Source organism: Erpetoichthys calabaricus, chromosome 1 (assembly GCF_900747795.2).
Source record: "Erpetoichthys calabaricus chromosome 1, fErpCal1.3, whole genome shotgun sequence".
Classification (NCBI taxonomy): domain Eukaryota; kingdom Metazoa; phylum Chordata; class Cladistia; order Polypteriformes; family Polypteridae; genus Erpetoichthys; species Erpetoichthys calabaricus.
The window spans coordinates 283,433,890-283,505,978 of record NC_041394.2 but is presented as its reverse complement, the minus strand read 5'-3'; the positions used below and the strand labels follow the sequence as shown (position 1 = coordinate 283,505,978).

General features: G+C 38.7%; 1 protein-coding gene across 1 annotated transcript; it reads left to right on the top strand.

Moving 5' to 3' along the window:
• The first annotated feature begins 24,755 nt into the window (after positions 1 to 24,755).
• adm2b (adrenomedullin 2b) lies at positions 24,756 to 54,455 on the top strand. The gene is made up of 3 exons (XM_028815812.2): positions 24,756 to 25,004; positions 25,402 to 25,676; positions 53,221 to 54,455. The coding sequence occupies exons 2-3, from the start codon at positions 25,576 to 25,578 to the stop codon at positions 53,636 to 53,638; spliced, it is 519 nt and encodes a 172-aa protein (XP_028671645.1). The 5' UTR covers positions 24,756 to 25,004; positions 25,402 to 25,575; the 3' UTR covers positions 53,639 to 54,455.
• The last annotated feature ends 17,634 nt before the right edge of the window (positions 54,456 to 72,089 follow it).

The window sequence follows — 72,089 nt, the reverse complement described above, 5'->3', positions numbered from 1 at the left end:
TTATTAATAAGTAGCCTTTGTCAGAATGCCTCTAATCTCACAGACTTACCATTGTTTATAAGGTACTGTACTATATAACTTCTTCCCACCTTCCCTTCTACATGTATATCCTCAGGCAATTAGGTGTAGTAAAAGACAAGCAGGAGTTAAGTTACAATTTAAACAATGTATTATTGGGAATATTCATAAATAATAACAATATTCAAAGTACATTTGAATATTGGCAACCATACAACCTGATAAATAGTGATGTGTAGTTTCAGGCGGCACACAGACTTGTTAGTTACTTAAAAATGCCTCTAGTTAAGGCATCATTTGTGGTCAGCTTTCTTCGGAACAGCCTGTCTCAATATGGCTGCCAAGCTGTGCTCTTCATTGTGTTGTCTTTTTCAGTTCATGGTGTGAGATGCTCCTTCATCAGATGTTATTAAGACAGAGAGTGAGGTTAAGCAAGCAAATTTATAGATGTTCTGTCCAACCCCTAGAGCCAATAGGACACCATGGTACTTAAAGACTTCTGATACAAGCCACTTCCAAACAGCCATACTTCAGACCAGTGGGGGAATAGAACATCTTAACACCTGCCACCAAACCATATGTTAAGGTAAAGCTTTACAGTTAGGCAGCCTGAGAGACTTTAGCAGAGAAACACTTGTCAAACGTGTTTCAGGCACTTCCCCCAACTCTGTCGTAAAATTCACTTTCCTGACTTAGTTTTGCCTAAGTTACAAATAAAGACATACAAAATATTTATCAACTTCCATCCATCAAAATATCACATCACAACACTTGCATATTGTAATCTTTTTAGTTAGCCAATAAAAGGTGTCATTTTGCTTGACTTGTCACTACATCTGAGCCCTGGTGACAACCGATCTCAGTTTGGATACATTTCTTAAATAAAAAAAAAAACAAAAGTAACTGAGACAACTGACATGAGCATCAAAACTCAGAAACTGATCGAATATGACTCCTAAATTTTGTAGGGACTAACAAAAATGCCTACATATTACTATAGCAAAAGTGTTTTATTATTTTCTCTCTTTCACATGTTTAAAAGTGGTATTTGGTTGGTTTAGTAAGTATATGTCATGCTTTGTTAATTCTACCTTACCTGTGTTTTAAATGAGGCTACCTATGCAAAATTGTTTTTAATGATGCAATTAAATAAAAAGAAAGGGATAAATATGCTTTTATGTATGTCATATAGATTTGATTTCTACAGAAGCCTTTTTTGACAAATTATTCTGGCTCAGCCTATGAATCTCATGGGATTTCCCCATTTGGGCCACTGGTTAGTTTAATTGAATGGCCTTTCTTTAACCAATGGGATCATGAGAATGTTGGGACCCTAAAACAGCGACACTGGTAAAGTTTGAGAACCTTAGGAGATACTGTGTAGGGCTAGGTGAAACAATACTGTATGTACACTGCAGTACAGAGTACAGTAATCCCTCCTCCATCGCGGGGGTTGCGTTCCAGAGCCACCCGCGAAATAAGAAAATCCGCGAAGTAGAAACCATATGTTTATATGGTTATTTTTATATTGTCATGCTTGGGTCACAGATTTGCGCAGAAACACAGGAGGTTGTAGAGAGATAGGAACGTTATTCAAACATTGCAAACAAACATTTGTCTCTTTTTCAAAAGTTTAAACTGTGCTCTGTGACAAGACAGAGATGACAGTTCTGTCTCACAATTAAAAGAATGCAAACATATCTTCCTCTTCAAAGGAGTGCGCATCAGGAGCAGATAATGTCAGAGAGATAGAGAAAAGCAAACAAATCAATAGGGCTGTTTGGCTTTTAAGTATGCGAAGCACCGCGGCACAAAGCTGTTGAAGGCGGCAGCTCGCACCCCCTCCGTCAGGAGCAGAGAAAGAGAGAGAGAGAGATAGAGAGAGACAGAGTTTGTTTTTCAATCGAAAATCAATACGTGCCCTTCGTGCTTTTAAGTATGCGAAGCACCGTGCAGCATGTCGCTTCACGAAGCAGCTGCACAGAAGGGAGCAACGTGAAGATAATCTTTCAGCATTTTTAGACGAGCGTCCGTATCGTCTAGGTGTGCGAACAGCCCCCCTGCTCAATCCCCCTACGTCAGGATCAGAGAAAGTCAGCGCAAGAGAGAGAGAGAGAAAAGTAAGTTGGGTAGTTTCTCAGCCACCTGCCAATAGCGTCCCTTGTATGAAATCAACTGGGCAAACCAACTGAGGAAGCATGTACAAGAAATTAAAAGACCCATTGTCTGCAGAAATCCGCGAACCAGCAAAAAATCTGCGATATATATTTAAATATGCTTACATATAAAATCCACGATAGAGTGAAGCCGCGAAAGGCGAAGCGCGATACAGCGAGGAATTACTGTAGTCTGTGTTATAAAATGTAGCTCTTGTGTGCAATCGGTTTCAGAAATATAAATTTTTCCAATTTGATATCAGCTAATTGTTTATTGCGGTATGCACAAGACTAGATAAACAGTCCCTTACCCTGACATTTTGATTCTGAGCATGATGATTAAAATGCCTATTCCCCGAGTCTAATGAAGTAACGGTGTTTCTATAGTGTATATGAATAAATTTCACCATGAAAAGTGCGTCGCCCATAGCTCAGAAGAAAATAAACAAGAAAATAAACAGTTGGGTAACTAAACTGTGATCTTGCCTGACTGCATTCTTATTATAGGTTGCCATCAGGCCACTGACAAAAAAATATGTCAATGACATCAGTTTGACAAGTGCTGCATTGAGAACATTGAAGATCATCTCATTCCCTTACATACATTACTCAATGTTTCCCACTGACATTTCAGACTAAATTGCAGCAAAGCAAAGCCGAAGAGTTGTCTATAAATATTCACTTCAGTTATTTTCAACACTACCTTTTTCATGCACCTGAGTTCATTTTACAGAGCTTTTAAAGCATTGTATACCCATAGCCTGAAAAGAGACAATCAAAGTTTAGGGCTTACACAGTGTGCTGGGGTGGGATTTGAATTTGATACCTTGTTGAATCCATAATTACTATTTTACACCCTCCGATCAATCTGCATTTCATTAACTATGTACTGTATTTGCATAGGTCTTGAAAAAAAATGTTTCTTTATTTTGGAAACAAAACATAGGCCCCAGAGCAGGAGACAGTCTTAAGTGCTGCTGATTTATAAGAGGATGCAGACCCCTTCCGCTTATCTTATTGTGTATACAGCTACATTTTTCAGTGAGGGCCAACACCTTTAAATTGTATTAAAACAAGGTAAAATTAAGATATATTTACTTAATTTGATGTGCCCTCTACGTAAAAGTTTGCGTAATTGTTTATCAGCTATTGTAAATGTTTGCATTTAAAGTGAATCATAAGGGATCTGAAATTCTGTACTGGTTCCCCTCTTCATTTTCTCTACAGCATATGCATTCCTCCTTATCTAACGGTAAGCAAGCCCCATGATATTATCAATGAGTTAGCAAACTCAAGTCCCTTTGGCAACTCTTTCTGAACTTAAACATTAGCTGTTACAAGAACACCTTTATTTAAACTGAACTGAATCGACGAAGAGCAAAAATGTACTGTAGTAGTGCAGATGCATCACCATCGCAATATACTCTCGTTAGATCAGAAACTGAGACCATTAAGTCACTAAAAGTGCATCTTCTGACATACTTTTCAGGATCTGGTAATACCTGAGTGCTGGTTTCATACAATTATAAATATTAAATATATATTGATATTTTATTTTTATTAAGATGTATTATTTATATTTTCATTCTTTAAATAGCTAACTGTCACTGCTATCATAACACCACTTGCTTGGTGGCACATAACATTATCCACATCATTTTCAATGAAAACTCATAGTACCTTAAACGCATGAACAACACTATTGTTAGGGGGTATTTTAAAAGAAATTCAAATAACTAGACATTTTTACTAAACATAGTTCAAGAACAAATTTAATTGTTTTCTTGTTTTGACAGTGTGACAATAGATGGCGCTATACCAGTGCTAACTCGACACAGACAGACACGGGAGGTACACTTATAAAAACAAACAATTCTTTTTATTTTTCTTTGTTTGTGTGGAACGTCTTTCCCGTCCCCAGAACATAGTCCAAAGCACCTCTCCTAAGTTTGTCCGTCAAGCTTAGTCCCTCTCCTTCCGACTCTGGCTCTGGAGTGGTGACTGCTGGCTCCTTTTATAACGCCCCCGGAAGTGCCCCAGGTGCTCGATGACCTACTTCCGGCAGCATTTCTGGGTGTGGCGGAAAGAGGACTCAGCAGCTGTTGCAGCACCCCCCGGACCCCCACATCTCAACCTGGCTGTAGTTAACTCCAACTCCCATGAAGCCCTGTGGGAATCCGAAGCACCACTGCAACTCATGGGGGCTGCCATCTAATGTCCTGGGGAAGGTACTGTGCTGCCCATGCTTGCTCCTCCGGTCCTCTCAGTGAAAAGATGTCCAGGCTGGGGTGCTTGTGACAACAGTTTCAATTTGTGTTGTCCAATCTGGACAGACCAAATAAAATGCAGCAAAGGGCAGACAAAGAAAACAAGCATATAGCATTAAAATGACAAGAGGCCCTATCATTAGCCTAAAACAATGAAGTAAACTACATCCTTCAACCATATTAAGTTAATAATGAGAAAGTTTTACATTTCTTCCTCAAGTGTAGAAAGTGCACTTATACAGTGCTTATCAAAAGTATTCATCCCTTTGGAAGTCTTCACGATTTATTTTATACAACATTGAATCTCAGCAGCACGATGGTGCAGTGGTAGCGCTGCTGCCTTGCAGTTAGGAGACCTGGGTTCACTTCCCGGGTCCTCCCTGTGTGGAGTTTGCATGTTCTCCCCGTGTCTGCGTGGGTTTCTTCCCACAGTCCAAAGACATGCAGGTTAGGTGCATTGGCGATCCTAAATTGTCCCTAGTGTGTGCTTGGTGTGGGTGTGTGTGCACGCCCTGCGGTGTGCTGGCGCCCTGCCCGGGGTTTGTTTCCTGCCTTGCGTCCTGTGTTGTCTGGGATTGGTTCCAGCAGACCCCTGTGACCCTATAGTTAGGATATAGTGGGTTGGATAATGGATGGATGGATGGAATGAATCTCAGCGGGTTTAGTTTAACTTTTTTTGATATTGATCAACAAAGAGAGATTCTTTAACGTCAGAGTGAAGCAGATCTGTGTAAATTAAATCATCGAGACTTAACTGGTGGCCTCTCTCACTTGTCTTCTTCTCTCATAGTCGCTGTTTTCATGGACGGCCTGCCCTAGGCAGATTTACAGTTATGCTATACAGTACTGCATTTCTTAATGACTTACTTAATTGGACTCCAAGGGATATTTACTGACTCATTGATCAACAAATTAAAAATGATCAAAATGAAAACATCTTTGCAAAGTGTTCTATATTAATTACAAATATAAAACACAAAATAATTGATCAAACAAGTATTCTTCCACTTTAATATAACACATCTAAAGTGGATTCAGGACGTGATTTTTAATAAATTTGCAAACCTTTCTGAAAACGTTTTCACGTTATCATTATAGGTTAAGTGTAAACTAATTGTCAGATATGGCAAATTCATCCAGTGCCACATGGGGGTATACCCCCACCTGGATGCCATACGTCAGGGAACACTCTGACTGGTGAAGAAGGCTCACATGGAGATGACAAGAAAGAAAAGGTGGGGCCTAATCTATTTCTTGCCTGCTTCTATGATTGCTGTGGAAGGTGTTTCTTTTGTTTAAAAAGGGGGCACCGGTGGAAACATTGCCCCTCACGCTTCTCCAATATATCGGAGCTGCCTCTGGGCCGCCAGTGGACATCGTATGCTCCCAATTTTTCTATAGTTTCTTGCAGAAGCAGTGTTGGCGATATGGACTTTGAGGACACACCTCTGTGCTGTATTGACCCCCTCACAGGACTGGACACTGTGACCAATAGGTCTCCGCTGAGGGGGGAGATATGTAGATGTCACATGGGCTGGACGGGCATTCTGGCTGGGAAGGAAACAGGAAGCAGACCTGGAAGGAAGAGATGGACGGACAGCCCCTGTAAATGAAGAGATATCGCTGGGGAGTTTTTATTCCCTCAGCATGCTAGATGGCAGCAGGTCCGGATATCCACACCCAGTGGGAAGCCAGCACGGCATGCCGAGAAATGTAGCCCTGCTGGGGTCACTGGGTGCCACAAGAGGGCACTGCAGGGAGGCAAGCTCCTTATTATAGTGGACTTCCGTCCACCCTGGCACTGGTAGTACTCCTGGGTCTGTAATAAAAGGGCGTGTCAGAGCTGGGAGGTGGAGAGGCAACACTTGACTGGAGGAAGGCAGTGTGGTGGCGAGAGAATTATTGTGAGGAGAGAAAACCTGTGTTTTGTGCTTGTGTTACATATTTGAGGTGATTTGGTTAATAAACCTACCTTTATTTGAACCCGGGACTGTGCTTATGTGTTCGTGTTGGGGTTTTCACACCAGTTAAAATGAAATCTACAATACAACAAAGTGTACAGAAAGGGAAGAGAACTGAATACTTTCTGAATCCAGCAGTGTAGCCAATACTTTCTGAATCCAGCAGTGTAGCCAATTGGTTTTAGAAGTGACATAATGAAGATGACATGTCTGAGTTCAAGGGGTTTCAGTCCATTGTAATTATAAATGCACCATTATCTGGAAGGTGCAACTTGTGGTCAGACAGTATTGTGGCCTAAAGTGCAAAGACAATAGAACACTCCAGGCAGCTCTGTGCAAAGGTCATTGAAAAAAACAAGTCAGGGAACGGGCGCAAGAAAATAGCCAAGTCACTGAATATCCCTTGGACTCCAGTTAAATCAAGCATTAAGAAATGGAAAGAGTAAATCTGCCTAGAGCAGGCTGTCCACAAAAAAAAGGCCCTCAGTTAAATCTCAAGCATTTAATTTACATCACTTTGCAGAGATCTGTTTTCACTTGACATAAAAAAGGGTCATTTTCTGTTGATGAATGCAAAAAAATTAAATCCAATGATGTATAGCAATAAAATGTGAAAACGTCCAAGTGGGTGAATATTTCCAGAAGCACTGCAATTCTTCCAATAACTATAACCTGAAGATAACATGGCATGAAGTCAAATCGGGTGTATTCTCCTGTGTGCATTTTACAATGAAATTCTTACTTGTATGTCTCCCCAGAACAGCTGACAAAAATACAATATAACTGTATATATTTAAAGGAATAGGATTACATAAAAAGTATACATAGCTTGCAACATAACTAAATGTAATATACATTTGCAAGTGTGCATATTGTGTTTATACACAGTTATGTTACAATATTTGCTCATATGATTGACCGTTCAGCAATGTTATGACCTGCAGATAGAAACTGTCCCTGAATCTACAGATATGTGTGTGCCAATAACTCAGTTCCATTTGACTGAAGGAAGGATTGAGAAAAGTGGCTGTGCAGGACGGCTGAACTCTATAATTATCCTGTTTGCCTTTCTAAGATAGAGAGTGTTGTATATGTACAAAACAGGTGGCAGCTCAGTGCTGGTAATATTCTGTGCCACCCTTCACCATCACCGTCAGTGCTTTAGATATTTGAGCCAAACAGGTGCCATACCAGGATATGATACAGCCAGACAGGATTGAAGTTTGTGAGAAAATATAGAGAAATATTAGCTGCCCTTAGAGGAAGTAAAGGCGCTGGTGAGCCTTTTTGACAAGAGCCAAAACGTGTTGTGTCCACTTCAGATCATCAGTCACTAAAAGAGGTTTAAAGCTGATCACTCTTTCAACACCATCCCCTCAAATGTAATTGAAGTGTGGTTTGCATTCTGTTTTCTGATGTCTATGATTAACTCCATGTGTTTATGACATTAAGGGTAAGATTGTTGTCCTGGCACCACTGAGTCAGCAGATATACCTCCGCCCTGGAAGCTGTCTCGTCATTGTTAGGTGATCAGGATCGTGGTGTCATCAGCAAAATTAATAATGGAGTTGGAGTTTTCCAGAAGGGAGATCAGCTAATTACCCTGTGGCATGTCTGTGTTGAGGGTCAGCATGGAGGATGTGATGCTGCCAGTCTGCACATGCTGTGGTCTATTGGTCAGGAAGTCAAAAACCCAGTTGTAATGGGTGGTGCTAAGTCCAAAACAAGTAGTTTGGTGGTCAGCTTTGGCAGTACAACAGTAATAAATGCTGAGCTGTAATCTTTAAACAGGACTCTGGCAAAAGGTTTGATATTTTACAGATGTGTCAGGATACTATGAAGAGCAAGGGACTGGTTGAGTTGATATACAAACTGGGAGTGATCACAACTCTCTGGAATATTCTATTTACTGTGAATCCATATTACTAAACGAGAATGGTAAACCGGATATGGACGCAGGGACCTGCTCGTGGACGCAAAAGACATAGTGCGCAAGTGCCACACAAAAGCCCCCCCGCACCAGAGCAAAACGGGAGAGACTACGAACCGTCAGAGTAGGAAACAAAGTAAAACGTCATAAAGAGGTTAATGAACAGGGACAAATACATGGAGAGCAGGTTACAGAACAAAGCCCCCCTCCCCAGAGTAAAACGAGAGAGACTACGAACCGTCTGACATGCCGCAAGCAGGATAAAGCGAGGTCAGAAATAAAACACAGAGTAGGAAACAAAGTAAAACTTTATAAAGGGATTAAAGAACGGGGACGAACACATGGAGAGCGGGTTACAGATGATGAAAACTGGAATGCAACAGCTTCAAAAAAACCTAGGCACGAAACACATGCACACCGAGATACAGAATATAAAGGCAGAAACAACGACAGTTAAATGTCCACACCACACAGCGGAGGCGGACCCGGAAGGTTCAGGCGCCTACATTGTGCGTCGGAAGGCGCGGTAAAGTACAAAAGGCAAACGCGCCTACACAGCTTGGTAAAAACCGACATAATACGGAAGGCGCAGGCGTCGCCGCCATATTGTGAGTGGCACTAATGCGTGGTGAAGGCGCAGGAGGAGACATAGTAAAACAAGAGGAGTCAACGCCCCGCTCCAGAGTGAAATGGGACACACTACGGAGTCCACAAAGGTTCATACATCAAACCCAAGATGGTAAGGACACGCGTCTGAAACTGCGGAAGCAAAACTGTCTCGGCTCCAAAACCAAACAGCTCAACAACTAACACAGCTTCGACACCGAGCCCGTCGTGGACAGATCTAATGAATGTGGGTGCCTACAACGCGCGTCTCAAACTGCGTAGGCAAAGCAGGCATGGATTCAACACGACACAGCTCAAGTGACCGAGATACAAACACGCACCTGCCTGGATATAATTAATAAACGCAGGCGCCTACAACGTGCGTCTGAAATGCCGCAGACCAGGCAGGCACTGCTCCAAAAAGAAAGAGCTCGACTAAACGAGATACGAAGTGAAACGGGAAACACTACAGAGTCCGCAGTGCTCCACAATGCACCGCATAATAGTTCGGAAAGAGCTTCGTAGTAACAGTGGGGAGACTCAGAGTGACACGGGCGAATGCTCCGTATTAAACATACGTCATCCTCACACGTCCAAACTATACAGCATAGGTGAATCACATTACAGTGATGCATTATTAACAGTACGATAAACATCACAGTATCGCAAACAAATGAAAATTATTACTCGAAAAAGGGAAAATATATTCACCACGGACCAGGTGTCATTGAAACAAAAGCAGAATAAAGCGAGATCAGAAATGAAAGACAAAGTAGAAAGCAAAGTAAAACGTCATAAACAGGTTAAATGAGGGGGCCAAACACATAGACAGCAGGTTACAGATAATGAAGACCGGAATTCAAAAGCTTCTAAAACAAAAGCTCGACTGACCGAGATACAAACTGAAACGGGAAACACTACGGGGTTCGCAGTAGTCCACAATGCACCGCATAATAGTACGGACGGAGCCCCGTATTAACAGTGGGTGGGAGGCCCCAGAGTGACACGGGTGAACACTCTGTATTAAACGTGCGTCATCCTCACACATGGCTGCCCAGCGGACACGGGTTCAAAACGCCGGGGGTTGGCGAGCGAAGCGAGCAGGGGGCAGAGCCCCCTTGTTGGTTATAAAACACAATAGAAAGGACCATATGAGCCCTAACTGTTGTAATAGTCATACAGTAGATGTGCTTGGAATTATGCATTTAAGACAATGCCAGGTGCAGATTTATATCTGAGTTTTTAAAATAGCCTGATTGTTTCATTTCGAATGTATCCCAGTCATACCTGATCTAAACAATGTGTATGACCACATTGTTGCAAGATTAACAGAACTCCACACCCTTCAACAGCATATTGTATATGACAAAGACACTCCTATCTACTACTCCTCTCTGTGTATGTAGTGAGAAGTCAAGCAAAATGACACCTTTTATTGGCTAACTAAAAAGATTACAATATGCAAACTTTCGATGGCAACTCAGAGATTACATCTTGCCTGAAGAAGGGACCTGAGTTGCCTTGAAAGCTTGCACGGGGGTCTGCTGGAGCCAATCCCAGCCAACATAGGGCACAAGGCAGGAAACAAACCCCGGGCAGGTCACACACACACACACACACAGTAGGGACAATTTAGAATAGCCAATGCACGTAACCTGCATGTCTTTGGACTGTGGGAGGAAACCCACACAGACACGGGGAGAACATGCAAAGTCCACGCAGGGAGGACCCGGGAAGTGAACCCAGGTCTCCTAACTGCGAGGCAGCAGCGCCACCACTGCTCCACTGCCACTGCTCCACTGTTGCCTTTTTTTGTTTATTTCATTGTTATTTTCTGTATGTCACAAACATAGCCAGGTATATGTTTGCTCTTATCATATTAGTACAAAAAATAAATAGATTTGGTGTGGCATATTGGCTCAATATGTAGTGCTGCTCCCTCAAGTTTGCATATTCTCTCCTTGTGTGAGTTTTTTTAGGTACTCTAGCTTTCTTTCTACCGTTTAAAAGTAAGCATTTTAGTTGAACTACTGCCGCAACATGAATCTTTTCTCAGTAAGTGTGCGTGAGTGCACAAGTGTGCCCCAGTGTCCATTCCAGGGTGGGCTGCTGCCTTGTACTCCGGCTAGGTCTCCTGGAGCTGTCAGACAGCAGCATTAAGCACTTTGTAGCTCTGGTGCATGATGCAAGCACCTTAAATTAAATTATCAGTTATAAATTACATTAGATTTATAGAGCACGTGAAAATTAATTTGCTTGGTTTCCTGTCTAGGGTTCATTTCTGCTTTGTTCCCATGTGTTTATTCTGGAGAGTGGGTTTATAAATGTTGGTAGAAGAATGAGTAATTTAATTACTCTCCACAACTGCCACTTACTCTCATGGCTAACAGACAAGAATAAGTCATTAACTTACAAAATCTAAGTATTGAAATCATCTTTTTCAATTATTTTTTAATCCAGTAAATGCTTCAGAAGCTCCAATTCACATAATAAGGGAGAAAACATGTTGATATTGTTTGAACAAAGGTGACAAAGAAGAAAAGTCACTCATCAAAGGTGTGCATTTTGTGTTAAGACATCAAAACTACTGCCACTCCCTTAACACTGTGGATGATGCAAAACTATGGAATGATTGCATGTGCTTTACGCCAGACGAGTGTGGGGGTTTATTCTGGACAACCCGGCCTGTCTTTCAGCTCTTTAAAAAACTCTATTTGGGAAGTAATAAAAACAAACAAAAAGAACTGACTGTAGCTGGGAGGCCACAACTTGACAAACACTCACAAAAATATAGCATTTTCAGCGTTAATCTTAATTACTTTAATAAACTGGCAGATGAGATTATCAAAAACATGGCAAAATAATTAAAAGAAAAAGGTGTGATGGTAAAATTTTTGAACATATGTTGAAATTAACCATTTACCCATGTATTTTTTTTATATCATACACATTCAATCTAGGAGATATCATTGATATTGAAAACATAAAATGCACCGCCAGGTTTAACATCACTTCTATATGTCTTTATGACATCCGAGACACTTAAAGGTTACTGATTTACATATTAGAAGTAGGAAAGTGTATGGGATGGTGACGCTGTCTTTAAGAGTGAAATCCGCCACGTTTGAATGATCCTCAATTGCTCGGGTGTTGCCAGCACAATTAAACACAAGCAGCAGATGCTTTCACCAGGCAGCCAAATAAAAAGTGAAAAAGAAATTCTTTTATTCTTCATTCAACCCCAAACTGTAAATGGTTATATTCTTTTGCACTTTAGCCAGCCTGGAGTCACTTTTTATAATTATTTTTTTTAAGTAGATGCCTCTTTACCTGAGAAGGTTGCAATGAGGAACGCTGCTGCCTCACAGTTTTACGGACCTGTTGTTCACTTTTCCATCCTGGCTGTTCTCTCTCCTGGTGCAAATCCTCTGATTGCCTCGCAATTCCTAAATACTGTGCCTGGTGATACTAAATCTTTCTATGACGCCAAAATTTGTTTATATTAATTATTGATATTAATTCTGTTTTACTATGTATTCAATATAATTTGTGTATTTGTATATATATTGTGGCGCCCGGCTGGGATTCCTACCCAGCCAGGACAGCCGGGGAGACAGGAGGAGAGCTCATGCCTCCTCCAGACCACGAGGGGGTGACCTCCCTGGTTGTATTGGGGGCCACGGGTACAGGGCTTAGAAGCTCAACCCTGTAGGGGCCCGTGGTCACCGCCAGGGGGCATCCCCGTGCCTGATGGACCCTGGACCCCAGCACTTCCGCCACACCAGGAAGTGCTGGGGGGAAGAAGAGAGGGAACACCCGGAGTGCTTCCGGGGAGACAGCCGGCACTTCCGCCACACTGGGGCGTGTCGGGTGGAAGATTGCCATTGCACACCTGGAGCACATCCGGGTATGGATAAAAGGGGCTGCCTCCCTTCATTCAAGGCTGGAGTCGGGTGGAAGCAGGACGAGGTCAGAGAGAAAGAGAGAAGGAGGCGGTCCGAAGAGGAGGCAGTGTGGTTGGCCTGGACTTTGGGGAAGATTGGGGTTTGTGGAGCACTTAAAGACTTTGTAAATAATAGTTGTGTAAATAAATGTGTGGTGGTGTTTAAAAACATGTCTGCCTGTCTGTGTTCCGGGCTCGTTCCACAATATAAATACAGTATGGTTTAATACAATACAATACAATTTATTTTTGTATAGCCCAAAATCACACAAGAAGTGCCGCAATGGGCTTTAACAGGCCCTGCCTCTTGACAGCCCCTAAGCCTTGACTCTCTATGAAGACAAGAAAAAAACTCCCAAAAAACCCTTGTAGGGAAAAAATGGAAGAAAACTTGGGAAAGGCAGTTCAAAGGGAGACCCCTTTCCAGGTAGGTTGGGCATGCAGTGGGTATCAAAAAGAAGGGTTCAATACAATACAGTACAATACACAGAACAGAACAAATCCTCAATACAGTATAAAAATAAAAATTTTACAAGTACGGACCAGAATTTAACAGTAGATGATATCACATAATATGATTTGGATTTGTTTAGAGTCCTGGAGACCTCAACCATCAAGCTGCCTCCCCCATTTGGCCATTCCACAGCTGAAATAGCTCTGGGCCAGCCAATCCAATGAAAGGACCCCACTACCCCACGATTCCTGTGATCCTTCATCAGGGATGACTTTACCTTAGGCAGGCAAAACAACTTGGCGGGTGGGCCGTGGCACCAAGTGCCACATTTGAGTACTGAGAAGAGAAACAGAATAGGTGAGGATTAGTAACAAATTATAACTATCATGTTACTTATGTTTTAGTACTAATGACTAACAGCAGAGATGCAGTCTGTACAGTAAATCAGCAGCTCTAGTCAGGATATGCTAAACTGAAGTAGTGAGTCTTCAGCCGGGATTTAAAAGCTGAGACTGAAGGGGCATCTCTTATAGTAGCAGGCAGACCATTTGACAGTTTAGGGGCCCTGTAACTAAAAGCTTGATCTCCCACTGTTATTTTATTAATCCTTGGAATCATAAGCAGACCAGCATCTTGAGATCTTAATGTGCGCTCTGGTTTGTAAGTCATGATAAGTTCAGACTAGTAAGCCAGACCTTGGCCATTTAATGCTTTATTTGTTAAAAGGAGGACTTTGAAATCTGCCCTAAACTTAACCAAGAGCCAGTGTAAGGATTTAAGAACTGGAATTCTGTGTTTGTACTTTCTTGTTCTTGTAATAATTCTTGCAGCAGCATTTTGGATTAACTGGAGGCTGTATCCAGGGAACACCGCATTGCAGTAGCAATCCTACTAGAAATAAATGCATGAATTAATTTACGGTTTAATACTTTATTTACTATGTGCATTATACTTGAAAATATGTGTAAACATTTAGGACCTGTACTAGATGAAAAGCACTATGCAAAAAATAAACTGAATTCAGCTAAGTGACCATTAGGTGTTTATGTGGCCTTGTATGCCAGCTTTGATAGGTTCAGCCTTCAAGATTTACTCTTTTTTTTTTGCTTTTATAAATAACTGATGATCTCCAAGAGTAATCAGTCATATACTGTAGTTTCCCTGTGGTTTGTCTTCATGCACTTATGATTTATATGTCACTTAGGACAATATACTAATGTAAATGTCAAGTATTGTATTCCTGTACACAGCTCTGAGCTACAATGGTAAGTCAAAATGCTTCAACAATATTCTACTATATAATAAAACACTACTATGAATGTGTGTGTGTGTGTGTGTGTGTGTGTGTGTGTGTCCAGTCTATCCAAGCAATCTGATTGGTCAGTTTGGCTCTGGTCTGACTGGTTAATTTGACTCTGGTGGCACAGTGGTAAGGGTGACAACACCATACATTAGGTGGATGAAGTTCAGTTCTTGGTAGTGAATTGTTTTAATATTACATAAAAAAGTAAAATGAAGCAATTCATTGACAAATAAATGAATAAAGTACTGAGCGACACCGGGTCACTAAATACTAACAAGGCACAACCCAAGTCACCTTAAAAAACTACAAGTATTCTCGAGAATACAAATGATCTTTTCACAATATGTAATAAGGTTCATCTACCATTGGTGGTAGTCAAAAAGCGGACAGGAAGTGAGCAAGGCACCTCGAAATGACAGAGTCTTTACAGGGACATGATCAAGAGAGGAAGCTCGAGGAAAAAGAGATTGAAACATACATAATAACTGTGGAAAGGCATTGGAAGGACACTGAGATTTGACTTCAAAGACAGGAAGTATTCGCAAGAATATTAACAATATTTTCACAATGAGTAATGGGGGCGCATCTAATTGGTGGTAGTCAAAAAACAGACAGAAGGTGCGCAGGGAGTCTAAAAATGACAGAGCTTAAGAAGCAGGCTTTACAGGTGAAGCACTGGGCAAGACAGTTTGAGACACACCAGGAAAAGAGTAGGAGGAACTCTGAGGGTACAAGTAGGTCAAGAGATATCAAATATTTTTAAATTGATTCTGTTACCTGTTACCTGTCTTTGACCTGTTACCTGATTTATGACACTGAATACAGAAGGAGTGAGGGGTTTACACACTTAGTTCAACTGTCACATACCTGTTAGCCAGAACTATATCATAGACACATTCAGCATCATCTGCAGTTGTGGATGTGGCTGGGCAACCTGATTGTTAAACTCATGTCTCCATTCTTGAAATTTTCAGTCCCTTCGCAGACACTTTGCTAAGGCAAAATGTTGTTTCTTTACTGTTGTTGAGGGAGGGAGTGCACAGAAAATAAATGTTGCAGTGCCAACAAGTTCATCCCTGTTTAATTCCTTCACTCCAAAAAAAAAATGCTAAATGTTGTGCTAAATGAAAACCATTAAACACTGTACATAAAGATCACAAAGTAGAGCTCTTATGAGTTTTCAGGTTGCATTGAGTTTTATCCTGTGGGTCGCTCAAGCTATCATCGACTGACTCTTCTAGCACGCTCGAGCCTTATAGAGCCCCGGCTGGAAAGGGCAGAGTTAGTTACCCTCAATGGGTGTCTTCTTCTCTGGACTTTGGAGGAAGAACAAGACAACACAGTTAGGGACAAAGCCCCCTCTCACCCTGGGGTAGTATTACATACCTCATATGAGCCCATAAGGAGATCCTACAATGTGCACGTGTAACACTGTGCTGAAAGTCAGCAATGGATCTGTGCTTCTAATAAAAGTAAAGAAAGGGGGAGAGACCATGTTGACACTAGCAGAACACCCCAACTATTAACCAGACCAGTTTGGAGCTGGGTTGCAGCAGTGTAGAAAGACAAAGCCCCCACCAGTGCAACTAGTGTTGTAGACAACAGTATAAAAAGTTAAAACATCATTTCAGCTGCTTTTAGACTTGCCCTCATAAATACCCATCTTCCAAGTCCATTCACCTTTACTTACATTATGTGTCTTTCCTGAAATAGCTGAAAGACAATCTGTTTGACCAATTAAATGGAAACCATATAAAACAAGACTGAGGTGACAATAAACAGTCATGTAACTTACTCCTAGTCCCCCATTCAATCAATTCTATTTAGTTCATTTTTTATTAAACATATATCCATAAATGAACCAGTTATGCTTTGCAATAATCACAAATAAAGTATGAAATAAGAAGCACAACATGAACACTAAACATAACTCTAAAACACAAACAGAGAAAAATCCCAGTGGTTTTAAGTCAAATTCCAAGTGTCCCAGGTTAGCTGCATTCTGAGCAGGATCATTCTGTTGGAAAACTACAATTTCATTTGGATAAAATACAACCGAACCCAGGGCCATCGACTGAAATGTACTAATTGTGGGAAAGGAACCTAATATGTTAGGTTTAGCAAGCATCTTACACAGATTATTTAACCGGCCATGTACTGTATAAGTAGGAACGCTTTCCTTCCAAGGAAAATGAATAATCACCTTAACCAAAATAAATATTTGGAAAATGAACTGTATCTCAAAATACATACTAAGATAGATATCTGTGTAGGTATATTTTGCATGGAAACAAAGCATGACTGGCCTGCAAGAAACGGAACACTGTACTACTGATCAACTGTCAACATTACCCCCTTTGGATTTGTGTTGTCCTAGATGAGGTTGTTTTGTTTGCCAGGCCAGGTTAACAACATCTCTCTGACAATTAAGGGAGAACAGCATAGGACCTCTCTTCTTAGCAGCCATCCCACCCATTCCAGTTTCCCCATAATGTGCATCTACACATTCAATACAAATTAACGATGGATAGTATAAGTTCATATATAAATGCATGTAGTAATTGTAACTATTTAAAGAAAAACCTCTAACTTACTAGGCACTGTTGTTTTTTGTTATTATAAGTGAAAATGAATGTGCAATTTGTTGTATCTTGGGTATACTATTTGTTATACATGTTAAAAGTGTCACACATGCAAGTTGTGAGAGCGACTGTCAGGGTCTGGAAGGACAGGTATAGGGACAGAGGACGGCTTTGTACTGATTTCATTTTATTTCCATCAGCCTGGAGAACCACTACAATGACGAACAATGATGACTCTTCCAGTCATGAGATCCTGGCCCTATCCTAGGACCAATTTAAGAATGACTGGAAGCCTGTTGTCAGTCCTGACGCAACTCTTGAGGAGAACGCTACCTTTGAGAAACAAGACGCTAATGAGAATGGCTCTATTGGATTGGACCATCGGTCCTGTATTTTGGTACTGTTTCGCACCTGCATGAGGCCAAATTCTGTTGTGTATTAAACAGGGACTACCAAGCAGCCCAAACTGCTAATGCTGTCTCTTAATTGTTTTCTACAAGTGACGTAATAAATAGTTTACATTTTAGTAGTTTGTATAAAACTAGAAACAAATCAAAAAGCTAGAATAAATGAAATGAATCACCTATATTACCATTACTTATTATTTTTTAGAAACCTACTTGGTAATTAATTATTTCTAAGACACTAGATTAGACTTCAGTCAGGTTCATTTGTGACTCTGAATGATCTCGGTGAGTGTTTGTGCCAACCATGGGTCTGACTGGCATCGTGTCTACAGCTGCTTGCATCAGTTGCTGCCAGAACAAGCAAATTGACACTCTAAATCAGGAAAAGCCAGTGAGAAAAGCAGATAGGTAAATGGAAAATTAAAGACATACATTTTTATCTACTGAATTTTAAAAGCTGCATGAGTTATCAATACACATCAGCTGATGAAATTCTGGTGTTTGTTTGCAGTTAAACACTTAAGAGTCTAAAAGCAAAGTTACACCTACAAATAATGGCACTCACATTAAATATGATGGCAAAGCATGTGACTGATATGGGATGTCATTAGGACTTTGAGTTCATTTACCTAGCCATATATTCCAAATTTATTTGCTGTTATCGATCCACTAGCAAATGGAAAAACTTAGGTAATTTGATGTAAAATTACTTTATTATCTACTTTATGTCTCCTGTTTGTTTTATTGGGGAAAAGGAAAAAAATCTTAGTGAATTATAGGTTCCTATGTCAACAGAGGCTCAACAACCTACTGTACATCAACAAAGTGTGCTGCTAGTAAAAGAGGTATTGGAAAAAAGATTAGCCTTGTGAAGGGCTTCATGTGCCAAGGGGGCTTCAACCTCCCGCTCTAAATGGAAAATAGCACATGAATACTGTGAGGTCATTAAAAAGAGGATTATGAAGCAACAATCATTTATAGAAGAATAAATAATAATCACATGTTCCTAAAAGGGACATGCCTCCTTTTCAGTCTGCAAAAGCCTCAATACACACATTAAATAATGATTTATGAGCAATTACTAGTCACTGACTCCACCAAAATCAATGTAAAACAGTTTATCCTCCACCGAGGTGAACAGCATTTCATTCTTCACACTTCTCAGGAATGTAGTCAAATACTGTACTTGTATACTTGAACTATAGTTCACTGTACAAGTAAGATAGTATATTCTACTTTGGCTCTTCAGCCTGTCGCACCTCCACCGGTGCCGTTAGGTCAGCAGCAGGGTCGTCAGCTGGAAACCGCCGTTCGTTGATGTTTCGCCCCATAAACCAGTACATCTCCCAGCCAGGTGGGGGCCAGTGGCTTCCTGGGGACATCCTTGACACTCCCGCAGAGGGAATAGCCTATTACCTATAATTCAGAAATGTGCTGCCTTTGCTATCCCTTGTTTACGTTAGGTATATACTCTAACTTCCAATGTATCATTCATTAATCATTCCCCTCACTGAAACTAATGAAACCAGTTCAGCACCGTATATACTCGTATTTAAATTTCTCCCGCGGATAAGTTGGGCTTGATTTTACCATATAATTTCTGGTATTTTATAATGTTGGTCATTTAAGTCGACTGTGGAAAACTCGCGCTATTGGTCCAAGAGATTATGCTATGCTAACACCCACCTGAGAGAGTAGGCACGGAGCACACTGCCTTTTTTTCTATGTATTGCGACTACGTGACCACACAGTAATACCCAAACTATTCTGAAGCAACGTTTGCACTGATTTGTGTTTTTTGCATCTCACACCCTCACACCTTTATCATAAGAGCATCCCTTATCTATGATGGAGCATTCGATCAGAAGAAAATATGTAGCTGGTTTTAAATTAAAAGTCATTGAAGTGGCGAAAGAAATTGGTAACTGGGTTGCTACAACAAAATTCGATGTGTCTGAGAATCTGGGGTGAGATTGGAAAAAGCAAGAAGAAAAATGAAGTGTCGTATTTTTGAACAGGCATATAAGTCGGAGTCTGATTTTATGATCGATTGCTCGAGTTTCAAGACCTGACTTATACTCGAGTATATATGGTATGTCAAAACTGATATAAAAAAGAAACATCTAATGGAATGTTAAGCAAAGGAGCTTTGTGAAAATAAGAAAAATAAAATTACAGCTCAAATCCCCATTTTTGTATAAGCCTACAAAAAATACATTTCTCTTAAATTAACAAAAACAAATACAAAAGGAAATTTCTATTTTAAATGTTTCTCTTTCCTTCATATATGATGAGCTTAATAAAACAAAATGTCAAGGTGAAATGTTTAAAGATGACAAATAAGAAATGTGTCACTAGACTTAGTAGTTGATCATAAGATGCATGGACAGCATTAAAAAAGTCTTGATACACACATCTGTCAGAGCTGCTTCTTATTCATAAACTCTTGACTTTGTTTTTCAAATATTGCCGTGATTGTAAGAAGTCACAACACAAACAAAAAAACACATTGCTCACTCTCTTAACTAGACAAATTTTGAAATGTTTTGGCACAAAAAGAAGCTATCACAAAATTCCTTGTCTTGAAATATGAATCTTAAAAACCAAAAAGGCAAGATGATGACAATTTGCATAGTTTTCTGAACTGGTTTTTGCCATTCACTGTCTTGCAGAACTTATCATGGTGCTGTGGCATTGTGCCACACTGAAGGCAATGCAGAACACAGATGTGAAGAGACAGAGAGAGAGGTTAGGAGCACACGCTGATACAGAGCATTGCCACACCCACCACATGATGAACCAATTCAGTAAACCAGATTGGGATCCGAGTGTAGCCATGCTACGGGTGACACCTCAGCGTCACACTAGTTCAGATGGAATGGAACAGTGTGAGGTTTTTTTATGGTGGCTAGAGTGCCATTTCTGCCACCAACCCCCAGGTTTTCCCTGCAGGTTGGAGGGCCTACCTGCAGGGCTGGATGCAGATTAACATCATACCCAGGACGGAGCAATTGGAGGTTAAGGGCCTTGCACAAGGGCCCAACAAAGTACAGTCACTTTTGAGCAACTTTTTGATTGCCGGTGCAAATCCCTAGCCTCAGAGCCACCACTCCACCCACAGATGTGAAGGTCCTCTTTTAATTAAGAACATTTGTGTATTATTTTCTATGTATTTCTCTTCCATTTACATGTTAGTTTTTAATTTCTGGATTTCAATATTATTTCTGGAATCCAAGATGGCTCTAATGTCATGATATCATTCAGTGACCAAGACCACATATATATGCATGTGGACATTAAGGTTAAGGTTGCCAGCTTTTCTAAGTTATTTAGAATTACAAGACTATAATTTTAATTCTCATTTCTCACTGATCTGATTAAAATTCATTTTTTGCTTTTTAATTATTTTTTTTTCAATGCAAGTGCTCTTTATGAGCTGTCTTATGTAGGCAGGCACTCACTCTAACAACATAGGACAAGATACCCTAAGCAAGCTCTTAGCAGACTCTACAAGAAGACATTTATTTAGCTGTTTTATTGAGGCAAAAGTTAGGGTGTGTGAGGTATCTCAGCACAACATTGTTATTCTTCAGTTGTTTTCTTGCTATCATAAAAACTTTATTATTCCATTGCACATTTGTGTATCCAGCATGTCTTTATTTTCAAAAAAGCTGAATAATGACAACTGAAATGTTAACTCAGTTTGGAAGTGTTATCTGGAAGGTAAGAATAAATGTTGCTTATCTATAAAGGGCTTGTCAATTACCAAAAATGATACTAAATGACAGTCATTTGAGGCTTCGGTTGTAAGTACTTGGTTATCTGTGCTATGTGGTGAAAAAAAACTGACAGCCATGTGAATTTTTTAGATGTGATAAACAAACTAACAGCTCATAAAGACTAAAGTGTAATCCAGAACAAATATAGGTCAATGCACAAATTGTACAAAATGTAAATTCTTTTTGAGAGTTAGAGGAGGAGGGGGAAATGCAGGGGTCATTCAAAAATCTATGTAAACTTTGAATGGAAGTTAGGCGACCAAATTGCAGCCAAACAAATGTAATTACAGTAAAAAAAAAAGAAAGAAAAGAAAAGCATTGAGCAGGTCATTAATTAAGGAAGGAGAAATATAGGTCCTTAATCTGTCAGATGTCAGAAATTGATGATGTAGCCTGCTTGAAATTATTGTACGTATTAGGACCTATTACACATTTAACAGGCTTGGACATATTTCCATGATGTTGGCTCCCATTGTGTGGCCACCAAAGTTGCCTGAAAATCAGATTATTTGCTCTGGGAAGACCACTCATGTCCCTGAGCATGTGCATGGACTAATGCAGGCACAATTTATAATCCTCTAGGAGTATTTTCCGGGGGAGACCCATTAGCTTGGACATGGTTACTGTCTGTGAGGGGTTTGCATGTTCTCCCATTTTCTATTTGGATTTTCTCCAGGTGCCCTTGTTGTCCTCCATCCATCCATCCATCCATCTTCCAACCCGCTATATCCTAACACAGGGTCACAGGGGTCTGCTGGAGCCAACCCCAGCCAGCACAGGGTGCAAGGCAGGAACCAATCCCAGTCAGGGTGTCAACCCACCACAGGACACACACACACACACCAAGTCCTGCAGGACACACACCCAAACACCAAGCACACACTAGGGACAATTTGGAATTGCCAATCTACCTAACTGTGGGAGGAAACCGGAGCACCTGGAGGAAACCCACTGCAGACACGGGGAGAACATATAAATTACACACAGGGAGGACACGGGAAGTGAACCAAGGTCTCCTTACTGTGAGGCAGCAGTGCTACCACTGCGCCACCGTGCCGCCCCCCCTTGTTGTCCTTCCATTTCTAAAAGGTATGTGTAGTACATTAATTAATTACTTTAACTTGGTTTCTTTTAAATAAATTTCATATTGGCCATCATGATGGGACAATGGTTAATGTTGCTGCCTTCCACTTTATGGGGGGGTGTCTAATTGAATTGTCAGCCTAATTAGTGTCTGTGTGTCACTTACTGTACATGATCTGCTCGTGTTTGTATCTGCCTACTCTGGTTCATTCGTATAAATATGCAAGTTAGGTTTATTGGCATCTCTGAACAGTGTGTGCATATGTGTGTGCATCCTATGATGGACTGGTGTCCTTTTTGATTATTACCTTGCATCTGATATTAATAAAATTGCCTCTGTATTAGGAAAATGGATGGATACAACTTTTATCTATTCATTGTGTCAGTTTACTTGGTTTGTCAGAAGTGGCAAGATTAGGGACCCCCCAACAAGATGGTACAGAGCACAAGAGAGTCCTGCTGACAATTTTCAGAAAAAGTAGAGAGTCACGCTGACTGAGCTGGCAGAAGAACATTAAGCAGGAGCACGACAGTAAGTGAGCGTGGGAGCCTACAACACTCCCCAAATACATTAAAGGAGAGGGCACCCAGCAGTAGCCAGGGATGCCTGTCCCTTTGAGGTCATTGAGGAACAAATGGAGTGGCAATGCTTCCCAATCACTAGTGGACAGAGAGTCCATATAATGAATCCTGCAGTGGAATTATGCCGATGCTCATATACAGCAAGTAGTACTTGTTCTGCCTAGGAGATCAGGTCCTGGAAGATTAACTGAAGGCTCAGGGGTGAAGTGACACAAGAGCCTATAGATGGAGGTCTAGCCTAATGACCCCGACTTACCTGGTGTGCTTGATATACAGTAGTACTACATTATTAATTGTCATTGAGTTATAGAAATGACGTTTTACATTTGCTGTCTTTCAGACACGAATGTCATACTTTAAATGGGATAATTATATGTCTCAAATCGAAATGTCATCTGTATTCCAAAATGGTTTTTGGAAGTGGGATGAGGAAACCAGGATCATAATGAGATTGCAAAGCTAGTATCATCTCTCACTGCCAGACAGAATAATGTAATTGGAATGTCAAGAATAAAAAAGCAAACATAACATAATTAGATTAAGCGAGTATGGGAATGGTATGTTATAGTATGTTAAAAAGCAAACAGATCAAAGTGGGAGTAGCAGGAAGGAGAGAAAGTTATATTTTATGAATGATTTTCGTATTGCTATATATTTACAAAGGAGGTGAGGTAACGGGTGTAGGTGGACATTGATCGGGGATAACATGGGGATGTTATTAATTTTCTAAATACAGATGTGCTTCGTGAAGTGTCCTTTTTAGTTGCATAATGTCTGGGCGCACGAAAGTCTGAATCACTTGCCCTCCGCGCACTTTCTCGTTAGTATTTCATGCCTCTGTGTATTCAGACGGGTATTGTTCATCGGACGGTAGTGAACGTCTCATCATAATACCGTAAGTGTATCATCGCTGACAGCTTTATCATGTCCTGCTACGTGAAACAGAGGCGCACCTGCAGTTGCGCGGTCTACGTGCTCTTCAAGGCGAACGCTTTAAACTTTTTTACATTCTCCGAGGTTTATTCCTGACTAACAGGACGACGTACCTGATCTCTCTTTCCACTTTTTCAGGCATCATATGAAGCACAACGAAATTAAGCGCTGTAATAAAAACATCGATGGAAGCTTAGCGAAGAAAATGATCTTCATCAGGCTAGAAAACCGATTTACTTTAGTCTGATTTGAAACATCTAGACTCCGATTGTGAGCCATTCGCGACAACTGGGCACTACAGGTACAATTTATAAATGAATTCAACGATTGAAAGCACTTTTTATCTAATTTAATTACCATAAACGTTGATTTGCACTTTTTGGGAATTTGTTCGCATATTTTACATTGCGCAATTTATAGGAAGAACTTATAAAACTACACAGGTCGTGCAGCATATGAAAAAGTCAATCCAGAAATCATTTAATACTAGAACATGAGAAACTGCCGCTGTCAACCCGACTTCATCCTACCCACAGCGCAGCGAGGCATGAAAACTGAAACGGGTATAGTGCCACGTACATATTCTGAATGCTCCTTCTGTGTCCCTAATACCGACTCTGTGCTAATTTCAGTAGCAGATTTCGTGCCTTGAAGAACTTGTCTGCTACAGTACGCGCAAACTGGCACCTTTTGCTAACGGGCGAAGTTATCATCTTAGCTTAGTGGGGGTGGTGGGTGAAGGGGTGGGTTGGGGTTATTACTCGGGGCGTACCTGTGGGCCATACCAATTTCGGCCCGTTCATTTCACGTTAACTACAAGTCCCATCTGACCAGTCGCCTCGCCCCTCCCCTTCGCGCCTCAATCCAAAATCGTATTTAAACGTTCAATGTCAGAGTCCCGCTGGTGTTAGGAGTTGATCGTAGCCAAGTGAAGGTGCCGTGGGAAAATCCTCCCGAAGTTCACTTCCACGCAGGGAAAACATAACAGCAACTTCAATCGGTTAGTACACGTTTTTGTGTGTTTGTGTGAGTGTTTTTTCATGTGACATGTAACTGTATTATTGCCGGCACCAAATACAGGAATATTTTAATTTTGGGAAAAGTAGATAGATTTACTTTTAGTTATTTCCTAATGTATTAAGAAAAATATGTAGTTAGTTCTAACAGCTAATAAAACGCATTGTTATTGATTTTTTAAATCTAATTTGTATATTTCTGTAATGGTGCAGTACTGTCTCAAGATAGCAGGATATAAAATATTTTAAGGATGTATTATAAAGAATAACAAATACCAACAGTTCAAGTAGTTTCTTAGCTATTTAAAGATATGTAGACAATGCAAAAAAGTAATATTTTTAACTTTTAACTCTTTTTCTATTGCATTTCCCGCTTTTTAGATTAGTCTATCCCGGCTGTCTTTGTTAATTGATTGATGCCTGTCTATCTTCACTCGATTTGCTCCGGTTGGGATCTGTAATAAAAAAGAAGAAGAAAAAAAAGAGAAGGAATCCAGGTGTTGTGCCAACTTCCTCCTTTCTTCCCCGGGGACCGTGAGAATAAAGCTCTCCGCGATGCAATCGCTTTTCCCGGTGGCGATGTGTTGCATCAGCCTGCTCCTTTTCTTGCAGCAGCCGCTGGCTTTGCCTGTCACGAAGAGTCACGCCAGGAACAGGTAAGGAGCACATGACATTTCTTTAAATCATGGTACTTGTAGCGGTCTTCCTCGTATAAAGTGAAAGTTTACTTGCCTTTATTATACTAACCGCCAATAAAAAGAATCAGGACTTTTCACCGATTATGCAGACGTGTGTCCGGCGAGGCTGTTCAATCCACGTGAACACTCGTCCCATTTCCATTTAAGCGAAATCAGTGTCTGAGATACGGGCAGAAAAACTGATGCGCATCCTTTTATTGCCAACAGAGCAGACCGAGCCGCACAGTTTGCCAGCTCTGAGGCGAAATGCTGGACTTGTTGAGCGTCGATGCCACATGGAGGCGGGTTAAACTTTATTGCGGAATCCTCTTAAAACTGTGCAGTTTATCTTGATTTGCTGTGAATCATATGGGAAAGCGATGAATGCAGTCCGCCTTCATGAATAATCTACAAACCAGGTCGCCCAGCCTTCGAGTAGCAAAAGCCGCCTTAGCATTTGGCACAAGTGGCTGCGCGTCTCACTGCATGTGACCCCGGGGTGCCGCTGATGAATGAACGGGCAACCAAAATAAATACAAACTCCAGACCTGCTGGCGTCCCTCGAACTGGCCAATTTTGACCCAGTGGCGACGTGGAAATCGAGGGGCTGAGTGGTGTGTCCCAAATCAAATACGCAAGTTTGATTTGTCGCACAAAACGTAAAGTGCCGTCAGAATTTGACATGCGGAATGACGCGCAGGATTCCTTATAATGAGGAGTGACTCAGGAGCCTGCTGTGGGTGCGACTCGTAACCTTCGTTTTTGAACGGAAACTTTGAAATAACAACAATAATAGTACACGCAATAGTAGTAACAGTATTTCGTCGAATCTAATTTTAACACCTTATGTATTAAGTGTTATTTCATTTGTTAAGAAATAAAGAGAAACAAAATTCAGGATAGACCGGTTGTTACACTAGAATATTGTTTGAACCCTTGAAAATTGGTACGTCGCTTGATTTTTTTCGTGCAATGTGTAAGAAATTGATACTTTGTTAGAAATGTGTTGCTTAATACGTATTTTACCCTATTTAAACAAAGCTATCGACCAAGCCTCCAATCCCACGCCCCTCAGAAATCACAACACAAGAAATTGGGGGAAATGCTTTTAAAACATAACAGGTTCTATAAAATTCTATTTAAAACGTTTCACTGCATATTATTCAAAACATAATAGTTCATTATAATAACAGATACAAACACAAATGTGTTGAACCATGATGGAAAAAAATATATAAAAAACTTAATATCTAAAATTTAGCTGCTCTTTTCAGTTGTGATTGCATCATATTCAAAATGGTGTTTGCCTCTAAATTTTCAAAACTGTAACTTAAGCCACCATACCCTTCCAGCACACAAATTAGCTGTCCCGTGAGATCCCCTCAACCCCCCCCCCCCCCCCCCCCCCCTAACAGCACAGCCCTGACTGAGAAAATATTCTGATCTGCTAATTGGCTGTGTTGAAACCTGCTCCAAAGTACAACAGAAATCATTCAGTTTTTATCTGTGGACTTTTGTTAAGTTCCACCAAAGAGCAACCAGGTTGTTTGTTAGTCTTCTGTACACAGCACTTTCTTGGTGGGTGTTACAGCTGTTCATTTAAAATAGCTATTCGGCTTTGTAGGTTAGCCTTAAATGTTTTCTGGAAGAAAAAAAAAACTTTGATTTGTTGGAAAGCTGCATTCAGTAATGTGTAATAGTTATCCTATGTCAATCCAGTTTTATCCATGTGTTCCTGTGGATTACCAAACAAGATAGGATTCACTTACTGCAGTTATTTTTTCCCTACTGCTCATGCACTTTTGAATAAGTCCCAGCATATTTGCATATTTCCTTTTCATTGTATTCAGCTTGGTGGACATTAACAATATAGTATTTAATAAGGTGTGCGGGCATTAAAACACTTTGAGGCTCAAATTTCATAGTGCCCTATGTCCATCCACTTTACTACAGAACTTTGGTTTAAACACACTGTCCAAAGTGAACTGACCACTTAAGGGAGCGGATGCTGCCTTTGTGCCTAATAGCAATTTGGGTGTGTGTTCATCTTGAAGTGTTCCTTACTTGGGACATGTGAGAACATGACTGTGCACTTTGTTGGCACTTGATTCATTCATAATGCATGGAAAAAAAAATGAAAGCAAGCCATCATGTAAAGGCACAATGGGATTCAAGTCATTTGTGTATGATTGTTCTTGGGATGACAGATAGTCACTTGAGTTGGAAGACGCTTTATCTCCAGCCGTGTAATGGAAATGAGAAGTCATCTGAAATTTGGTTTATTTAGACTTGGGCTGCTCTTTAAAGATAGAAGAAGGGAGTGTGCTTTCAAAGCTTACACTGACTGATGACCTTAAAAGCAAACTGACAGATGACAAAAGAATTAGTCAGCCCTGTTGCTGCTTTCTCTGTAGAGGGTTGTAGTGTTTGAATGCCCTCTCCTGGACAGCTGTCATTGTATTTATTTTCTTTCTTTCTGAAATGTGATTACTGCTAGACTTTAAACATAGCCCATTTATTTCATGTATACTTAATAAATAATTGATATGTAATTTAAGTCAATTGCTTGCCCTTGGATTTCTCTTCATGCTCTTGTGATTTGTCAGTTGCTTTGGATGAACTTATCTTATAAGTAGGGCAGTGTAAATGTATTTGTTTCATTTTGTAAAGTAAGCATATTCACTTTTCTTTAACTTACTAACAAAAAGACTGGCCATATATTCCATAAAACACACATGTGGAAAAAAGAAAAAGGATCAGTGTGTAAAGAAATCAGAGATGCCTGGATGAACGTATTATTTGTTTAATGTAAACTTTTAAGGTTTCCATCTGTAAACAATAGAAAATCTCTGCTGTATAAGCACAATTAAACCATGTGTTTCTAGAAAAACAAATCAAGTGGAACATTGTGTTAAAATGTAATGTAAAATATTTAATCATAGATTTTGTCATTATGCATTTCGGATTTAGGAATGGCACAAAATCTGATTGAGTATAATAAAAACAAATGTATGTACTGTATTTTAGCAGAATTTATGCATATACTTTTACATTTTAAAATATCACTATTCGCTGTTAATTAGATGGTAATAAGCAGACAGTACTTAAAATATTTGACCAGACTTCAGATGTTTGAAAGTTCCCAGAACCCACAGTCAGTGAAAGGTGTGCATGCCCTTCAGCTGGACATGGGAAGGTGTAACAGATCTGGTACTTGTGAAGTGCTTTTTAATGGTGTTTACCACAAAGTGTACCACATAAAGGTCTGGGCAGGTAGTTTGGTGTGGTGACTTTAAACTCTTAAGACTGGTAATTTAGTTCCCATGTCTACTTCCTTATGTGACTCTAGGCAATTCAGTTAAACTGCCTGTGCCCCAGAATGAGTCAAACAGGGAATAATAATTTAAAAGTGCATCCCATTTGCAAAGAATTTTGAGTCAATTTATAGTCCTTGTTACAATAATTTATAAAGTGGCATGATGCTGAGTGCTTTATGTCAGTCAGGAGACACAATGGTTAGCAGTGTTGCCTCACAGCCCTTCACTCCTGGATGCAAATCCCAGTCTGACCAGACTGTGTGGCATTTGCACATCATCTCTGTATCCTATGTACCAAAGAGTTGTATATAAATCTGACATGGGTGAGTGTGAGTGTGTCCAGTCCTACACTGGCCCCCTGTCCTGAGCTAGTTTTTGGTTTGTGCCCAGTGTTGAAAGGATGGGCTCTGGCTCACCTTGACTCAAAACTGAATTAACCATTATAACAACTTATGGCAGCTAATATGCAAATTCCTTAATAACTCCACTTTATCACCCTCATTTAGCCATTCTCAATGCACTTACGAAATGGGTGCTTCATCCAGGTAGTTTCAAGAAAATGTAGGCACATAAAGGCAATGCTGTCAAGTCAGTAGAAGGTACATTACAGGACTCAATACAAGGGCCTGAGAGAGTCATTGTCAATGCTACAAATGTAGAAATATGGAAAATATGTTTAACAGTCAACTTGTTCAGAGAATTCATTGTACAAACATGCTAAGTAGGAGTGTCCATCATACTTCCTGGATGGATTTTGGATCCTTCCTTCTCCCATCTAGATAGTGCAAAAACGTATTCAAACTTAAAAAGGATGGAAGCTGAAGCAGCTTGATTTAGAAAATAAAATTAAATGAAAAATCCCTTTGGACTCCACATACATTTTCTATACCTGCATTTTTCACTAGATTGTCATAGGAAGCCATGGCATATCCTAGATGCAGTGAGTGCAAATCTGGAACCTATCCTGCATGTAATGTTCTGTTTCAGATCCCTGAGACGTTGGGTCAGCAACGTCAATTTTGACTTTGCGTATTGTTCAATTGGTGATTACCACAGCAACATGGTGACATGGTAGTTCAGTGATTGACTCTGATACCTAAAAAGCTCTGCATTTGAATTCACTGTGTTTATAGATGACATGTTCATCTTTAACTTGTTTGGGCTTTTCTTCTGGTAAACCAGTTTTCTGCTTCTCAAAGATGTGCATATTAGTGAGTTTGCCCATTAGAAATGAATGTGACCTATGCTAGATTGCTGCCTATACTATATTGGCTCCAGAGGCCTGACATGTACTCCACTGATGCAGGATTAGGTTTAAGACCCTGCCATGAAAAAGCAGGTTCAGAAAGTAATTGGAATATTTAAACCCTGGTGGTTCACTGGTTGTCAGTCTAGGGTTGGCTCATGCTAAAATGGCTCTGAATCTTAGTGTGGATGGACTGGAAAAAGCAGGTTTAGAAAATAGCTAAATGGATGGTTCAGATAATGTGCTTTCATGAATTTGTACTTGGACCTTGATTACAGGAATTTCTGCTCAGTCCTAATTGTTTTATTGGGCCAATAAATCAATCATCACTCAGTCTTTGCTTTATATATTGTATTATCAGGAGACTGTAATACAAAATGAGTAACAGTACTGAGACACCAAAATAAAAATGCACTGAACTCCTATTTTATAACAGAGTGCCACTGAGAGGCCACTGCTTGCTTACTATAATATGTTCAAAAACCAGAGTTACTCACTCTAAGAACCCTGCCTTTGTCAGTTCTTCAAGCATTATATTAAAATAATTATGATTTGCCGTATATTGTGACAAAAAAAAGTGGCAACTGTACTAGTGAGGCTGCTGTTGAGGAGAGTGCAGAGCCCACGTGCGAGATGAAGTCTGTTTCCATATTGCTGCTGTCCTTTTCTTTATTAGTCTGTTGGCTTCAGTGCTCCATGTGCTTTTCAAAGTCGCTAAGGTGCAGAGGTAATTGTGTGTTGTGTCAGGCACTTGAAAGCATTAGTGCATAAGCAGTTGGTGAAGTCGGGGAGGGCATCTCTTATGTAAGCATCTGAAATGACCAGTAACGCATTGTGACACTTTTAAGAGAATAAAAGCCTCGCTTGCAGACCCAATCCCCCACACGTAGAACCCCCCCACCAGCTCCTGTTCCAACTGAACTGTGAAGAGGGGAAGCACTTTAAACGATATAGGAGTCTGAGAAATGACAATAGATTGCTGGCTGCATGATCAGGTTGTAGGGCTCTTGAGGTTAAGAAGTGTTTTGTTCCAGTAGGCAGCGGGAAGACCAGCCCTGGAATGGCTTTAAGTTTTCTTTCTTCTCTCTGGCTTTTTACCTTTGGCATGCGGTAAATTATAAATCTTAAAACAGCGAACACCATAACATCGATCAGAATAGGCCACATGCTGTGCTGTAACCTTGGAAGAATTTTCAAGGGTCTCCCTTTTCAGCCTCAAGGGAGTTGCTCAGACATTCACCAATGGCAGACAAAGCAGACAACACCTCCCTCTCAAGCTGACTGTGAAAGTCAAAAAAAAAAAAAAAAAAAAAAGAAAAAGAAAAAATGGCCCCTTGGAGGTTACGGTGTAAGAAACTCACTCTTGGGAGATGTAGGTTGAACAAGGCTGCTCATAGCACGAGGCAGACAGGTGCTCCTGGCTCTGTGTATGCAGGCCTCAGCAAAAGAAAACCTCAAATTGCTAGGGACCTGAAGGCCAAAACCCAATGGCAGGCAGTATATTTCACTTTTGTGGCTCAAATAGAAACATACATTAAAAAAAAAAAAATCCCAGAGGGTGAGTCTAGACAGCTCGAATTAGTGTTGTGGTCATTTCAAGCTCCACTCAGGGCATGTTGCCCTTTCCATCTGTTCCTTTTTATTCTGTAAAGGGAATGGTTGCTCTTTATTTTAAAATAAAAAATAGTACATTTAAGCCACTCTGTGTGAAACACCCTTGTGTCTGCTCTGGCTAACTTTCACACCACCATACGGCACCAAGACTGCAATCCGTGCCAGTGTCTGGCAAGCTAGAGCAAGACTTGAGGCAAGTGAGAGCAATCACACAATAGAAAGATGCAGGAATTGAAAGGAGGAAAATATCCACATGATTTTGTTTTTAGCTTAATGGTCTGGATTTAATTTTTTTTTCCTCCAGATGTTTGATAAGCACAGTTATTTGTGCACCATGCCAAAAAAATCTGCCACAGAAGACTTCTTCCTAAAACATTACGGCTGCTTCCTTTTTAAGAGTAAAGGCCAAGGCCGTCACCCTGAGGTTTTCAACCTTTTTTAAGATTAGTATTCTGACCCTTAGTACACACATGTAGCAGCAGATGACCCTGTGTCACAATTGTGCCTGCTTTTGGTTCACTTCGGGCCAAATTCAACCTACTCCTGCCATGTATACAGATATAGCTAGAATAGGGTAACAAATCTCCAAAATTTATAATAAGGAGGCATAATCCAGGGAAGGCACTGAGGCCTTGTATCTAAGGTATAGGTTATCAACTCCAGTCCTGGAGGTCCATTGTGGCTGTTGCTTTAACCAAATTGTTAATTAGAACCCATTTACTACTAAAGCAGTATTTTTGCGGGGGATTAGTTTTAGTTTTTTTACTATTCAGAATCTGTAACTACCTATTTTAGTTTTAAACAGCTGCATTAAGGTTTTAATGCTGCCTCTTTTCTTAACCTGCCATCAGTTAATAATGAGATACAAATGACAAAGGAACCACCAGCTCTCTCAGACTAACATGCTTCCATTTAAGGCTGCGTACATGCATCATGAAGTGTCTGTGTTAATACAATGTTTTGAAATAAATGAGCGAGAAGGGATGAACTAGGAGGTACAAATCTGTTCTGGACCACACAACATATGGATAATGTTCTCAGAAAATAAAAAATCTACATATGATAAAGATTTGTCTTGGAAGAGTGAAAGCACTAAGAAGCTATATAAATATCTGCTGGGCCTGAGTTCTAATTACAAAACTTGTTGGAATAAAAACCTGCAGCAACTGCGCACCTCCAGTACCAATCTATGGTACTGGACTATAAACCACAAAGTAGCTTAATATAAAAACAAAAGTCTTAGTTTCAACTAAATAACCATAGTGTCGTTCATCATCCCAAGGTAGTTTGTATTTCTTTCATTTGGATCATAGGCAGGTTGATTTGTATACAGTATGGCCACACAATGAGTTGAGGGCTGAATCTCCCAACTTGGAGTTATTCCGTCCAATGCCTTATCCTTTATGCCACAAAAACTGCCTACGTATGACTTATAATTATTTTAATTCTGTATCAGGGGGCTGGGGTAGATCTAGTGGTTTGGGAGCTTTATTGTACACAACAGCATTAGGCTAAACTTGTCCTCAAAGAAGTACAATATGTCTTTGAAACTAAAATTCTAACCATAACATGCTTTGGTGTTTTGTTTGCCATGAAAAGCACTGAATCAAATAATGATTGCCAATTATGCAAATCATTGTATCCTTGTTGGCAGTGAATATTACAATAATTTAGGCACATGTGACATAGACAGAGAGGTTCAAAGGTCTGGGAATACTGTAAAAAGCCACATACAGGAACCAGGAGGTTAAAGAGTGCAGTGTGTCCTTTAGGTCACTCCTAGCACAGTATTAATGTTTGGCTTAAGGGCCCAACGTGGTAAAAAAGTGAGATAGGGATGTCAAATTTAAAACCTCGCATGACTGTTCATGCAGCCTCAGGTTTTTTTTTTAAAAAAAAAAAAAAAAGTTTTGTAATGTCACACTTGTCGTTTTGGTTTTTTTTTGGTCAGTAGGTAACCTTAGGAAAAGCCACCAAGGACAAAAAGGCTATTGCCTAGAAGTGCTTAGTCCTCATAAAGAGTTTTTTTCGTGTCTAGTTTTCATTCCAACCAATTCCTCAGTATGTTGCCTTTTCAACAGGAAAAGTAAAGCCTGTAGCTTTAAACACTTTTGGTTGCACTCACTTAAACGATTAAGATGATCAATTCAGCATTACCTTGGAGACAAATCTATTCTGACTTGCTTTGAAGAAGCTCTTACATCAACTAATTAAAAGGCACAGAGTGTGGCATAATGGTTAGGGCTATGGACTTCAAACCCTGAGGTTCTGCGTTCAAATCCTACCACTGTATGTTCAACTTTATCTGCCTGTGCTCCAAGTGGAAAAACAAAAGAAATACTGTATAACTAATTGTATCTCAAACGTCGAATTTTGCCTTGGGCAAGACAAATCAGTTAATAATAGATATGAAACAGAAATCGTTTCGCATGGCTGCGCCAGGAGACTGTCATCGACTCGAAATAGTTCCGTGAGTAATCCATTAACCGAACATGGATAACCACATTCAAAAAACGCGCACATTCATCATTTTACATATCATGAGAATTAGGAAGATATGACACGGTGGCGCTGCGGTAAGCATTAGAGCTCCTAAGCTGCAGGAAACGTGGTTCACCCGGTCACTATCAACAGTCTGCGTAAAACGTGTCTCAGTGTACCCGATTTTTCTGGTACATCTCAAAGACAAGGTTTCGTTTTTCTTATGAACGTGGCCTGCGATGGGCCGCCGTACCTTTTAAGACTGGCTGTTGTCATGTGCCAAAGAAGTCCGTTCATACTTTACTCGTACATTGATCCATACTCATTCGATGGAAGAAAAATCGCGCAACTTCGTAAACTCATGTGGGTTCTACTGCATGTACTGTATCCTGAAAGCACTCCGCGTACCCTTTCATGAATTGTCCTCGTTGACTGCGCATGTGCTACTTCCGCAAACGCGACGCACGCACGTGTTCGTGAAGTAGAAGAAACGTGCATGCGCAAACGATGTGACAGCGGGTTACATGTGAAAGATCCAGTAGCGGCGTAAGACTATGGGCTGGCGATGTATGTTGGAACCCTTATATCACATAAAATTCCTGCACCCCTTAATCCTGAATTAATTGGATGCACACAGAAGGGAAGTAAAAAATCGTTTATTTAATGAAGATGCATCGTGGTACAGAGGGTAGCGTTGCTTGGACCCCGGTGCAGTTCTCGGGTGGGTGTACTGTTTGCATGTTCTCCTCTTCTTAACGTCGATTTTGTCCCCAGTTTTTAAGACAGTAGTGTTTCTTTGCCTGCTGTAGAGTAACAGAGTAAGAGTATATAGTGATGAACTGCCTTGGAGCTGCATCACGTTTTTAATTTTTATGCACGGATATTCTAGCGACGTTTGACTTGAATTGCATTTTTAAGAGAATGAATAGGTATCCACAAATAAAAAGGCTACGTCATGTCAGAGCAGTATGTTTGAACTATTTTGAATTTTCTTAATGCATGTAATATCTTTTACAAGATGAAGTATTTTTATTACAGTAAAAAAAAAAAAACAATCAAAGCATGCAAGACTTTGAACAGACTACTTAAAATGAGTAATTTTAAATTCATTCGGTTGCCTTTTCTTTGGAACAGTGATTGATTCTATATGTATTACCTGAGTTTAATGAGTTACCAAAGCAGCTTGAAATTAATACTAAAAGTGCATTTTATTTATATAGCGCCTTTACCATGCTCAAAGCCCTTCACAAAAATTATACATCATTGGATACAAATAATAACTGCATAAAGCACTGAATAAAGATAAATACAGGAAAAACACTTCTTTAAATTAGAATAAGAGACAATAAGCCAGAATCAGAATGCCAAATACCATAGGAAAACCCCGAACAAATAACATAATTTATAATTCAAACACAATCACACTGAGCTCCCGGACACACAGGGTAAACTGAAAGAAGAGTCACGATGTCAAGGTCAGTTAAATACTTTCTTGAACAAATGAGTTTTAAGTTGTTTTTTTTTTTTTTTTTTTTTGAAAGAATGAATGGAGTCAGCTGATCTCATTAATTTAAGGAGGGCATTCCAAAGTCTGGGTGCAAAAGAGTTGAAGGCCGTGTTACCCATAGAGCACAGGTTGGTTTAGTGCAAAATAAGATTGTCAGGATCTGTGGACCGTACTGGGCAAACAAGAGTATAGTAATGAAGCAGGTTAGATGTAGTCCAGTGCAAGGCCCTTTAAAGTTTTATATGTCAGGAAAAGAATTTTATATTCAGTCCTATATGACACAGGGAGCCAGGTCCTGCACTTCTTCTCAGTCAGATCTTTTATCTTCTTTTATTTTATCCACCCACCTTCGCTTAGACCTCCCATATATTCTCTTCCCATCACTCTTTTGCCCACATATTAATTGTCTCACCTCTCATCATATGTCCATCCCATTTCAGTCTAATTTCCTGTGTTTTCTTAGATGTCTCTCCTACCTTCTTTGTACCTGTGACAGTGTCATTTCTTATACTGTGATACATAATATCTGGAGCCATTTTCACAGAGCTTGTTTTATGTACAAATAACAGCTACAGTAAAAAAAAAAAAAAGTACAGATCAAACATTTATTCAGTGCTTTGCAGGATATTCCTTCTCAGAGGGGGCATTAGGACAAAAGGGAACCAAGCATCTGCTTTCACAGTTGATTGACATCTAATGGCCTACCATTCCATACGTGTGGCAGCTCTTGCTGTTGATGGCTCCCTTAAAGCTGCCTGCCTATAATGAACTTAAATGGCTACACTTTCATCATTTGCCTCAAAGCTGGTTTGAACTTATCACATCTGCTGCTCAGTACGAACACATTGTACACCTTATCTAGTGTCATTTATCTCATTGCCTTTTATTACTTGGCCTGCTGTGCTGCTCTGTGTGTGCTTTTGTTCTTACTACTTTTTAAAAATGGTTCATTGGTAGAGTCTGCTCTATGCTTTGTCAACATTTGCAATTTCTGTAAGTCTTAAGTGTGAGTAAATTTAATTTTCATTGAGATATAAGTTGACATACAGTAGAAACACATTAAAAAAAAATAAAAACTTAGACATTAGAAAGGAAGACGTGGAGTTCTGAAGGGTGCACCATCATGTATTATAAAAGGTGCCAGGACCACTTTAAAGACTTGCAGTGTAATCCAGTGCTTCATGGCTTCTCAAACACAACTTATTGTTATCCATGGGCTTAACAACACAATGAAAAATCTCCACTGTTAAATTAACTCTTATAGAGTTAAAATAATCCTAAGATATATATATATATATATATATATATATATATATATATATATATATATAATATATACACACACACACACAGGAACATTAATTTCATATACTATACATAATTTTAAATGGTATTTTTTTCTGTACAGAGCTTACCTTTTCCAATTATCAATGCAGCCATGAAAGCAAATCAGTTTTGGAAACTTTTACAAAAACATTCAGTTAATTTTTGTATTTATATGGATTTTCTCTGGGCCAGCCTGTCTGGCTACATGTGTTTTTTTTTTTCTGTGGCAATGTGGCTTTTGATTAGAGATATCAGGATTGGCCTTGTTAGTGAGCTTTTAAACTTAGCTTTTCTGTCTGACTGATCGCTAAGTTTGTATTTGATACTTATCTTCAAATTGAGTTTTATAAGTGCATCTGCAGCTGATTAAAAATATTTATCTCTGAGGTAAACAAAATCTGTCTGCTTTTGTTAAGTAATCGCTTTAATAAAATAACTGTAGATTGGAGCTACTTGACACAAATCTGAATATTGTTTTAGTTTAGTGAAATATGTTATTACAATACTTTTCCGGGCTGTTCTGTGGCTTCTTGGCAGTGATCTTTGTTACAGCTAGTTAGTATGGAGCAGGACCTTTATTTATGTAACACATTTATACAAAGGTACTTACAAATGCAAATTGTGCTTTTATTTCCATATTTCTACAATTGGAGTATGTACAGACTAAATACATATGCTCTGTAAGTCAGTAATGAGGATTCAACTGTTCACCTTACGGAGTTCTACTTCTAGGCTACATTAGAACATGGCTCTGGCAGTTCCCTCTATCTGCATTGAAAATAAATATCTAATGTGGGTAGTATCCTTTTTTCTGTTTGTAGAGTTCTTTGCTTATAGACCAAATATAAGAATAGAAAACTATAAGCAACTGTCGCCAGCTTTCACACAGTTTGAAAAGCAGGAATAACTGATTATGATTACAGTATAGCATGCAGGATGAACAACAGAAAATAGCATTTGTATAATTTTCCACCTTGTAAAATATGCAATTTTATATATACATACATGGCATTCTCAAATCCACATAATCCAAGTGAAGATTCAAATTCTATCCTTATAGCTTCAGGTATAAGGCTGGAAACAACCTTGGACAGCATTGCCAGTTCATTGTAGGGTTGATTTAGATTTACCATGTAACCTGTACGGATTTAGGGATTCAGGGAGAAGACCAGAGTACCAGAGGAAAACTTCTAAAACTCATGTGGAATGTTCAGACCCAGGGCATTTGATCTGTGAAGCAGCAGTGCTGCCATTATGAACAGTTTTCGTTGCTCTTTTTGAAATATATTCCATCAGAAAGAGTAAAAAGATGAATATCCATCTAATCTCTCTTACGATTTATTAAACGTACCAGATTTTATTGAGGGCTGTGGTGCCATACTAACCATACATGGGTCATTCCATCGATCCATCCATTAGCAAACTCTTTGAATCTGTTTTTAGGGTTGCAGGGAGCCATAATTAGGTGCCATGCAGGAATCAACCTTGAACAGGTTGGCACACTATAATCAGATGTTGAAATGAAAATTTCAGTGACATTGGTGCAAGTAACTGAGTAACAATACACAAATCATTCTGGCTGTGTTCTGTTTTTAGAATGTCTAACCAAGCAATAAATTTAGACAAGGTTTCAAAACTAATTTATAAATTAATGCCAGGGTCAAGCCTAATGATTATTTCATATTTCATAATTTGTTTTAGTTTGTGCTTTTGATATTTTTTTTATGAAAAGCTTTGGAATTCTCATCCCTTGCTCTGTTTTAACCATAGTTGAAGAGTGAATGCTGTATGAATGATGATGCTTCACTGGCTTTGCAGCAGTGCCATTTATTAGAATTTCAAACAGTGTGATCCTGAAATGCTCATCTTGGTTTACCAGCATATAGTTAATCTTCTTGATGTCAAAAAAGTGCATGTCCTAAATGACTGGATGTTTTATTTGCACCTTAAATTGAGTAAGTCAGTATGAAATAATTTAAATATATTTAATGGAATCAGTAGATTTTATAGTAGTTGGATCACTAACCTTTGACACTTACGTGTTTGTCTGTTACGCTTATATTTTTGGAAAAGGTTGATGTTTAAACTACTTGACTAACCAGACTTCTAATTTTATAGTGTCAGACAACAGTTAGTGCCTTCCAGTGTATAATCTTATTTAATAAGAATGGCAGAGTATTACAGTGAGACTTAACAGTCTCATAGGCTGAATTCAAACCTTGTTATGGTCGCTCTCTGTGTAGAGTTTGCACATTCTCTGTATATATGGGCTTTCTCCAGGTACTAAAGTTTCTCCTCTCATATCACAAAAGACATGGTAATTAGGTCAAATGACAACTCTAAATTGAGCATGTGTGATAATTTGTGTGTGTGTGAGTCCATAATTGTTTGCTGACTTTGACACAATTTCTTAAAGATGGGTTCTGGTTCATTATGATTTTCACGTTGGATTATGTGAATACAGTGCTTGCATGAAAGGATGGATAATACAGGGCAGGGTGGAATGATGGTGCAGTGGTTTGACTCAGAGTTCTGGAGAACTGTCCGTGGACAGTTTGTGCATTCGCCTTGAGTTCACAAAGGACTTTTGTTCATATAATAGGGATGTGCATGTTGCTTAATTGTCAGTGCTAAACAAGCCTGGTGTGAGTTAGTATGGGAGTGTGAATGAAAGCATGACCTGAGATGGATTTGCATCTCATCCAATGTTCATTCCTGCCATGCTCCTAGACTGATTCCTCATGATCCTATAAAGAAAAAGGATTTATAGAAAGTGAATACTGTATATGGGTGGAACATCTAAGAAGTAATAACGAGTGAATGATGGAAAGAAGACAAACATATCTCACTGCAAAAACGGGGACAGCGCAGCGTAGTAGTTACCTGGAACTGTAAACCATAGGGTCAGAGGTTCAGTCCCAAATTTTGACTCGGCGTAAGACTCTGAACTATTTACGTAACCTGCATTGTTGAAAATGTAATGACCTTGGAAATCATGGTAGTAAATACTTGGTGATTTGTAAATTGCTTTGGATTGCAAAAAAAGTTTGTCATGTCAGTTTAACTGCAAGTATGTAGAGATCTGCCTGTTTATTCCTGTTTAATATCTGTGAGAGCTGGGTGTTTATCTATTTCAAAACATCCTTTCCCCCTCTATGTACGTGTATGAAAGCACACAAAGTAAATGAAACAGCCTTGGCCTTTTCTGTAAGCATCTGAGTCTTTCTTAGTGTATCAGGTGCATCTTGGTATAGAAGAATTGGACTATGGATAACATAACAAAAAAAACAAAAGAAAAAGTTAAATCTTTGCCATTCTGTTCTTTGCATGTGGTGTTTTTCACTCAATCCAGTAACTCGGGGTAAAAATATGGTGTATTTAGAAATTAAAATTTGGCAGGACTTACAAGTGTGAGGGGATAAAGTTTGGGCTTATTTTCCTGACAATTCAAAGAAAACAATGTATTGTAAAGGAAATTCAATATAGGGTGAGAGACAATTATCTAAATATCACTGATATACAGTAGCTCCTAGCCATGTCAATTTTACTCCTTTACTATGTGAAGTCTCCTGGCCTTTTTTGTGCATTTTGTCCCCTGCAGAAGGAGCATAGAAAGTATATTGCTTGGGTTTCCAAGATATCCACCTATCCAGATAAGAGTATTTGTGCAATATTATGATTTACTCACTCAGAAAATAAGAGGTAGAGAAGTACACAATTAACTTTCCTCTCAATACAAAGTTAACTTTCCATTCACCCCTCAAGCCCAGGCACTGTTGAACAGCAGTCATCCATATTCATACAGTTAATGCCCTTGAGTGTTTCCATGAAGCAGGATGCACAGACTAAATCAAATAATCCATAGATAACCTTGATTTTTAAGAATGTTTTTGTTGCCAGGCATAGGCCAAATGTTTTCTTGGGAACAGAGGACCATATGGCTGAAATGGTAATGTAGCTTAGCGTTTTAACAAAGTTGAGGAGTAAGTAAACATTACAATGACAATTTTTTGAAATCGGGAAATATAATTAGTATCTTCTGAATATTGTCAGGCAGTGTTCATCCTCACTAACCCTGTTTCTTTTGTACTAACCCAGTAAATAGGAAGGTCTGTAATGTAAACTCATCAGATGTAATGATGGACACAGGCAATCATGCCTGGAAGGCCACAGGAATGAAGGATTTTTTAGCACAATGTAGCAACCGACACTGAAAGGTACTCTAGTTCATCACAGGGCAGACTTGCACTGGGCCAGTTTTTATTTGCTAGATGATCTATTCTGTTATTCTTTTGGGAAATGGGTGCAAGATGAGAGGGGTTTGGGGAGAGAAAAAAAAACCAGACAATTTTAAAATGTACACAAGGTGGCTCACCATGAATTATTTGGGTTCTCAGACAAGTTAAACATACGGAGCCATGGACTCACCAGATTGCTCAAAACTCTTTAAAGGGGTGAAGATGCCATGTTTTCAGACATAATAATACTGCAGTCTTCAAGCAGTGACACCAGCCTCTTTTCCTTTACTATTTGTTATCTTCAGTGTACATTTCTTTTATTTTTATGCCTGTGGATTTTAACACAGTTTCTTTTATATAGAAAGGTTGTGATGAATAAATACCCACTACTGCCTTCTTAACCAGTAGTCTTGATGGTTATTTTTCATTAAAGGCAGGATCTCTAAATGATGATATTTCAAAAATAACACAGAAGAGATAAGACATGGAGCTGCCATTTGAATACCACTTAAGTCTTTTCATCCATTTATACTTGAGCACTATATATGCTATGGGTATGTGTGTATTTACATGTGTACATCTATCTATATATCTCGAATGGGTCATCAACACTAATATATACGGGCAAAGAAGCCAGGTTGACAGTAATAATCACCAGAAAGAAATTATTCTAGGAACGATGTTGTAGTGGAAGGACAATGAGAGACAGTGGGCAATAAAATAAAAGTACCCCAAGCTGATAGATGCCGCAAGGAAGCATGTTACCTTATGCATGGTCTCTGGCTACTTAGTATACGTTATTTGTCAGACTTTTGAAGGTTGCCTGGTATTATCTAATGTAGGTTAGGGTTGAGGACTGCAGGAATATCTGGGTCCATCAAACGAAGTACTCAAATAATTACACTAAGAGGTGAAGCAAGGCAATACTGATTAAGGAAGAGGTGGAGGATGAGAAACTAGAAGTAGGCCTGGAAAGGAGCTTTCAGCCATGGTGCCAGAAAGCTTGGAGTTAGGATGGAAATGAGTAGCAAAGACGTGTCTAGAAGGAGGAAGAGACATCAGCATGATTTATGATAGAGAAAAAACTGGAAGGAAGGAATGCTTTTGTGATTCTTGCTATTGGTAGGTAAGGTAGTCTCTCCACAGGTAGTAACAGACCCTGTATTGTATTATGAAGACCCACAGATACTTTGGTTTTCTTTATTTTTATTATTGTATGTTTGTATTACTGAATTGGTAATTAAGAATCCATGTGTATTTATTTTTGTTTAGTAAATTACCTTTTTTTTTTTATGGGTTTTCATGGTGTTCGTGTGGGTTTAGGATTGATTCACTAGCACCTGTATGGTCCACATTGTATTATGCTTATTTGAAAATGGCTGGTTGAGTGTCTTGCTGGATGGATAAAATGACTGTAGCTATAAATTTCCAAACGGATGATCATATTGATTTTATTGGTTTGAATTATGTTATTTTTAAAGCTGCCAACAGCTTGATAATTTATTTTTTTAAAACAATGCCTTAATTGAGCTTCCACATATGTTGATTGGTAGTGACTAGGTGCTTTGTTGTACCTACACTAGGGTCTTTTGTAGAGTTTTTTTCAATAATCCGTATCATATGTAAAAGAGGTGACATTATTTCTGATTTGATACTGTAGTAATTTAGAGAGAGAAGTTTTAAAAGTCATCTTACGGTTTCAGATAACAAGCAAAGCCACCAGGAAGAACTGCTGCATTCAGTTAAACAGCTTTAAATATGAATACGCATTTTATTTTACTTTAACCATAGGGGCACTCTGGTTAGGGTGAAAGAAATGCGAACTGATCCTGTCGGAGAAATTCCAAAGCGGATTAGTGAATAAAACCTGAACGCTAAGACCACTGTTACTTAAAAGAAAAGGAAAAAAAAGATAGATATAATAATACTCGGTTAAGCCAAGCAGTCATAAAGTACAATTAAAAATATTACGCTTAATGAAGCAATTAAAGTCAGCTTTTGTAAAGTCTAAAATATGCACATTTAAGTTATTACACTTTGGGTAAATACAGTTCATCTCCATGGTAAAGGAACTGATCTTTATCTTGAAACCCTGCAAAGAGCCAACAATACAAAAGTGTAATTACTGAAATGAGTGCCTCTGACCTCTATGAGATGTTTAAAATATGAAAGTGACAGTAAAAAGGAGGTGTGAATTCTACCAGTTTGTGATGTTTTTATAATAAATTGTTAAACAATTGTTTAGCAAAAGAAAAATAAATAAAATGTGCTGACTAATGACTTTGGATGTCTCAGTTTCCCTGTGTTCATGCTGGTTACTCATCTATCTCCTGTTTATCATTGGATAATAGAAATCCGACTCAGCTGATTTAGCTGGCTTTGGTATATTTGGGGAAGGTGGGGGTGGGCTCGGTAGGCCAGCCATTGCCTACAATAATTAATAACAATATACTCTAACCTGCTTAATCCAATTTTTAGGCCATGACAGCCATATTCCATCTCGCTAGCAATGGGTCAAAGGTAGGAATCAACCCGTAAATCCCAGGGCCCAGTCACACTCACTCTCACATCTACATGGAGCAAATTTATAATCACTAAACACCATCTTTGACATGCTGGATGAAAATGAAACTACGTCACAAAGTCCACTTGCAGGAGTTTGTATGTTTGACCTGATGTTACTGTATAATTGTTTCACTCATTGGACATCAATCAGTTGCACCAGTCTAAACTGAGAGCAGTGTGCAGCTGCAAAATATTCTTAAACTATCCGAGACAGGCGGCTGATGTTTGTGACAGATGCTATAACAGTAAATATATTGGTGTTCATTCATAAAGTGTGACAACATATGAAACTCAAAACCTGTGGATAGACTGTTATGCAACATATAATGCAACTGTCAGGCACAATTTTGAAATTAAACAAACAAAAAAAAAATACTTGGAAGCAAACATCAACAATATCTAATAAGGCCAAGGGTGGCCTATTTGTTAAACACCACTGCCAGAAAGTTCCCTTCCTCCTCTTTTCATAGTCTTGGGCATTCTTCATAGTGAGAACTATTCTTTTCCTGTATTCTTCAACATTCCTCAGTCTCCACCTTGGCCTTGTTTTTGGTTAGCACAATTGTATTGCATAATTTAAACAAATATTGTAAGTTTTACTTTGATTAATATTAGTAGTAGTAGAATTACTGTCATATTTGCATAGACTTTCAGTTACTCAAATTTTATCATATATGGGTCCTCTCGTAGAAAGTCATCCATCTCAATAAAAGGATAATTGTCTATCTGTCTGTCCCTGTCATTCCAAAAGATGTCACATCACAAATATTTTTAGTTATAAAATGCATTGCATTTGTTATTGCTTAATAATGCATCACAAACATTAATTCTGCTTTTATGAATCCCATACCAAATGGCATATAACAGAGAGAGATGTTTTGCATAGTGCACTGCAAACATTAATGACAAGGTCTACATTGAATACTTTGATTTCAACCTGTTTTTAATGGGTAGCAAAGCTAGTTTAGAACTTAAAGAATTTATCATTAGAATCAGGTTTATGTCATATTATTAATAAACAAATATTTGGATATGGATAATATTAACTGTCGCTATATACAATTATGACAGTCTTACAAGAAGTATATAAATGAGTTAGGTGAATGACTAGTAGTTCATATATTTATTTTTTGGAATATTAAATCACATTGGTCTAAAGTTTGTTTGCTGTATTGAAGTAAGTGCACAGTGGTACAATGGTTAGTGCTATTCACACATCATCACTGTTTTTGTGGAGTTTGCACTTTCATCCTGTTCGTCCATGGGCTTCCTTCTGGGTACTGCAGTCTTCCTCTCACATCCACAGAGAAAACCATATCAGATTGTTTGGTGATTCCAAAAAGATTGCACACTAGTGTGAATCAGCCCTGTAATGGACTAGTGTCCTATCCAGGTTTGCTTCCTGCCTTGTACCTAGAGGTGCCAGAATAGGCTGCACTGTCCTGACCCTGAACTGGCTCAAGTGGGTTTGACAATTCTATGTTGTATTATTGAAATTACTTTAAGTGTGGGAAAAAAGCAATTCCATAGAGACAGAGAGAGTTGGCCAGTTTTAAAGGGTTGAATCTGCTCAAGTTGCCTTTTGTGACTTCTAAATCTCAGTAGCTCTGCTAGGATTGTCAGGTAATTTATCAGTCCGTCTGTTTTTTCTTAAAAAGGTCTAGTTCAATGCAGAGCTGCAGGGTGCAGCCTAATGAACCTAGCTTATAATTTAAAGTGATATAGGAGTTGTTGCTGTAAATACTTTTGTAATAAGACCTGATTTATGAAAGCAAATAAAGGGAAAACCAAATGTGCTTAAGATAAAGCATCTGTGCCTATCCTGTCACAAAACCTACATCATAAAACCTGAACCCAAATATGCCCGAGACTGCCAGTGGCCTGGTCAGAGTTTGGTGAAGTGTCCTCCATGCAAAGTTCTGATGAATAATGAGCAACCACAGAGAAATATAAGTTTACCCTTCATATATGCCCTCTCATAAATCTCAGGGCTAAATGACTTAAAACCAACATGGAATCAAAGTGAATGCGTTGTACAAGTCCGCAGCTAGCAATGAGTTGTAATCTACTCAAGTTTAACAAAGGAGGCTACATTTTCCATGTGAAGGAGCACCTCCTACAAAAGGAAACCTTTGATCTTTTGACAAAAGCTAAATTTTAATGATTTGAAAGGACTCGTCTCTTTAGAAGTCACACACTGTAATGGGAATAACGCACACAATGTGACTTTAATCACATTGGATAATGTGTAAAGCATCCATGGTGTCCAATTGTGACTGCCAAGGCAGCTGGGGAGATTTGGGTCTGCCGACAATCATGGTTTAGTCTGTTCTATAAGTAGATCTGAAGTGGTGTTTTGGCCTCCGTGTATATTGGGAAACTGCTTACTAATGCTATCAGATTTTTAGTCCTATGACAGCTATGATATACAGAGTGGGTTGCCATTAAGGACACTGAGGAAAAGACAGCTCCTCCAATGGCTTCTTTTTATTTATTTTTTTTCTTTTAAAGAAATTTATTTGGAATAGAAATAAGCACGTGTCCACACAAGGAGAAATCTGTTTCATACACAAAGATATCTACTTAGCTGAGAAAGTGGAAAAAAGGTGAAGCAGACTGTGCTGAATCAAGGAATTTACTTTCTACTTTTAAGTGTTTTAAGTTACAGCCACATTCTAATGGCTCCAGTAGACATTTTATCAGCAGTTCTCTATTCAAAGCAAAAGTTGTAAAAGAGGCTTTTCTGTGGAAAAAAAAATTGAAATGTTAGTTAAGTAATTCAAGCACTGGGTTGTCTTCAGTGGCTTTTGGAGACAACAAAAGGATTTTAATAATCTGCAACAGTTATAAGCGTGCATGTAATTATACTTTAAAACTGTTACTTGTCACTTTACAGTAGTAAGGAAGGGTGTTGTACCGTGTTAGCCATTATGAATGTAGAGAAAAGCCAAGCAAAATGACACCTTTTATTGGCTAACTAGAAAGATTACAATATGCAAGCTTTCGAGGCAACTCAGGCCCCTTCTTCAGGAGTTGCCTCGAAAGCTTGCATATTGTAATCTTTCTAGTTAGCCAATAAAAGGTGTCATTTTGCTTGGCTTTTCTCTACAGTAGTAAGGAAGAATAAGAAGAACATATAGGTATGTTAAATATGTAGTCAACCTTTCAATGTATCCATTTTCAAAAAAAAAAAAAAATATATTTTTTTTCAATATAAGATTTTGAGGGACCAAAATGCTGTTGCGTCTGCATTGGACACAAGGTGGAAAATACACCCGGACAAGATGCCAGTCCCATGTGTGTTCACTTTTATTAGAGTTGGCAGATAGCTTGACAAGACAGGGAGTCTAGCCCTTTGGCAAAAGAAACAGGCAGGCAACCACAAAATTGCTCAGTTAATTCTACAACACTGACTCTGACTCACTGTGTGACCCTGAGAGAGAGCCTTAAGCAGGCAGTGCTCATATTGTAGAAGGCTGGAAACACATGTGCTTTGAAATGGTAATTTACTTTGGACAGACAGGTGGAGGTGCAGAGCTCCTCTGCTTTAATTAAGTAAAGTCTGTGCATCGAACAAATGTTGTTACGGTTATCAAATGAACCTGAATGCACCTTCTTTAACCTCCAAACCAAGAGCCTAGATACACATCAAGTTGTTTTGCAGACTTGAAGCTGGAAATACAAATGGTCTAAATCTGAGGAGACTGAAGTTTCATAATTTGGGGGGTGGCTTTAGTAATCAGTTAGCATGCCTGCTGTGCTCCAGTCATAGTTGAGACTGTATCCAGGTTTTTTACCAGTTTCAGAACAAATACCCTACTCTTTTGACTTTTATATGGGGTCTTTACTAGGAATTGTTCATGGGCACATTGTGGACAGTGATGGTGAAGATGGCAGAGGAAACATCTATATACTTATACTATTTAATTAAATTCTAAGGTCTGTGTGTTACTGTGTGCATGGTCCCTTTAAGCTGTCTGATTGGTCAGTATTGCTGTGGTCGTTTAGCTAAACGTGACTGACACAGGAAGTGTTGGGTAAGGAAAGATTTAGAAGGAACACTGAAAGTTGCTTTCAAAGATGGGAAGGGCAGTATTCCTAATACAAGTGATGTTTTTCCAGCAGGTAATTGGGGCTTGTCTACTATTAGTGGTATACAAAGGCGGACAAGACCCAAGCAAGGCACCTTGAAATGAATGAAAAGCAGGCTTTACAGAAATGCGACTGAGAGTGGAAGAGGGTACACGTAAGGCAAGAGATACCAAATGTCAAACATTTTAAAATTTACTTTGTTACCTGACTTCAACAGGTGATGTACTGTAGCTAGTAATATAAAATGAATATAGAAATGATGAATATTCATTTATTTTCTAAAGCAATTACATCCAGTAAATTGGTGCATGGTCATACTGTGGCAGAATCGGGCGCAAAATAGGAACTTGCCATTGATCTGTGCAAACTCCCCTTGACCCAGTGTAGAATTATCAAGTATCCTAACATGCCATTTATTTATTTACCTTTTTTGCATGTGGGTAGGGATCCCAAATAAACTGTAGATGGACATTCAAGTTCCTGTATCCACACTAACCAGACCAGGAAATCAACCTTGATTCTTGCTCTGACCTCTGTGTCAGCCATGATTAATTTCAGATGAACATATTACCTGTATCTGAGGATAAAATAAAATGTCTATTATTTTACTTTTTGGATCATCTTTTATGTTGACACCATTCAGATTTCTTAATGTTTGCCACATTTATTTATTTGCATAGTAAATGTTTTTTATAAGACATTAAAGAGACGAAAGGTTGCAAAGTGAACCCAATGGTGGATATTGAACTGACATCTTTGTGGTATACAGTTTAGTGTTTTTGCTTCATTCTCCATAGCATTTGGCACATTCAAATTCCTTCAAATCAACGCCAGCCTCTCTTTTCTCTTTGCTGCTTGAAATGTTGTTTACTATGGAAGAAACGGCTATGTGTCTTTTTTGAAGTGGGTTTTAAGTTGGCTTGCCATGCATTATCATAGAGAACTGGCAGGGGAGTCATGTCTTCATGATATGTCTCACCGCCATGTTAAATGTCTTCACTCAGCCATGCGTAAATGGTGGCCTGCATGTACTGATGATGCCTTGTGTTTCCTAACATAACCTGTGTAACTTTTTTAACTGTTCTCACTGCTCTCTTTGAGTACATACCTAAATCTAAATATTAATTTTAGGGATGTGCAAATAATTAACTATCTGAACATATTTGAAAACTTTGCAAAAATTTTCTTTACACATTTATTAGATTCCTTGTACACAAGAAATTAAAAGGTGATAGCTGTGCACCCATAACTCTGATTCTGTTGAAGAGTAATAAAAATGGGTACCAGTTAGTCCTTAGGCTCATTTTTTTCTCTCAATTGTTATACTGTAATTTTGATTACACTAGATAATTATATAGACTTATGCAGTAAGAATTAATGGGTAAAAAAAAAAATAAATAAAACTATATACAAATGTTTTACTTCCTCCCTGCACGTTAGGCTAACTGGAGATTCCATATGGCACTGTCTGAGCGTGGGTGTACGAGTTGGCCTTGCAATGGATTTTCTTTATTCTCTACTTTTCGTTATGTTCTGCACTAGGTACTTTTAACTGAAGAACTTCTATCTTGGTCATTAATATCTTTATAGAACCTTGGATAAAAGTGCCTTCTACCTCACCTCAAGTGTGCAATTTCAAGGCAAACGCCTCCATGGAACCTGTCCTTTTTACAGCCCAGCATTGTTTAATTACATGGCAAGAAAAATGGTGCAGTCTGGTCTCGCCATCCCATAGACGTGATCTCATTAATGATCTCCATGGCTTCATTTTAAAAATAAGACTTTCAAATGATAATCTTGGCACTGCTTCTACATTTTAGGTAAGAGCCAAAATCTACATGTTTACCTAACAGAAGGAAACCCAGTCACAAAGTGGCTTTTTAGCAGTGAAATCAGTCGCTAGAATGCCACTTAAAGAGAGGCAGAATGGCTCCTTTGTTTAGTCACTGTCTATCTGATCTTCGGCTGCCTTCCTTTACTTGTTATCCCCGTAATTTATTTCTGGTTTCCTTTACTGTCTCCTGTGCAAATGACCACATAAAGTATTTTTCCCCTGGAAAAAAAAGAAAAGGTTTCGTTTGGTCCATACTAACACCTCAACACAGGAATGTGAGAATCTTAAAAACTAAAAATGGCAAAAAGGCAGACAAAAATATCTTGTCAGTTATATTTTAAGAATGATTTGTTTATTTTATTCACAGAAGCAAGCTTTTTCTTATCCTGAGGTTAGGGAATGTGTTCCATTTTGGCAGTTACTACAGTGCTCATATCCACAACCAGGAGTACATTTAAAAATGGCCATGATCTGCTATCCTTAGAACCCACACTTACATAATAACTATCTTTATAATGTCCATCTTTCATAAATGCTTACATTTTTTCCCTCACACAGTGTTATTGGGGAAAATCTAGAATGACCATTACTTAAAAAATGCTTTGGCCTTTTCACATTATGATACTTGCAAATTATGATTTTAGACATTTTACAAAAAAGTGCAGTGGGTATTAGTGTCACCTATCAGCACGTTAACCTTGAACCAATTCTTAGCTGGGGTGCCTATTCCATGAAATGTATATGTTCCCCTCATGTTTATATGGGTTTCTAATTTTCTGTCATAGTCCAGTTCTTCCCCATAGTGAATATACAACAACTTTGAATAAACTGCCCTAGTTGAGAGTTTGTCATAGTTTTGTAAAGCTGCTAAGATAAGTTTGTATTCTTTGAATACATGGTGATCAGAATGTTATAGTGTTAGTAACAACCGAAGTAGTGTACTAATACAAATTTGAATATGTATGTAGATTTGATATGAAAAGATCTATTTGCCTAGTATAGCACTTTTCATTTGCATATGCTGACTTAATTTGATATTTTCAGTCATTGTGTACAACAAAAAGTACTAGCTCCCACCTTACACTTAGTGCTGCCAGGATAGACTCTGACTCATTGTGATTCTAAACTACATAGGCATGTTAGAAGTGAATAGATAGATAGAATGACATAGACAGAAGAAAACTGGCACTCTATTCAAGGCTGGTTTCTGCCTTGGCTATAGTCCTGCCAGGATAGACAGTTTAATAAATTCATTGATTCCTAAATGGTCAGATGTGAAATCTGCTATTTAAAATAACTGATCGATCAAGGCATATTTCCACTCTATGAGAAGAACAGTCAAAGTATGGCTTACAGATATTTTGAATGGATGTGTCCACCTACAGAAAGATGAGGTGTCTGGGACTGAGTGTGGTTGGGCCTGCAGGATGCATACTGTTCTTGAATGAGGCTTTGAAACTGTGAAAGTGATACTGTATTTAAACCTAAGACCGAATGACTGACTGACTGTGTAATTTTCTGCAGTCTTTTGTCTGCTTTTGTGTGTACATGGGCTGGAAGGTATAATAAAAAATAACCTGTTTTTATTGATTCAGGTCTGACTTTCTGAATGTTGTCCAAATCTGCGACTGGGATGTCATGATATATATATAGTGAATTACAACTTAGAAATGAGATTCCACATGCATAGTTGAATCAATTTGCATTTTAATTCATACAAGTAAATGAATTAATCACCATTTAGAGGAGAATATTAATTATACATTCCTGATATTTTAAATACAAAACTGTAAGCTTTCTACTCTACTGTTGTGTCAAAAACAGAACATTTTCTCTATTTATGATCAAAGAATGATTCAGGCTATTCTGTTATGCAAGTATTAATACCATGCCACCTTTACTGAAACCAAATCTGAAAGGGCGCATTTAGTTTACAAACAAAATGTTAATACTATTTAGAAACATTCAGTTTCTTTTCTGGATTTTTCCAAGAAAGGCTTATTTTCATCTGTACAGTGGTGAGGATGATTTTCTTATCTGCTTAAAGGCGTCTTCTTGCTAATCTGTAACAAAAAGTACAAGATAGTTTTCTAGGTCATTCTGACTGCTATTGAAGAAAAGAGCAAAGATCATCTGGTGCTCAGGAACTTTATAGAGGCCCTAAAGTAGTTGTACAAAGCCAAATGACAGACTGTGATATTAGCAATGAATAATAAAGCTGTTTGCAAGGCCCCGCCAAATACACTTGTTGCTAATTGGCACAGAAAGTGTTGTGTTGTTTACTACTGTCTCAAATCTGTCAAATGACATGTTGAAGATGTTGCATAGCCTGCATATCTGCTCTGTGTTGGCTAACTATCTTACTGTAGCTAAGTATATGCCTACCTTGTGCCCTGCTACTGCTCAAATGAACGGAGTTGTGAAAAACAAACAAGACCAACGCAAGAAGGAAGAAGTGGATCTGCAGTAGGGAAATATATCAGTATGATTTTCAATTTCTTTGCATAATGTAGTGCCAGAGCTAGTATTTAGATCACAGTGGGAGCAAAAACTCTTTTGGTTAATGATCAGCAGAAGTGAATCATGGAATGTAGGTTACATTACAGTTTGGCATGTCATTCTTTACCCTGTTTTTGCAGACACAGGTGAAATTTGTGTGTTGCTCATGTCATGGTTAAACTGCAAATTGTCCACTGCTTGCTTTTTCTCATTGCCCCCCCCCCCCATTTCTTAGATGTAGGGGCTACTACCTGACTGTTAGAAGCAATGAAATAGTATCAGCTAAAATGGGAAATAGTCGTTTATTACTTTAACTGCTTGTTTCACTCCGCGAACTGTTAACCATAGATAATGTTTAAATTGTGTTTACAAACCCCATCACCCCATTGATCTACAAATACCATGCCATCATTATTCACATAAGAGTGGCACAGAGGTTAGGCAGTTTCATCATAGTTTCAAGGGCCTGAGTTTTAACATCTGTATGGAGTTTCCACATAGACTCCAGTTTGAAATTTAATCTCTTACTTTATCCTAAAGATATACTTGTTAGTTTGATTAAAATTAGAATGAGACGAGAAAGTGTGGACTGTTGTCTAATCCATTTCATCATGTGCTTAAAGCTGCCTGGATAAGCAGCTCCTTGGAATGATCTTGTACTGCATATAACAATAACAGAAAATAGATGGATATCATTTTTTGTCATTTGAATCTTTTGCTTTCACTTAATTGGTCATGGTGTTGGTCTTAATTTTTTATTATTAATCAACTCCCTAAGCTTACCTGTTTCCTTTTTCCATTTAGGTTCCATGCATTACAAATTGTTGATGTGCCTGTGGAAAATGAAAACCCATCTTCTGGAACTTTTCCTGCTTACGAGAATTCACTGATGATCATGGCCAAACCGAAGAACTGGAAACATCGGCTAGACATTAAAGCAGAGAACCTGCGCATTTTCAAAGAGGGAAGGAACAGACTTCACCATCAAAATGATATACCAAACTTGGATGGTATGGACATAGAAAAACAGAAGGTATCACGTGGACGAAGGCATGCCCATCCCGGATCACGAGGACACCACCCTCAGTTGATGCGTGTTGGCTGTGTGCTGGGTACCTGCCAAGTTCAAAACTTAAGCCACCGACTCTGGCAGCTTATTGGTCAGTCAGGACGTGAGGACTCATCCCCTGTTAATCCTAGGAGTCCACACAGCTATGGATGAGCCCATAAAATCATCTGAGTCAATAAAGTAGGAAAAGACTTTGGCATAGGTCGTCTTTCTGTATTAAAACGTAGGTCTTGTTTGGCGATGTTTTATTGTACTATAATCAGCTTTTTCTGTGCCTTTATTTAAGCCAATGACTACTGTCACATTTACTTTGTAGTTTTGTGCCTTAGTCCTCATATAAACAATGCAAGATGCAATGATTATTGGCTGGTGCATATGTAACGTCACCTCCCAGATGTTCCTGGCCACATTTGTTATACAGCTGTGACTCCTGAAAGGTATTATGAACCCTTGAAGTAGAAACTTCTACTCCTCTGTCCTGTTACTATACACTGGGGTAGCACTTGCAGAATTCAGGATGGTCCATGCTACTTGGTAGCTATCAACAATTGTATCTTTTTCTGCTTGGAATGATCAGTTTATACAGATCTTTGAAGCTTGAATGAAAGTATGACCTTTATAATAAAGAGTTTAAGAAAATAAAATAATGTAAAACATACATTTTAACATATATATATATTTTAAATATAAATACATATAGTGTCCCATTAACACTACTGTTGGAATAGTAGAGCGACTCCTGTCCCTGAGTGGGATAAGCCAAGTCAGAAATTGAATATATACTCATACACACATAAATATTTTTATATCTTTATTTAGGCAAACACGCACATATACACACACACACACACGTATATATATATGTGTGTGTGTGTGTATATATATGTGCAGCATCTGTCTACATATAGATTTACATACATATGTATGCACACATGTATATAGTGTGTATGCTTATATATATATATATATATATATATATATATATATATATGTGTATATATATGTGTATATGTGTATGTATATATATATATATATGTGTGTATATATATATGTATATCTTAATAGAATATATATATTAAATTATTAATTTAAAGTTGTAGCAATTTAATTTTAACACTGTTTTTCATGCATTTTAATTTAATGGGCAAACTAACTTTGGAGTATTCTTGATGGATTTATACTGTCCATACTGGCAGCTACTAAGCTCAGAGCCTTTTCTAGTATACCAGTGGGGTTTATTGGATTGTCTTTTTTATGTTAAGATATATATATAGAATTCCACCAAAAAAACCTAATCTGAACTCTGACCAATGCCTTGGGGCATAATCTATTTGTAAGAGCAAAAATGTTTCTGGACTCAGCAAAAGGTGTTACACAAATGGTGAGCTCTAGGGTGAGTTTAACCAAAGTTCACAACTTGTTTTTAGCATTCCAAATGTTGAACTATGCGGAGTGTGCGCTGATTCAGCACCTGAACTAGACCAGGTTTCAGATGTTTGATTTTTGCTTACTGGTATTCTGTAACAAAGGGGTTTACCTGAAGTACCAGAATGCATTTATTATTCTTGTATTTGTTAAATGCAATGTACTGAATTTTAAGAAGTCTTATTTATGATATTGATTGTTAAGGTATACAAAGGGGCCTCTTTTCATTGAGCCACTCCAGTCTCTCCCAGTGTACTCTTCCTACAAGCTGAGCCCCCCCCCCCCCCCCTTTTTTTGTTCTTAACAGGGTGGTAAGAACTTAAGGGTCTGGTGGAGTGAGCTTTGTGGTTTGAACTATTAGGCTCACACTGCCAGTTGTCTGAGCCAGTTTGAAGTTTCATACAGTATGTTGTGTCATATGTCACATGTGAATCAACTTATCAGTGAAGCAGTGTTCTGTAAGGCCCTGTTCATGATGAGGCACATTATGAAGAACTAGTTAGATTACAATGTAATATAAAAATAATCTGGTATCTCCTGTGGAAAAAAAACCCACTGCTTTCTTTTGAGGATCATGTTTTAAATGCTTACTTGTGCCATCCTTGTTTGACTTTCTTAACCTCTTAAAAAATAAACAGTGTGGTTTGGTTTTGTTATGCTTCGGGAAATGTTTAAAGAAAAAAAACAATGCCGCCTGTTTAAATATAGATTGTTTGCTCATGGGAAAAGGCTGAAATGTTGGGCAAGACTGTGATAAGTGGGAAAGACACCCATAGCTCAGGTTTCCAAAATCATGTCTAGGGATTGTTAGAAGTACACCTCAAAAAATATTGAAACACTGTTTTTAAACACTACTTGATCATCTGGAAAACTAGTCTATAAACAAGGCTGCCTTAAAGTTGGCATAACATACACGCACCAGCTAAAGTGAACCTAGGGTTACGCCAAAATAGACACTAAATTGCTGTTTCATTCTGCTGTATGATTGTGTGTGACCTGGGGATAACCTAGAGGGAGATTACACACACACACACATATATATATATATAATATGCTCAAATGTGTCTGCTGGTGATCAGACACGCTCAATTGTAGACAGTACACTTATTTTTAACCACTGTCTGGACCAACTTTCTTTGTGTGTGCTAAAGTAGTCATTGTATATTTTGGGGAGAACTGAACGAAATGGCATATTAAAATTCCAAAATTTTTAAAAATGCACACAAACTGTAGATGGAAAAAGTCTTAGCAGTAGCACAGCAGTGTAGCCTTGTCACCATGGAGTGACTTTACGTATTTTACTTACTTTTTTGAAATGCTACATTGCAGCAACTGGAATTTGTAAACAAGTGAGTTGTACAGTTTTTCCCTGTCCAAAGGCTGATTAATCTCTATCAAAATTCATATTGCTAGGATTAGCAGTAACTAATAAGGAACAGGAATCTACTATAAATAACCAAGCATTCACTAGAACGCTAGTGCTACCCATTTTGTTTGTCAGCATCAGTAACTGGGACTGCTTCTAGCTAAAGTAAAACCTGAGTGTAAATAATGGAGAAGACTGTAGACTTGAAGCCACAAGGTCACAAGTCCAAATACTACCATTGGCTTCAACAAATGCTTCAGTTCAATAAATATATTGTATAGCTGGACAAAGATGTTGGTGGAGGCAGATAGGATTATTCCATATTTAAAACATTCCGGAGCTGTCATAAAAAGGATGTGTTATCTTGGAGCAGGACCGAACATGAATGTGAAAACAGCACATTGAAATAGGCGCAGTAGTCTTTTGGAGCAAACGGGTGCCAAAATGAAGGCAGGCATTTCACACGTAGGAAACGGGCGTTTGGTTGATGCAAGTTACTGTCAAAAGGCGTATAACGTCATGAGAAAGATCCCCGAGTTAGGTCAAATACTTGGAAAAGTTCCAAATGGAGCGCGGTGCATGCTAAAAGCACTTCTCTTGTAAGGGTAATTAGCAGACAGCTATTTGCTGGAGCAGTAAGCTAAGCTGCAAATAGAGCACAATAGTGAATGGTGTGCTACCTCGTATGTTTTTCCGTTTTTGTAATAGCTTGCAATATGTTATCATGGGATTTAAGGAGGTTTACAAAAATGTAACTTAATAAAGTGTTTGTTGAGACTTAGCCAGTAACATGCAGTCCTTTTTACATTGTAAAGATGTTGCTCACCGCTCCTTTTAAAATTCGTGAACCTGGTGGTTTGTTTCTCTGCCTGTGGCGTCATGGTTTGTGTGTCTTTTAAGTCGCAACTTAGAGCTAAAGCTTTACCAACTTCCAAAAAGTCCTTGATCAGATTTGTGGAATCTGGTATTGTCTGCTGGCATACGTTTGTATATATGTATCTCTTCTAACACGAACTTGCATATTGAGGCAGCTTTCTTTTAAGCCTGCCTGTTTCATTCATTTTCTGTTATGCTCCATGTCTAGACACAAGTCCTTCTGGGAGGCTTGTAGCAACAGTAGCACTGCCATCAAACTCCCCAGTCTCCGTCCTGCCATTACTAAATGATGCAACTGCAGTCTACTTACATTGAATTACACTGCGCATATTGGGGAAATTACAATTTTTCTTATTTATATATAGCAAGCACAAAAAAATAATAAAAAAAAAACAAACTGCAGAATTGAACGTAACTATGTTGATATCTATCAGTAATAGAATGTCTTCAACTTTTGACTACAATTTACCTGTGTATTAGTACAGTATATAAAGCAAATTGTGACACAGTAGTGTGTGTGTAGCTGTATATGCCCTAATTTTATGACCCTAAAGTGAGTTACACACCACAGAGCTACAGCCATTTGTATTTTTCTACAATTGCAGCACTGACAGAGTCATCGACTTGCAAGGAGTTAGTAGTGAGGCTTGAACCAGCACTCAATTTGTCTACCGTGCAGACGGCCAACATCTAGGCCACAGTACATCATGAGAAGGAGGGGAAATCTTAATTTGTAAGGGGCCAGCAGCAGTGACGTAGTGATAACGTTCTTGTTCCTCCTAGAACACATTCAGAAGTGGGCTGTATTTATACAAGTAATGTCTTTATTATTGTTGTTATGATAAGTCAAGCAAATTACGCAAAATTTGACTGACAAATTGTAGTAAACTTGAGCGAGTATTCCAAGACTTGTATGCGGTAGGCTCAGATGCATTGTTACTGCAGCAGTATTTAGCACAGATCCATGGCATTTTGGTTGTTTGCTCAGTTACTGCCATCGTGTGCACAATCTTGTTCTCATTCCTCTCTCACATTCTTCAGGCAAATTGTTCATTCCTGCAAAAATGGCTTATATCTGTTCAAAAAGCTTTTTTTTCATCCGCTTTGGAAAGAAAGTCACTAGTAAGCAGATAAAAAGATTGTGAATGCAATTTAAAGTATTCTCCTGTAATCATTAGAGCATTCTGCATTTTATTATGAATAGCATTTAAACAACCAAAATGGTCGGCCAGGGTCATGTCATTCTAAAGTATTTCTTAGTCTTAATAGTAAGGAAACCTGGGCAGCTAATTCAGAGCTGACCATTCTGCTGTAGACAACAAAAAAAAAGGGGAATGAACATTTTCATTGATACATTTTATACTACTGATGGGAGTTAGCAGACCTGTTACTGACGGTAGGGTCCATGGCTGCAACTTTTGAATTGTACCGTCATTCTTTGGCAAAAGATTGGGAAAAGCTGTGAATCCTCGGGAGCTCTGCTCTACTGATGGTACTATGGGTAACGAACGAGTCGTAAAGTTAGCACGTCGGTCTTTGGGAAGTCAGTCTGAACCGAGAAAGCACAAAAAATGGGGAGGGTGTGAACTTGCTGCCAACCGTAAACATTTCCTTTTTATGTTAACTGTGTTTTTGAATTTGATTGTATTGCATTTCTTAAGATGGGGTCGGAGGGTGTTGAGGGTTGAATACAGGTTGGGGTTTGACAACTACAGACCACTCTTTTTTGCACAGTCCAAACAGAAGATTTTTAAAGCTGAACGCCATAAAAGAATGGAGCAGACAATCTGCAGTTTTCATCCCAATTAATAAAAATAAGGACAAACTATTTTTCAAAGCTCTTTAACTGTTCAGCTAATTTAAGCAAGGCTACCTACTTAGAGACTGCGGAGATCATTTTGGCCAAATGAAGCGCCCAGTGTCAGCTGTTTGTTATCCTTGATGTTGCCCCAACTGTGACTTTTGTCAATAATTTATTACACTGTAGGCTTCACATGCTTTGAAAAGGTCAATTATTTCCCATTAGAACATAAAAGCACTTTAACATTATTATGTTTTATTGTTTTCTATAAGACTTGAATTTAAGACATGTTTAAAGGTATTTAATTTAAATTAATTAACAGAGTTATGTTGTATATATTGGATTTAGTGTCTGTATTTTATCAAGTGAATGTACTGGGAAAGACTGTTAAATGCCAGTTTATGCCGAGTTGTAGGTTACAAACTGAAAAACCAAACTATTTTATATCATGTTTTCTTTATTGTTAATATATTAGTTGTACTTATTTAATAAAATATAATGCTTAAACCAACATTTGCATTTGAAGATGTTAAGTATATTATTTACCTCTTTTACTGTCGCTAAAATGGATTTCCAGTAATAAATGCAATAGTTGACCATGACCTTTCTACATTTACATTTAGTTAGTTTCTCTCATAAAGGACACTTCTAGGAAACGGGATTTTGTTTGAATAGTTTCTGTAAATCCATGCTGTACTGCAGTGCCACCATCTAAACATCGCGGTGCTAGTGCCAGATTGCCAACTGGTCAGTGGAGCTTGTGATGTCATTGGCACTGAAGCTTTGTGACAAGGCACTGAGTGATGGGATTGACGTTACTGTTCATACTGCAACAGGCGAAAAGCAAATGAGATGGAACAGGAGGCAGTAGGAGGAAGATCAGCTAAGGAAGACAAGGTCTCAAGGAAGGTAGTTTTGCTCACATGTTGCACGTACTCGGTATATGTGACAGTGATGACCCTATGAAGGCTGTGTAACTAAAGACTAGAACTATAGAAAAACCAGATGTCAGGAAGCAGGCAGGAGGAGAGACCACGTCACAAAACCAGGACAAAAGACAGTAGGACAAATCCTCAAATAGGACAAACACAACCTCATAACTTACCACTTCTCAGTCTGTACACGTAGCAAATCATTTTTGATAGCTTCATGGTTTTTACTAATTGTGTATGATTTTCTGTTACTATGTTAGCTTCAAGTACAATACAAAACATCTTTTATTTTTTGGTATAATGCTCTTCACAATGTACGTCAAAAATAAACACAATGAGGGAAAAGGAGTCCAATCCTTACATGTCTTTTTATCCAAGTATGCCTATTCAACTCAAGGATGGCAAACATCTGAATTAAATAAGCACTTGTACGAACTGTTTTACTGTGTCTTGTACATACAAGATGGGATGGAAGCAAAGAAGCAAGGAAAAAAGATAGAAGAGGACAAAAACAGAATTCTGACACAATGTCAGAATTTTAACAAATGAATTTGCACCCCTCATGAGTCTGTGCCACCTTTGCCAATCAAAAGTGAGGCCTGTTTATGCCCTGTGCACTGGTGCTTGAGCTTAACTGAAGACTTAGCAATGTGACTATACGACAAAAACATATCGGTTTGACCTCCAAAATATAGATTCCATATTTCAAACAAATTTTAAAGAGACGAACGCATTACAATAATAAACATATGGGTTTTTTTTTGGATTGCTTAAATATAGAGGCAGACAATCCATAAATATAAAAAGCTATAAAAGACTGTCATATATCAAATTAAAATGCAGTGTCTCAGTTTTAATTTAAGACTAAGGACAATAGTATCAGACATTCCTTTTTATTTTTATTCTAAGCAAAACAACAAACACTTTTCCAAAGTATTGTCCATCAGAAAATAAATTAAAAAGCAATGTCAACATTTCAGAACGTGCACAGACATCATGACATATCAGTTAAACTTGTTTGGGCTACATGTGTCACTCTGGGAGCACACAATCAGACTTGGCACCACACTGTCTTGGTTTTTGAAACTTTAGTATATTTTGATCCACATTTTTTTTTATTATTTAAGGCACACCAGTTTTAGTCTCACATTGGCATTTATTGGGAACCAAGAGTTTTGGATCATATCCCAGCTACGATCTTTCAGCAACAAAACAAGAATGTTGAAATCCAGACACCGAAATACACCTTCCTCCTGAGTGTTTCAGTCATCAATAAAATAAATAAAAAATGACAATAAAATTAGCGTTGAAGCAAATTTATACTTAAAAGAGTTTTTGGAGGTTTTAAAGTTTTTTTCAGGCTGCAAATCCAAGAATATTACTCTCTAAAGCCTCATTCACACTTTCTTGTTTACCGGTATACTTTTCTACAGCCACATAACGCATACAATTTCTTGCACAACAGGAAAATCAATTCTGTTTATGCTTCTTGTTCACATCGCCATGTAGGAGTGCAATGTGTTTTTTGAATTTATGTCTACTATATAATAAAACACTAAGGTCTATCTGTCCAGTCTCCCTAAAGAATGCCATCGGTCAGTATGGCTTTGCCAACGTGATGAAAGTGTGAGATGCACAGGAAGGAGTAAAGGTGTATGAGGCACGCTGAGAGAGTCGCCTTCAAAGACAGCAAGTAGAAAAGTGGACAGGAGGTTAGAAAGGTGCCTGAAAAGTAATGACAAGAGTCTGAAAAGCATGCTCTATGGGAACACACTCGAGAGAGCAGTGAAGAGAGGCTTGGTCACTTACAAATAGTGAGGAGAGGGGCTGGAGGTACATGTAGGGTAAGAGATAGCAAATACTTTTATATTATTGTATTACCTCTCTTGGACAGGTACCATGGCTAATATATATACACTCACTGGCCACTTTCTTATTAGGTACACCTTGCTAGTACTGGGCTGGACCCCATTTGCCTTCAGAACTTCTGTAATTTTTTGGGGCATAGATTCAACAAGGTGCTGGGAACATTTTGATCCATATTGACATGATGGCATCACGCAGTTGCTGCAGATTTTTTGGCTGCACATCCATGATGTGAGTCTCCTATTCCACATGGTGTGTTATCCTGCTGGAAGTAGCCATCAGAAGATGGGTACACTCCAGTCATAAAGGAATGGACATGGTCAGCAACAATACTCAGGAGAGCTGTAGCATTTAATTGATGCTCAATTGTTACTAAGGGCCCCAAAGTGTGTCAAGAAAATATCCTCCACATCATTACACCACCACCACCGGCCTGAACTGTTCATACAAGACAGGATGGATTCATGCTTTCATGCTGTTTTTGACACCACATCTTGACCCTACCATCCGAATGTTGCAGCATAAACCGAGATTCGTCAGACCAGGCAACATTTTTCCAATCTTCTATTGTCCAATTTTGGTGAGTATGTACTATATATATCTATATATCTAAAATCTGTCTGTCTGTCTGTGTGTCCGCTTTTCACGAGAGAACTACTTAACGGATTTAGATTGGGTTTTTTTCTATAATTTGCTTGAACATTCTGGTTGATTTTGTGACTTCTCTCATCACGCTAAGAATCATAGTTCGCTTGCAGGAGAGATATATTCGCGCTGATCCGAGACAGAGGCTGCGGGCCAAGGGGAGGGGGAAGAGTGACGTCAGGAGTAGGGAGCCGGGCAGAACCCTACTAAATGTCCTGTTTCACTACTATGTGGGCGGAGCTGCAGGGGACAGCTAGTGTATATATATATATATATATATATATATATATATATATATATATATATATACAGTATATACACACATACATATACCCACCTGTATATATATGTATAATGCAAAGTTGACTGACTCGCTCACTTACTCACTCATTCATTTATCAACAAAGTCACTATTTCCTGTTTAGTTAAAAAGTTGAAGTTTGGTAGGATGGTATATCTAGACCAGTATGTATCCTCAAAGAAAAAGACATTTCAATCTATCAATGTGTTAGTGGTACTGCCTCATACAATAGAAAAGAGATCCAGATTTGCATCTCAGATGCTCCCTGTATGGAGTTTGCTTTTACTCATCACATCTGTGTGGGTTTCCCCCAGGTGCTTTGGTTTCCTCCCACTGTCCAAAGACATGCATGACAGGTGAATTGGCGATGTTAAACTGGCCCTAGTGTGTGTTTATGTGTTCACCTTGTGATGGACTAACACCCTGTCCAGGTTTTGTTCCTGCCTAGCTGGGATTTATCTCCAGACCCATTCCCAAACACACCCTGGTCTAAATTAAACAGACAGATATTAACGTGACATGACAACACTTCAGTGTGCCATGAACTAGAGGTTCCTAAGCCCAAAAATGACTCAAAATGGCTACTAGAGGGAAGAAACCATCAAACCCTGGCAAGTAACAAAAAGAGTAAATCTAGAATCTTTAGGATCTTTCAAAACTAGACTTGATGTTATTTTGGAAGAATTAAGTGGATAGGACTGGCGAGCTTTGTTGGGCTGAATGGCCTGTTCTCATCTAGATTGTTCTTCTTCTTCTTTCAGCTGCTCCCGTTAGGGGTTGCCATAGCAGCTCATCTTCTTCCATATCTTTCTGTCTTCTGCATCTTGCTCTGTTACACCCATCACCTGCATGTCTTTTTCCTGGCAGCTCTATCCTTAGCATCCTTCTCCCAATATACCCAGCATCTCTGCACATGTCCAAACCAACGCAAGCTCACCTCTCTGACTTTGTCTCCCAACCGTCCAACTTGAGCTGACCCTCTAATGTACTCATTTCTAATCCTATCCGCCCTTGTCACACCCAATGGAAATCTTAGCATCTTTAACTCTGCTACCTCCAGCTCTGTCTCCTACTTTCTGCTCAGTGCCACTGTCTCAAACCCATATAACATAGCTGGTCTCACTACCGTCCTATAGACCTTCCCTTTTACTCTTGCTGATACCCGTCTGTCACAAATTACACCTGACACTCTTCTCCACCCATTCCACCCTGCCTGCACTCTCTTTTTCACCTCACTACCCCAAGCCCCATTACTCTGTACTGTTGATCCCAAGTATTTAAACTCATCCACTTTCGCCAACTCTACTCCCTGTATCCTCACCATTCCACTGACCTCCCTCTCATTCACACACATGTATTCTGTCTTGTTCCTACTGACCTTCATTCCTCTCCTCTCCAGAGCATATCTCCACCTCTCCAGGGTCTCCTCAACATGCTCCTTACTATCGCTACAGATCACAATGTCATCAGCAAACATCAAAAATACTCTATGGTAGAAAATAGGCTTCAAGGAGTACAAATGCTCAGAAGACAAAACAATCAAAATAGGAAATTCCACGAGCACAGTCCCAATACGAGGTCAAAAAGCAGAGCAAAAGGTCACAAAAACTCATAATATCATAAAGATTCAAAAGGAGTAAAAAACACAGGAGAACTCACCAACCACCAAGCCCATTCAATAAACTCCAAGGGACTGTGAGTTTTCCTCAGCATTTCTCGAGCTGTGGGCAGTCACCTTGAAAGTGATGGGCATGTGTCCCCGCCTCTTGGGCGATGCCCACAAAAAGCATGGTATATAGAAATATACAAACTAAATGATCAACAATGTTAACATAAAAAATATTAAAAAACAGACAAAAATTACAAATTTGAGCCTCAGCCCTGAGATCCTGGCTGAACCATAACACAGGGATAGGATATAAAAATAATATAAAAAATAAAATTATCATCTCATGGAGCAGATGGCAAGACACAGTGTTTAGTGTAGTACTTATTTTTCATTTTCAGAATTCTTCAGTTCCAAAATCCCCAAAATAGACATATCCATATTTATTTTTCACTCAGCAGAACCCATAAAAAATAATAAAAACTGCTGATCATAACAAACACCTGCTGTTTGAGGAATACCTTTGTATTTTATTACCCTTCATTAATTTTACATTTCTGTGAAAGCAGATGCATTTTAATGGGACCTTTTGTGAGCGTTTTACCTTTCATTGCCCACCATGTGACAAATAACACTAAATTCCACAATTGGAAATAGAAATTCTGTCATTTGTTTAAATTAAAACCCTTTTTTTTTTAGTAAAGATTTAATTTTGGTTGCCATTTTGTCCATTAACTATGGCATATAAACCTAATATGAGATACTGTCCTTTTGTTATAACAAATGTTTACTACAATAGAAATAGACCTGTAGTGCACTAGGCTTGGAAGGATGTTTTATTTTAATTTGAAAGTTTGTTTAAATTAAAAAATGAAGCAAATTTTAAACATGAAAAGCTCATGTGCGCTTGCATGGGATGGGAAAAACAGACACCAGTCATAGACTTCAGAGAAGGAAGGAAGGAAAGAGCCTGGCGATGACATTTATTTTGTGACTACCACAAGACCAGACTTGGCAGGCGCTTATCTTTTGTGGTTTGAAGAGAACAGAAATATAAACCCAAGGTTTTCAATCACAGGCTGCTCATCTTTGGCACCACTTCCTCTGAAGTTTTGAACTGCTTGGACACAAAATGAAAGGAAAAAAATAATCCACAGTCATTCCAAAAACCTTTATTCTAGTCAGCCTTTTCATGGCACTTGCATAAAGAGCTCAGTATAGTGTTTATAAGAAAGGAGCAGTTTAATACCACAGCACGTAAACATGACACTTCCATCTGCAGGTCAAGGCTGTGATGCAGTAGCAGGTTATGGATATGCTGAACCAATGTGAGCCAAGCTCTACGAGTTCAGCAAGTACAGCAGGCCGGGTGACATGTTCTACCACTAAGTGGGACTCTCACAAAGCCAATGAAACTAGACATTCACTCTTTTGAGCAGCTCGGTGAAGTGAACAAAGCAATGCAATAACATGGACAACTAACGGCGTGCACTTCACTTTGAGAAATACAGAAAAGGGCCTTCAAAATGGCTCACATGCTCCGACACTCATCTATTCCAGATTTCAAAGCTTGGGATATGCTGTTTAGCTGTCATTGCATTAGCACTAATCCCTCTCGTCATCATCTCTCTGGTCCTTTACATCACAATCATTTTCAGGATGCCAGCTGCTGCTTCCTGGTTTTCACACTTTTGTTTCACATTTCCTTTCTGTCAAAGGCGCAACAGTTATGGATAAAGACATGGATTGAGTGAGGAATGTAAGTAGTGCCAAGGGAGAAATAAATCATTTATTGACCGGATCCAGTGGAGGTTTAGAGCCAGAGCAAGTGTGATGGCATGTGTACCAAATTCTAGATTAGTATAATCATTCATATGTGGAGAGACTGCACAGAGGGAGGGACATCATTATAAAACAAGAGAAGCAAACAAAGAAAAATCAAGTGAAGTTAAATTTGTAAATACAATGGTCTTGCTAGTCGTACATAAAGAGGTTTTTTATTCAAGGAGATATGAAAACATGTTTGCATAAAGCAGATTAAACACACATGTAGTATTCATTCACAAGCTGTAAAGTGAAAAATACTGGATAACGTAAGGACAGGAAGGCCAATGGGCACCCAGTGAGCAGATGGCATGTCTGTCTATCATGTCACATGTTCCCCTATATTACTGGAGGAGTGGTCACTGCCTGATAAAAGTGACATTAGGGAAGACCCCTGACCTGCCGAAAAGGAAAATCGGGAGCCACAAAAGACAGCCACGGCCTTTTAGGAGGCTGCTAAGAAAGCTCCTGCACCATAACTTGAAAGTCTGCTTTGTTCATCTGATAGGCCACATTTTATAGTGAATGCCACCTCAGGGTGCTTTCTGAGGTCACATCTGTTTGCAGATATCTAATTGGAGAGCAGGCAGGTTAAACGACTTGTTCAGGGTCTCGCAGCAAGTTCGAGCTGGCAACCGTTAAGTAAAAGAGCTCAACTTTTGGCCAGCTCCTTGCATGCTTGGCACTGGGGCCATTTGGAAAATGAACTATTTTCCTTTGTTCTTGAATGAGAATTCCACACAAAAAGCTACTCCAGTGTTGTGCAGTGCCTATAAAAAAAAAAGAGTTCACCCCTTTCACATTTCATTGAATCAAAATAGATTTAATTTGCCTTTTTTGGACACAGATCAACAGAAATGGACTATTTAATGACCAAGTAAAAACAGTTTGTTACAAAGTGGTCTGTGTTAATTGCAAATAATAATAATAATAATTCATTACATTTATATAGAGCTTTTCTGTAAAACACAAATTAATTCATTGCAGTATTTGCCCCCTTTAATATAATACACCTAAGGCATCACTGGTGCAGCCAATTGGTTAATTAGTTAAATGGAGATCAACTGCCTGTCGTCAAGAGGTTGCTGTTGAGTGTAGTATAAATGTCCCTGTAAAATGGCCTAGAGTAGGTGATCCACCAAAACTGAGTTATCTTTCATGATGAAGACTAGTGAAGGAGGCCACCATGAGACCTATGGAGTGGTGGCTCTGAGGCTAAGGATCAGCAATGGTATCTAGAAGTCTGCCGTTTCAAATCCTGTTACTGCCCGGAAGGGATCCTACTCTGTTCGGCCCTTGAGCAAGACCCTTAACCTGAAAATTGATCCAGGGGAGCCGTACATTGGCTCATCCTGCACTCTGACCCCCAAATGTGAAAAGATAATTTCCTCTCGGGATTAATACAGTGTGCTGAAGAAGGTACAGGTTACAGTGGACGGGACTAGAGACACTGTGTACACAATAATTGTTGCCCAGGTGCTTCAGCTTTAATAAAGAGTGCTAAAGGGAAAGCCACAGTTACTGTAAGTTAAACACACACACACACAAATTACATCCCAGCATACCTTTCCCGAGAGCATATGGATGACTCTGAAGTCAGCTGGATGAAGGCGTTATGTTGTAATGAGGCCGAAATTGAGCTTTTTGGTCATCAGACTAAACATCTTGTTTGGCAGAAGCCAAACACCACATATCGTCAAAAATGCATCATCTTCACTGTGAAGCATGGTGGTGGCAACACCATGTTGTGGGGATACTTCTATGTAGCAGGCCCTGGAAAACTTGTGTGGGTAGAGAGGAAAATGAATAGAACCAACTACAAAGAATTTCTGAAGATAAACCCGATGCAATCTGTAAGAAACCTGTGCCTTGGGAAAAGACAATGACCATAAGTACAAAGCTAAAGATGCACAGGAATGGCTTAAAAAATGACAATGTTAATGTCCTGAAGATCTCATTCCATTTGAGGATTTGTGTTTGGAATTGAAAAAGGCAACCTGATAGAACTTGAGCAGTTTGGCAAAGAAGGAAGGGAAAAAATTGCAGTGTCCAGATGTGCAAAGCTGATAGAGACCTGTACACACAGTCTCAAGGCTGCCATATCTATTAAATACTGACTTTAAGGGGGGAATAATTTTAATAGGCACTGTGAACCTTCTGATTTCCATTTCAGAAATGTCAAATTTTTGCCATCCCCTTGCCAATGCCAGCTTTCTTGCTATACTGAGTGAAGTTCCTTTGTCGTTCTACTGTATATGTTATCATTTTTCCTTACAGTTGCCACAATGTCTAAAAGATGGCTGAATGGTTGCAGTAAACAGGTGAGTGGCTGATGTAATAAGTAAAGTAGTGGCAGATGTTATTCTATAGCGGACAAGTGAATTGAAGTGGCAATATTGTACACCAGAAATGAAATAAATGTTGCAGAAAAAAAAGTACAAGCATGTGAGGCTTGCTGTCAGAACATTCATTGCTAATTAAGTTCATTCCACTTCAACATTATTACTAGAGCTCCACATGTATAGCAAACCCTGAGACCACTTGTGAAATTCTTCAACTTACTCGTAATTTGGGGGTGGCACAGTAATTACAGCCGCATCCTCTTACCTTACAACAAACGGTTTGATTCCTGGTCAGAACATGCTTGGATGTCCTCTCTCCATCTGTATAGTTCCTCTAATGTACATTCCTTATTCCAAACATTTGTGCTCTGGATGAACTTGTACATTGCCCAGTATAATTGTGTCTTGGAGAGATAGGTAATGTCACTCAATGTGAGTTCCCGATTTGAGTCCAAAGCTATTGGAATAAGGTCCAGCTTCCCATGGCCCTGTAATGAGGAAAGGAGGTTCAAAAAATGAATGGACAAATCTTTATGGTTTGTGTATGCCAGGCCATGCAGCACTGCCTGCACAGTGGCCAGGTGCCCATCTGATTTAGTGCAGTAGGAATTTGGGACTTAAACTTCAGCTTCTTTTAAAAACTTATTAGTATTTCTGAAAATGGGAATACATATACATATTGATCTAATCAAATATTATGTATTGTATATATTATGAACCTGCGGTGGGTTGGCACCCTGCCCGGGATTGGTTCCTGCCTTGTGCCCTGTGTTGGCTGGGATTGGCTCCAGCGGACCCCCGTGACCCTGTGTTCGGATTCAGCGGGTTGGAAAATGGATGGATATATTATGAACTCTGTAAAATAAACAGAAAGAAATGTCACATCTAAAGATGGAGTACTTCTGGGGAAGTAAACAATAAATTTAACTGCAGGCTGGTGCAATGCGGTGGTGTCCGGCTCCTGTATTGGTCAAACGACAGCTTCTTTGTTAGATAGTAATGCTATTTACTGAATATTACAGGAAGACCAGAATACGTGGACAAGGGCCTCGGTATCTTCAAGCATCTTTAGATTGGTGGTCTTCTTAGCTGGAACTTTAGGAGAAACAGATTGGAAAACAGGACTGGAGAGATGAACTTTAGCGACCTCCAAATCTCAGCTTGATGTTATTATGGATAATCTAGGTGAGACAATGTCACTGTCTGTTTCTTCTTTTTGGTTATTGCCCTGATGCCCTATAGGCACCGCACTACACTATGGTGCAGAGTCTCTGTGCTGGGTTCGTCTGTATATCACAATGTTCTACAAGTGATGTTAGTGCAGGTTGATTTTCTGGAACCTTATCTCTAATAGTGATACTATTTTTCATTAAAAAGCTGGCTGGGTGTGAATGTAAGTGGGGTATTCAGTGGAACTGGCATCCCATCCAGCGTTGGTTTAGGCTTTATGTTAAATGTAGGGACTGGGATAAATAGTCACAGTGGAGGGATGGATGTGTGGAGGAAAAATGATTGATGTACTTATTTGGGATCATAGACAGTTACAGTTTGCACATTTCTGATCACAGAATTTTACTGTAGTATTCAGGTAATGAAACCTTAATCAATCCACTGGAATATTTCTTTTACTACTGCTCTAGAATATTTAAAACTGAAGGGAGAGTCACAACATGATATATGTAAAGTTTACATTTTTGCTGAAATTGCTCTCTTAAATGCCTTGCGATGAACTGGCTTCCTGTCCTACATACATTGCAAGTATGACATTGAACTGGATTAGATAGGATAGGGATAAAGATAACTTGGATAGCCAGTGTTAGGTGAGCTACCACTCTAAAACATTTGTAAATGAATAGGAGTACAAGTCCCTAACATTATAGAGAATAATGTTGCAAGCAGAGAGTGTCTTTTGTTCTGTTTTATATTTTCCCTCAAATAAACACGAGTCAATAAAAGACATCTACAAAGGCAATCATTTGAAATCCTTCTTCTGTTTTCTTTCCAGCTAGAAGTACCATTTTCAAGTGCTGATATTTATTTTTCCAGAATAAATTAAGAAGAACCCAATTAATGTCTTTACAAGTGGTGTCCTAAACAAACACTGACAGTGCAGATCAAATAAAGTGAGATAACCTTTCTGCCTTCACCAGATGAATTCTCCCAAACACTGTTGCCATGAAATGATATTTTTTCATTTTTTATTGTGGGCAAAAAATCAAACTGTAAATATTTCATACAATCCCTCGCTGTAATATCATTATAGAATAGTCAATTAAATAATGTAAATGAAACAATTCAATTATGCAAAAGTTTAGCCTGAGAAAATATGCATTAGAAAAAGTATTCTTTCATTTAATGCCATTTCGTTTCATGTCTTTCAAAAACAGAGATCTGACACCGGCCATTCTAAGTTGTCTATGATATACTTTCAGGTTAAATTGTAGTCTCATGAATAATCAGTTAAATGTAGGATATAAGGATAACTTTGATTTTAATAGATAGATAGATAGATAGATAGATAGATAGATAGATAGATAGATAGATAGATAGATAGATAGATAGATAGATAGATAGATAGATAGAACTTTATTTGTCCCCAGAGGGAATTTTGGCTTTTTACAGAAGTTCAATTAATAATTAAATATGTTATGGCAAACAATAAACCCTTCTCAAACATACAACAGCATGACTAAAAGAAAACCTTTGACTTTGCTCTATCAGTCCCAGTGTGGCGTTATGCAGATGTATTGCTATTGGTATGAAGGAGCCCCAGTAGTGTTTCTTGACATACTTCTGCTGAATGATTTGTTGACTGAAAGTCCTCAGTGTCAGTGTGTCAGAGAGAGAGGATGTGCAGCATTGTTCATAATGGCACGGAATTTTGTTTTAATTCTCTCCTTTGCTACTACATACAGGGAGTCAAAAATTCTTTCCATAAGTGAGCCTGCCCTTTTAATTAGTTATTTAGTAATTGATTGAAAATATTTAATTGCATTCTTTAGTCTTAAACAGATGTTTTCTCTGTCTTTAATTTCTTCTTGTTTTCTTAACCAGCTACCAATTAAAATGAGTTGAAAGTGATTAAGGGTCCAGCAGCTCACTATCCAATTTATACCTATGTGTGAGTTCATCATGAAGTATTCATTTAAATAAAATATTTGGAAAGAAACAGAAGAGATGAAGGGAACAACTGAGATTTACTAATTTGCTCTGGTCTACAAGTCACTCATGACAGGAAAAAAATACAATCAAAACATGGCCTGTCATGGCAGAATGAAGATCATAGAATTAAATAACAGGTTCTCTCATCAGCCTTGATTGTCTTCCAGTTAACTAATTGGGTTGGAACAAAAATCCTGCATCTACTGTGGCAAGCTAAAACAAAACACACTAGAAAGAAAGAGGGCATGAAGCAGTGGCTTGGCATTAGGTTCATAGGGAATAAAGCAAAGAAAAAATGAAAAGTACACAAAGCAGGAGAAGACATAGAGGTGAAGTGCTCAAGTTTAGTGTTGGAAGGGCACAGTGTCTGCAAGCCTTTGTTTTAATCAAATTTCTTAATTAGAAGTCAATTATTGCCACTGAAGTACTTACTGATCAACATATATTTTGATAAATTT

Excerpts from the sequence above, each read along its gene's own strand:
- adm2b (XM_028815812.2), top strand. The coding sequence starts at position 25,576 with ATGCAATCGCTTTTCCCGGTGGCGATGTGTTGCATCAGCCTGCTCCTT. Across the intron at positions 25,677-53,220 it reads AAGAGTCACGCCAGGAACAG|GTTCCATGCATTACAAATTG; the intron begins GTAAGGAGCACA and ends TTTTCCATTTAG.